At 56.2% G+C, this 69,113-nt stretch overlaps 1 protein-coding gene across 12 annotated transcripts; it reads left to right on the top strand.

The window, feature by feature from the left end:
* The first annotated feature begins 35,687 nt into the window (after positions 1 to 35,687).
* ELN (elastin) lies at positions 35,688 to 68,511 on the top strand. Of its 12 annotated transcripts, none has more exons than XM_069571042.1 (36): positions 35,688 to 36,168; positions 42,271 to 42,321; positions 43,390 to 43,419; positions 43,949 to 43,981; positions 47,364 to 47,399; positions 48,093 to 48,188; positions 48,432 to 48,494; positions 48,576 to 48,638; positions 49,333 to 49,380; positions 50,369 to 50,440; positions 50,664 to 50,693; positions 51,189 to 51,260; positions 52,095 to 52,136; positions 52,549 to 52,608; positions 52,878 to 52,928; positions 54,364 to 54,459; positions 54,545 to 54,604; positions 55,157 to 55,333; positions 56,339 to 56,392; positions 56,966 to 57,046; positions 57,284 to 57,325; positions 57,726 to 57,830; positions 58,560 to 58,616; positions 60,219 to 60,350; positions 60,442 to 60,492; positions 61,001 to 61,105; positions 61,729 to 61,767; positions 63,181 to 63,252; positions 63,431 to 63,490; positions 63,737 to 63,820; positions 64,701 to 64,739; positions 64,950 to 65,003; positions 65,326 to 65,370; positions 65,711 to 65,737; positions 66,385 to 66,435; positions 67,494 to 68,511. In XM_069571042.1, the coding sequence occupies exons 1-36, from the start codon at positions 36,087 to 36,089 to the stop codon at positions 67,535 to 67,537; spliced, it is 2,304 nt and encodes a 767-aa protein (XP_069427143.1). In that variant the 5' UTR covers positions 35,688 to 36,086; the 3' UTR covers positions 67,538 to 68,511. The 12 variants fall into 12 exon arrangements, with proteins under 12 accessions (XP_069427143.1, XP_069427144.1, XP_069427149.1 ...); XM_069571043.1 differs by having other exon boundaries at positions 35,727 to 36,168; positions 57,287 to 57,325; XM_069571048.1 differs by lacking the exon at positions 52,549 to 52,608 and having other exon boundaries at positions 35,727 to 36,168; positions 57,287 to 57,325.
* The last annotated feature ends 602 nt before the right edge of the window (positions 68,512 to 69,113 follow it).

Here is a 69,113-nt window from a genome sequence, read left to right as displayed (position 1 = left end):
AGGTCATGTTTGTCTACGGGTTGAAGCGTCTTGGAAGGAGAAATCTCGGCAAAGACAAGGGCCCATTGTCCCCCCTTCCCCGGCCCCCTGCCAGCTCCCGCCCCAGTCACCAGACAAGGCCAGCCCTGCCTGCAGGCCCCAGAGGCCACCACATGCCAACAGGGGGTGACTCAGTGCCCCCTCCCTTCCCATTGGTTGTCACTGCCTGGAATCCCCCCCTCAACGCTTTGTTGTGGTGTGCAGAGGTCCAGGCAGGAAAAGAAGCTAAGGCTTTGGGGGTCCCGGCTTGGGGATCCCACATTCAGGGTGATGCAGTAAGCTTGAGTGAGGGACCAAGGACGGCAGTACGTGGACTTGCCTCTCAGCAGCCTTGCTGGGGACCTCCTACCAGCATCAGCTAGGTGATCGCTCCCAGCGCCCCTGAGCGGGGCATTGATGCCTCTACCCCCATTTCACAGATGGGGAACATTTGTCCTCGGCCACCCAGTTCTTAACTAGTAGATGTGGAAGGGAGAGGTGGAATTTGAATTGCAGTCTGTGTGGTTTAAGAGAACTCTGCAGGGAGGATCCAGGATATGCAGATGGGGGTGGTCGGGGGCGCAGAGAAGGGGCAGGCCCAGACCCCGGGGCTCACAGTGGTGGAGTGGTCCCAGCAGAGATGCAGCGCCTCCCCTCTGAGCCTGTGGACAAGGCCAACCATGGTCCTTCTTTGCCACAAAATGAAGAGGCTGGGCCAATCGGGTCTTCCTCTCCTAGGAACTGGGAAATTTCCTCGGCCTCCAGCACCTTAAAGACAAGATAAAGGATACCTAAAAAATCTTGGCACTTCAAAACAGCAGATGGGGGGACTTCTCTCGTGGTCCAATGGTTAAGAATCCGCCTCCCAATGGAGGGGACGTGGGTTCGATGCCTGGTCAGGGAACTAACATTAAACATGTCGCAGGGCAACTAAGCCAGCACGTGGCAACTACTGAGACCGCATGCGCCCAAAAAGAGAAGCCTGTGTGCCACAAACAGCCGACACAGCCAAAGATAAATAAGTAAGTATTTTTAAAATGAGAAAGAAACACCTTTCTAATGGGGCCATACATGGCCAGGGCCACTTCTGGGTCAGAGACACCCCTCTTTCTGGCCTTCCTGCACCTCTGAGACCCATGGAGCTCTGTCAGCAATGAACCAGGCAAGACAAATAATAGCTCAAGCTTAACATGTCCAAAAGTAAACTCTTGATTTCCTCCCCAACCTGCTCCTCCCTGTGTCTTCCCCATCTCAGGAAATGGCAACCATCGTCCGCCCAGTTGCTCAGGCCAGAAAACTGGGAGGCATCCTTGAATCCTGCCACTCCTCGCCACCCACATCCATCCCCTGCCAAACTTGTCAATTCTACCTCCAAAATAAATCCCCAATCCACTTTCCTCTGTTCCCGCTGCCACCGCTGTGTCACACCACCACGGGCTCTCCCCTGGACCACAGTGCCTGCCTCCCCTCTGCCAGAAGAATGGGCTTAAAATGTAAAATGTGAATCAGATCCCACTCTTTTGCTTAAACAGCTCCTCCCCCCAACAGCTTCCTGTTGCTTCCAGAGCAAGACTGGCATCCCTTCAGTGGCTCTGAGGTTCTGGTGACCTGGTATTACTTCACCTCCTTCCACTCTCCCGATCTTCTCTTTGCATCTGTGTGTTTGCACATGCTGTTCCCTTTGCCTGGAAGCTCTTCCCTGCAGTTCTGCACTCAGACAGTCCCTTCTTGTCCTCCAGATCTGGGCTTGTGTCTCACTTTCTTCACCATGGTCCCCAACTAGGATTTCACCAGGCTGTTCCTTCAGAGTCTCTGGTTTGTCTCCTTTATAGGAACTTGCTTTAATTTACGATTATGCTTTTCTGGCGGCTCAGATGGTAAAGAATCTGCCTGCAATGCAGGAGACCCAGGTTCGATTCCTGGGTTGGGAAGATCCCCTGGAGGAGGGCATGGCAACCCACCCATGTATTCTTGCCTGGAGAATTCCATGGACAGAGGAGCCTGGCGGGCTACTGTCCATCAGGTCATGAAGAGTTGGACAAAACTGAGCAACTTTCACTTCACAATTATGCATCCCTTTGTCTCTGCCGCAAACTGTTAAGATCCCCGAGGGTAGAGCACATCTGTCTCGCTCTGTGTTTCTGATTGGCACCAAAATCTCTGCTGAATGAAGAGCAGCAGCTCTTCCTGATTGAGCACTTAAGCCTCTCTCTCACTATAAGCATCTTCACCACCCGAGGAGGTAGATAGTATTAGTGCCCCCATTTCTCAGATGTGGAAACCGAGGCTCAGAGGCTGGGATGAGTTGCCCAGTATCAGCAGCCAGAACAGGGCAGAGCTGGGCTCAGAACTCAGATGGGTCAAACCTGAGGTCTGACCTAACCCTTGTGCTAGCTCAGTGGTGTGATGCAATCAAGGCCATTCCTATATTCCTCCAAGGCTTAAAAGCCATCCAGTCAAGGATGTGACATTGTTTTCTGGCCCATTAAGAAAGATTAAAACCCCTGACAGTTAAGCTGGGACATGCCATCCCAATTTCAAAGACGTGAAAATGTGAAAACAGTGTTTTGGGGGAACTGATGAAATATGGTATTTTGGAAACAAAAGCCATCCAGTCCTTATGATCCAAGGGACAAAATAGATGGGTTTCTCAGCAGCACTGAGGATTCTTCTGTAGCCACCCTGGGAAGAGCCGAGAAGCCCCGCCCTTGGCCCTGGAGAGTTCAAGGTCAAGCAAGGACAATCCAACCATGATGAACCGAGCTCAGTGCTGTAGCCAGGAAGCCCAGGACCTCCTGGGGGCGCCAGAGGGAGACCCCAACCCTGGGAAGGGCACAAACAAGCTTCCTGGAGGAGGGGGCAACTAAGGTAGATCAGGGAGGAAGAGCAGAGGGGCAGAGAAGGGCTGGGTGGTGTCGGGCAGAGGGAAGAGCGCCCCCTGGAGGCCTCAACGGACACGGCATGTAGCTCCCTGGGGCTGGAGTAGAAAGAGGGGACCGGCTTGAGAGGGGCATGTGGGGTGAAGGGTGACCGCTCCTTTCAGGGCTGGAGAGCTTCGAGGCTTCCTCCTGCAGCGCAGGGAACCCGTGAAGTCACGAGGCAGTGGAGCGAGCAGGCCAACTCTATAAGCGAGAAGGATGGAGTGAGAAACGACAGGGGCCTTGAAGGCACTGTGGTGGCCTGGAGCGTCTGGGAGGATGCTGTCGAGGATCCCCCATCACCCTTGGGCTGGACAGGACAGGCAGCTTGAGTTACACTCTCACTCTTGGGGGTTCCCCTGGCTGTGGTCCGACCCACTGGTGAGGGGCACAGGGAGCAGGCTGGGGCTGGGGTGGGGTGCAGCTTCCCACTCCCCCCCCACCCCCCCCCCCCAGGGCCTGGGAATGTCTGGGCCGGCTGAGAGCCCGCTAGAAGCTGGTGAAAGGCCCCACTTACCGTGACGGATGGGGGCCCCGTCAGGCCACGCCAATTAGGCAAGATGGAGTGCCAGGGCAAGGCTATAAATATCTTGGCCAAGGCCGGGCCCAAGAATGTAAATGGTGGTGTTGAACAAGCGGGAGAAAATGTTCAGTTCAGACAGGATGGGATTTTTTGTGTGTTTTAAAAACATGTTCTTCCCACTGAGAAGACTTCACAATTGGGCAGCAGCAAGACTGGGTGCCCAAGAGCTGGCTTCTTGTCCAGTCGGGCTAGAACAAAGGCTGTTGAGGTGGAAAGTTTCAGGACAAGTCCTTGGGAAGATCCATGCATTTGAAGCCCAGAAAAAGCATGACCCCACTTGTGGCTTTGGCCTTTGAGTGAGGGTACACATTTGCCATCCAGTTTGGGGACACACAGCCCAGCCAGGTGTCAGGAGTGCCACCAGAGAATAGAGGCATCTCCCCACACCGGTCAGCTTCCCTGGAGTGCTCTGTCCAGCTGCAGGCACTCTGGATGGGGCATCACTGAGGGAACAGCTGTTCAGGGCGAGATGGCAGGGCGGCGGAGGAGCTGCTGGGGTCACGGATGGGGGAGGCTGGGAGACCCTCAGTGGCGCATCTGGAGATGGAGTCCTGCCCACCTTAACACCCTTGAAGGGACTTCCTTGGACTTCCTGGTGCCTGAGATGGTAAAGAATCTGCCTGCAGTGCAAGAGATCCGAGTTTGATCCCTGGGTTGGGAAGATCCTCTGGAGGAGGGCATGACAACCTGCTCCAGTATTCTTGCCTGGAGAATCCCCATGGACAGAGGAGCCTGGTGGGCTACTGTCCATGGGGTCGCAAAGAGTTGGACACAAGTGAGCGACTCTCTCACACACACACACACACACACACACACACACACACACACACACAAGCACAAGGACTTCCTTGGTGATCCAGTGGTTAAGAATCCACCTTCCAGTACAGGGAACACGGGTTCTATCCCTGATCACGCGTGGGACTAAGATCCCACATGCCAGAGCGATTGAGCCCGCATGCTGCAACTAAGACACCAGGCAGCCAAATAAATAAATAATTAAAAAACCAAAAACAACCTTTGTAGATCTCAGAGCAGCACTGACCCACAGGATGACCCCTCTGCCTCAATGTCCCTGTTAGTTTCTAACCACAAGGTTGCAGGATCACAGGGAGAGAGAATGAAGAGCTGGCTGAGAAGCGGAGGCACGCAGGTGCCCAGCAGCATTGGTATCTGCCCCTCTGCACAGACAGGCAGAAAGTGCCGAGCACTTGGCGCCGCCTGGAAACCCTAGGTCAAGCTCTGAGAGTAACATACTCACTTGTCCTCAGAGGGGTCTGAGGACACTCAGCACAGGAGAGGCAGGGTGGGAGGCCTGGACCTCCAAATGAAGCAGTGGCTGAGCCAGGCCGGCAGAAAATCCCGGGGCAACAGGAAGGGTGAGGTCCAGGAAAGCTGGTGGTGCTGGGCCCTGCTCTGAGCGCCAAGGAGAAGACGCTCCGAGTCAAGAAGGACGATCCCTCCACAGGGATGCCTGGGAGGGTGCAGGAAGGGGCTTGAGCAGAGTTGCCCTGAGCCAGGACTCATCTCCTGGCCCAAAGCAGCCCACCCCTGGGGTCCTGGCCGAGCAGACGGGTCAAGGAGATCACTAGAGTGTTTGAGGGGTTGTTGAGGAATTGACTCACTTGGCAAATATTTATTGAGAACCTACTATGTGTTGGGCACTGTGCTCAGTTCTGCCTGGCATCCTCAAGCACAGAGGTGGGACAGGGGGTCTGGCTTTCCAAGGAAGGGGCTTCCAAGCACTTGGAGATGGGACTTGGGCTCAGCCAAGATGGAGCTCAGGGCAGAACTCAAATTCTACGGGGAAGGGCTGGGTCTGGGGAGTAAGCCCAGGCAGATGTTGGGGTTGGGACTGGACCGACTGGAGAGGGGTAAAGGGTGGTGTGGGCTTGCCAGGCAGGAGCAGACCTGGAACACACAGGATGGAGGCCAGTCCTGCTCCCTGGAGACCCCCTAGCAGGTGGGGATGCCTCCTCCCAGCCTGCGTAGGTAGGAGGGCTTAGAGAACAGAGCTGAATCTGCAGGTGAAGGGGACCCTGTGACCTTGCCTGGGACATGCCACTTGTCCCTCAAGGCCTGCAGATACACAGTACTGACTGGGCTGGAGAGGTGGGCCAGGCTGGGAATATGAGGGGGCAGTAGGAGCTGGCAGAGGGGTGAGCACATTTGTGGGACACAAATTGGGGTGCGTGAAGTCAAGAGAAGATACCTCTGTGGAAATCCAAGGCTGTGAGAGTGCAACCAGGGCTGTAGTGCACAACCCAGGTGTGAGTGTGCCCTGAGGGTGTGGCCGGTGTGAGCATCCAAGGGTGGCCAGGTACCAGCAACATGGCAGCCTTATGTTGGTCTCTTTCTCAGTCTTCACAGATGGTTTACACCACTAGCCACTGTGCCCTTGTCCCCCGTGGTCATGCCCAGGGGAGTACCCTCTGCTCCTTCCCCTGACATCACCCAACCCGCAGCCAGAAAGATTTGCCTTTCTCCTTGTGATTTCTTCTATTGCTTAGACGCTTATAAACCCCCTCAGGAAGTTTAAGAAAAGTTAAAGAATTTAAGGAGTATGTATAAATGCTTTTCCAGAGGGAAGAAAATCTTCAGTATTTCCTACTAGCTACTGTAGAATTTTATTACTCATTTATATAAGTTTTAACTCTGTCCTCTGCCTGGAGATGATTTTAGTGTTAAATAGGACAGGTTTTAGCTAATGGCCTCCACCCCAAGTTGCTGACCCTTCATTTTATAATCCTTGCTTTACCGTGCAATCCATTTTTCCATAGAAGTGGTCCTTACATATAATGACTGCTTTGTATTCTATTCCAGTGATGCCTGTTTCTAATCTTACTGCACTGTTACATTATTGTTCTTAGAGGACATGTTTTATTGAAGGCTTTATAGCATAGTAATTATGATTATGGCCTTTGAAGTCAAACTGACTGAGATTTACATAGGAGCTTTTTGCCACTTAATACATGTGTGACCTTGGGCTGGTTACCTCACAGTAAAATGGGGCATTAGGAGGCCTATAAATAACATCTTCTTTACCAGTTCAGAATAAAAACTGATCGCTGCAGGAATCTGTTCGAGACAGCACTAACCTTATGACTGTGAATTGCTGTCTGCTGACTCCATTTGCGTTCAACATTGTATGGGAGAGCCTAGCCACTGCAATAAGGCAAGAAAAGAAAAGGTATGATGGTTAGAAAAACAACAAAACAAAGCCTCAGTGGGCATCCTAACCCTTCCTGCCTGACCTTAGTCATTGGTAGTGCCAGACCTCCCAGACACTCTTCCCACCCCTGCCAGGCAGAGGCTTCCCTCATAAAGTCACTGCCGAGCACAGCAGAAAATACAAGTGTCCTGAGAGAGCAGAAACACGAATGGAGAGGGAACTGGGACGTCCTCTCGCTGCCATGCCTTCACATAGAAATCTGAGGTGGGGTGGCAATGGAAACTGGCCCCTGATGACAACCTCACATGTGCCCCAGTGATGATGCCGTGAGACAGTGCCCATGAAGCGCTCAGCACAGTGCCTGATACAGTCAGTGCTGCACGTATTACCAATGTGCATGGGATCTTGTTCGATTTCGTTTCTCCTCTTGTCTTGAATTTCTATTAAAAAAAAAAATGTTCAGCCGGTATTTTTGCAGATGAAATGTAGGATGCTTTGATGGCATTTGAAGGAAAATAAAACCCACTTCCCTCCAACCTTTGCCCCTCCCTCACTCTTTCAATAGTTGCTGGATCAACATGTAAGTGGTCCTGGGGTCGGGGGCTTCATCCAGGTGCAGGACAGGAGTGGGCAACAGGGATGGGAAGCGTGGCAGGGACAGGTACAGCTGGAGGGAGACGGGGCACGTGGAGAGGGCTGCATGGAGAGGGCAGCATGAGACAGACACTCAGGTGCATCCGGGATGGCTGGACTGGTGCGGTCGACTGGAACCAGATAACACAGGGCTCTGTGGGCATGGAAGGAATTTCCTAGGTTATCCTACTGGTGGTGGGAAGTTATTGGTGGGTTTGAGGCAAGCAGCAGGATGAGCTTGGCATTTTGTAAAGATCAAGCTGGATTAGAAGGGGGCAAGAGTGGCTGATGGCAGTTGAGTTGGAAAGCTATCTCAGTAAGGCGGGTGAAACTGACGGCGGCTCGGTCAGGTACAGGGGTGATGCTGGAGGAGGGCGGTGAGGTGGGAGGGGAGGAAAGGAGGGCGTCGGGGGCAACGGGAGCGATGGTGGAGGAGCAGTGGTGATGGGAAGGTGGTGGGGGTGGGGTGACGGGGATGGTTTGGGGAGTGATGAGCTGTGAGGATGGCAGGGGAAGGGAGATGAGGGGGGAGCCGTGGCTATGATGGGGGTGGGAGTGAGTGGGGGTAACGAGACAGTGCAGGGTGGTGAGGGGATAGGCACGGGGCAGAAGGAGGCAAGTACTCGAGGGATTCATGAGGTCAGATTCCCCAGGGCACAGTCCTGGTTTGGACCTGAGATGGAGAGGAGGGGGCAAGTGTGGGAAATGCCTCGGGTTTGAGCAGCTGGGACATGAGCACAGCAGAGGGAGCAGTTTAGGGGAAGAGGAGGACTCCAGGTTTGGACGACTGAAGTTTAGGTGCCAAGGGAGAGCCAGCAGAGATGGTACTGCCTGTCTGGATCAAGAAGGGTGGAGTAGGGTCCTCGGAGCCAGAAAGGATAAGGGTTTTAGGGAGCGGGTGGTCCGAAGCGCTGAATGCTGCTGAGATGGCGAGTAGGGTAAAAAAAACCGCGATGTTGCCCTTGGGGCTGGGCTCTACGGGGTCACCGCTGACCCCGGTGAGGGCTGTTTGGGCAGTACGGTGGGGGCGGGAGCCAGACAGGAGTGGTCTGAGGAGTGAGAGGGAGGTGAGGAGTGGGAACAACTGTGCAGACAGCTTTTTGGAGAGTTTGGCTGTGACAGAGAGGCGCGAGATAGGGGCAGCCAGAGGTGGACGTGGGGTTCAAGGGAGGCTTTCTTTTTGTTTAGTCAATGGAATGTCTGCATGCCATTGAAGGGACTGATAAAAACAGTGGTGCTGGGAACCTAAGTGCTGGATGGGCTGAGATGCCGAGCAGGTGGAGGGGAGGGGAGCCAGGCACCTTGGGAGGAAGGGTCTCTTCGGCCTGGATGGAGAGGAGGAGAGTGGACAGACAGCCAGAGGCTTGGAAGCAGCAGGTTGATGTTGGTCCTGTGGAACGAGCCTCAGGCTGTGAATAAAGGCTCAGAGCTTGGGGACTGTGATAAGGACTTGAAGGATTTCTGTTTAAGAGCTCAGAGGCAAGTCCAGAATCAGCCTGGGGCTGGGGTCAGAGGTCACTGTGGACCTTGAGCCAGGTCTGAGTCTGGAGTTAGGGCCAAGATTCAATCCAGGGGCAGAGAGGGTCCTATCTAGAGTGAGGAGGGAAAGTGTGAAAGTGTTAGTCACTCAGTCGTGTCCGACTCTTTGCGACCCCATGGAATGTAGCCCGCCAGGCTCCTCTGTCCACGGGATTTTCCAGGCAAGAGTATTGAAGTGGGTCACCATTTCTTTCTCCAGGGTATCTTCCCAACCCAGGGATGGAACCTGGGTCTCCCACATTGCAGGCAGACTATTTACCATCTGAACCACCAGGGAAGCCCTACTATGCGTGGCGACATAACTCTACTATCACCATGTAGAGTGGGGAGCAGATGGTTAAAACATGGTCAGAGCCCCACATCCCTGGGGTTCACCCCAAACTCAGGGTGCAGCCCAAGAGCCACTGAGGACAAAGGTGAGCTCTCCCAGACGCTCTGAACTCCAGCTGTCTAACCTGGCCCAGCTCCTATCCAGGAACCCTCCACCCTGAAGGGCAATGCTAGCCCAGACCCCACTCCAGCCCTCTCTCCAGGGCCCCCTGGCTCAGCTCACCCTCCCTGCAGCTGGGCACGAGCCGAGTCCCACCCTGCCCAGTCCAGGGTGAGAATTCCGGCCACACGTCTCTGTGATGTGGTCACGTTGGAAAAATGTTAATCAAGTATTCTCCTTGGTGTTTCCTTTCTTTCCCAGGCTGGATTCCTAGAAGACAGGAATTTATGGTGTGAGAGCTCCAGCCCCCGCAAACCCACAGCCAAGGTCAACAGCACGAGGCGGGCAGCACTGCCAAGCAAGTAGGGGGGAGCCCAGAAAACCAAAGTACATGCATTTTAAAAATTCCCTTCTTTCTCTCACGTTCCCAAAAGGGAGGGAGGGGTGTGCTCAAACAAGGTCCTCTAGACAGGCCCAGATGAACCCCACTCAGAGGCAAAGCCTGCAGAGCTGCGGGAGAGGGGGTCTCTGGCCCACGGAGGGTCTAGAAGTGGCCCCACTGATGAGCCCTAAGCACAGCAGCCTCCGTTGGGCCTTGGGGGCGCTGGGCCGGCTACCCCTGGTGCCCCTCCTTCTGATCATCCAAGGGCAGCTGAGATGGACAGAGGTGCCCTGGGCCAGAGCCCCCTGTGGTGGGCACCTGATTCACCCAGTCTGGGGGTCTGAGGGGTCTCAATCGCCTACACACAGGGAAGGCGCCGTGCCCAGGGGCCAGAATTCCCTGTCACAGGTCCTGGCCCCGGACTCTCTGGCAGAGAACAGGCTCGTTCCAGCCTCCTGGGGTAGCCGAGGAGAGGTGAGGCAAGGCCTGGAGACCCCCATGGTTCAAACCCCAAAGACTCGGTGCCGACAAGGCAGCCCCCACTCCGGCTGTAAGCCCCTGAGAGTGTAACTAAACATCCACGCATCACCCACACGCTTGCCTCCAAGTGAGGATGGAATGAAGGCTGATGTGGAAACAGCAGGTGACCGGCACGTGAGGGGCTGTGGATCCCCCAGGAGAGAGCAACCTCCCAGCAAGTGCATGTGTGTGTAGCGGGGGGGGACGGAGCTCAGTCAAAGAAAGCCTCCTCAAGGAGGTGGCTGGAGTTCACCAGGCAGACACAGAGCAGGAGGGGGCTTGCAGGGAACATTCCAGCTGAGCTTGCTGCATGTGCAAAGGCCCAGAATGTTTATACCTTGGTGAGACTTTTCATATAAATACATTCTCAAATCCAAGAAAGCCCAGACCTCTGGCAAACCACACGTCTGGGTTTCTTGCTCTGCCCTGGAGCCCGGGGATCGACAGAGTGTGTGGCCCGACACAGCCCCCGGGTCCCTGCTCTTCCCGCCGGCTTCCACTCCAACAGCGCCACACCATGCACCCCAACAGGGGCCCCCCTCTACTACCGTCCAGCCCCTCAGCTCCAGCCTTACTCTGCCTGTTTCCTCCTCCCCACCGTCTCCCTCCCAAGCCCAAGGACCACCTTCAGCCTGTTCTCCACACGTGCCAGGAGTCGGGAAGCGATGGGGGACTCTCCCCTGGGACCTCTAAGTCTCTCTTTCATGGTCTCTGCTCCCTGAGACCCTAAAGTAGAGGGAACATGAACTTCCAGCTTATTTTTTTTTTATATAATTTTTTAATTTACTTATTTAATTTTGGCTGTGCTGGGTCTTTGTTGCCTGCGGGCTTTTCTGTAGGGACGGTGAGCAGGGGCTACTCTCTAATAGTCAGACTTCTCATCGCGGTGGCTTCTCTTGTTGCAGAGCATGGGTTCTCGGGCATACGGCTCCCAGGCTCTAGAGCACAGACTCGATAGTCGTGGCACACGGGCTTAGTTGCTTTACGGCTCATGAGACTTTCCCGGACCAGGGATCAAATCTGCGTCTCCTACATTGACAGGCGGATTCTTTACCAGCTGAGTCACTAGGGATGCCTTACATTTTAATTTTTCAATCTCTTTTTGACCCTCAAGCACAGACAGTTCGTTTCCATTGTTGTTTTCAGCCCCGTGGCCCTGCCCTTCCCGGTCATCTTTCTAACGCAGGTCCTTTTCTTCACAAGGGTTCTTGCAAATATGGACTACTAGTGACTGCTTGCGGGGCTTCCTTTCAGGGGGATGACATGTCCCAGAGCTACAAAGAGGGGATGATTGCACAACATCATGCAACTGGATTGCGCACTTTAAAATGGTAAATGGGGGGTACTTTCCCAGTGTGCAGTGGTTAAGGTTCCTGGCTTCCAATGCAGGGACCACTGGTTCAATCCCTGGTCTGAGAACTAAGATCCCACATGCCACACAGCATGGCCAAAAAATAACATTAAATTAAATTTAAAATAATTTTAAAAGGGTTAATGTTATGTGAATTTTAGCTCAATTTTTAAAAATGTACATCACTATTTGGGGGAATTTTTTATTTACTTGAGTGGAATTGGGCTGCGAGCTATATTTCTTTTTTACTTTTTCCATGCAGGGCTCTGTTTTTAAGATCTAACAGCGTGGTCTTGTCTCCATCGGGCTGGTCACTTTGCATGGTGACCTACCTCGTACACCCAGATCCCAGCGTGGGCACCAAGGATACCCCTCTCCCTGCCACCAAGAGCAGTGTGGCTGTGGATGCCCCCTGGTGGGCCCGGGTGGCAGTGTTTTGATGATACTGCCAGGTCTGAAGGTACATGTGCACTTAACGAAACCCAGTTAGACGGCCCTCCATCAAGGCTGATCACTCCTGCCCACATCCAGGCCAGCATTTAGCATTACATGGCTCTCTAATGGCCTACCCTGGTGGCTCACATGGTAAAGAATCCACCTGCAATGATGGAGACCTGGGTTCGATGCCTGGGTTGGGAAGATGCCCTGGAGGAGATCTTGGCAACCCACTCCAGTATTCTTGTCTGGAGAATCCCACAGACAGAGGAGCCTGGCGGGCTACAGTCCATGGGGTCGCAAAAAGTCGTATTCTGTGTAGTCGTACGACTGAGTGACTAAGTACACACTAATACCCAGCAGTCTGATGAGTGTGAGAAATATCTCATCATTGGCCTTCCTCGGTGGCTCAGCGGTGAAGAGTCCATCTGCCAGTGCAGGAGACACAGGTTCGATCCCTGGTGCAGGAAGATCCCACATGCCGTGGAGCAACTAGGCCTGTGTGGCACAACTATTGAGCGTGTGTGCTCTAGAGCCCAGGAGCTGCAACTACTGAAGCCTGCAGGCCCTAGGGTCCATGCTCCTCAATAAGAGAAGCCACCGTGATGAGAAGCCCATGCACCACGCTAGAGAAAGACCACGCAGCGAAGAAGACCCAGGGCAGCCACAAATAAATAAAATTTGAAAAAAAAAAATTTCATTATTGTTTTAGTTCCCTGGGCTTAAAGGCTTCCCTGGTGGCTCAGCTGGTAAAGAATCAGCCTGCAGTGTGGGAGACCTGGGTTCAATCTCTGGGTTGGGAAGATCCCCTGGAGAAGGCTACCTACTCCAGTATTCTGGCCTGGAGAATTCCATGGACTGTATAGTCCATGGGGTCACAAAAAGTCGGACACGGCTGAGCAACTTTCACTTTCATTATCTTAATTAGCATTTCTCTGATTATAAGTGAGGGTGAGTCTTTTCCTATGTTCTCTAGTTGGGCGTGTCTTCTCTGCAAATTGTCCGATCAGAGCCTTTAGCCCCTTTTTCTACTGGGGCTGCGGTCTGTTTCTCCTTGCCCTGCAGGCATTCCTTGTCTATTTCAGGTCACAGTTTCTTGTTGCTTAAAAACCACGATGTGTCATCATCCTCCCGTCTGTCACTTCTGGAACCCCTAGTTCCATCTGGATATTTTTGAGGAGCTCGATAAACTTACTCTAAAATTGACACAGAAGACAGATCCATGAATGGCCAGGTGACTTGGAAGTACCGAGAGTGAAGGGTTCGCTTGCCCTGCCCAACATTAGCACGCAGAACAAAGCCCCTGGGACAAAACAATTTGGTGTGGGTTCGAGAACAGAGAAGCTGGTGACAGCAGATGCGCAAGCTCGGGGCAGAGTTTAACACACTCCAGGTCCACGGGGAGAGGGTGGAGGGCTTAATAGGGTTGAGGAGAGGGGCTCGCTCGACCGAGAAAAATTACAACCTCATCCCGGTTTAATATTATCGTAAAAAGGGGACTCCAGATAGATTAAAGACGGAAATATAAAAAGCAGAGTTCTGAATTTGCTAGAATCAACTGTTGGAGAATAGTTTTGTAACACAGGAGTGGGGAAGGACTTCTTCAAACAAAACCCCTGAAGCACAGATCTGAAGGCAGAAACGGCGGGCCCCGTAGCCTTATCCAGGGGAAGCGGCATTTCCTCCCGGATGCCAGCCTGGACCCTGCCCACCTGGTGAGTCATGGGCGCTCTCGAGGCTGGCGGCCTGGCCCGCCCTTCCCGTCGGTCCCCAGGCGGGAGCAGCCTGCAATGCCCGGCTTATCTCGCCCTCGCCCAGGCCCTGTAGACATGAGGTCAGGGCTGGGGATGTGATGGGGGGGGCAGGGGGAGCAGGGGTCAGAGAGAGGTCAGGGGTTGCTGGCAAAGCTGTCGCTGCCCTTTCAAAGTGGGAGTGAAAGACAAAGCAGCCCTTGAGCGACCCCGCCAGCCCCTGGGGCTGGGGGCACAGGAGCAAGGCTCCTGTCACTGGGGACGGCAGGGGTGAGGGAACAAGGACACGTGTGGCAGCCTAGCCCTAGATCAGGATCCCCAATCTGGGAGTCTCTCTGCACCCGCTCCCACCTCGCAGCATACTCTCCAGTTTCTCCATCAGTTCTTTGTTACCAGCTCTTCCAGCCAGACTGAGAACAAGCAAGAGTGTGTGTCCGTCAGTCCGTTGTCTGTGCTCCGCCTGGGCGCCTCCCTGGGGCGTGACGCACACCTGTGTGTCACCCTTCAGGTCTCCCCGTACCAGCCCTCTCCCCAGGGCACTCCGAATCCAGGGTGGCTGAGTCCCTCTCAGAAGCAGGGTACGCGGACACCTGGGTGCCCAGGTCCACACTGGGTGCGTCTGTGACCATGTGGTGCAGCTCTCTCCAGCCATCCCGCCCCCTTGTCCTGTCCCGGAGTCTGCGCCGCCTGTGTTGACCGCTCTTCCCGGAAGGTCCCTGATGAGTGGAACGAGATGGTGTGTCCTCCACCTGCTTCTGGGCATTTTGGCCAGTGCTGGGCAGCAGTCTGCAAGCTGGGCAGTCAGTGGATCAGCACGTATTTATTTAGGGGTGTATAGGTTGGCCTTGAGGGGCTTACAGCCTGGTCTGCCAGCCTGCAGGGACCAGGAGGAGGATATCGATGCAGTCTTCTGCTCTGGCCAGCAGTGTTGTTTGTCTCTGCAGCTCAAAGACCACCTCCACCACAACCCCGAGCCCTTTCCCTTCCGGCGGAGGGATGTCAGATCCGAGGGTCTTTGTTCCGGGTGAGTAGGGGAGGGGGGACCTGGTCCTTACCTCCCTTCACCCACCTCCCTGCAGGGAACCCAACATGCAAGTGTTATCGAAGTTTTCTCGAGTACACATAGCTAAATGATGAGAGATGTTTGTGCGTGCTCCATCGCTCCAGCCGTGTCCGACTCTTTGTGACCCCATGAACGGCAGCCGACCAGGCTCCCCTGTCCATGGGATTCTCCAGGCAAGAATGCTGGAGTGGGCTGCCATCTCCTTCTCCAGGGGATCTTCCCGACCCAGAGATGGAAGCCGCATCTCCTGCATTGCAGGTGGACTCTACAGCTGAGCCAGCAAGGAAGCCCAGATTTGTACACACACACACACACATATGTACTTACATATATATTCAAATACTGTGACTCATTTTTGAACTCTTTAGTCACAGTATTATATTATTGGGTTGGCCAGAAAGTTCGTTTGGGTTTTTCATACCATCTTATGGAAAAATCTGAATGAACTTTTTGGCCACCCCATTGTTCCTCTAGAAAAGCACAAAAATCATATGTGAACTCTCATCAAATCCAATGTGAATTTTCACAAACTGAGCACATTTGTATTGACAGCACCGAAATCAATATAGAGACCTTTGCCGGGTCCCCCAAAAGCCACCTTACACCCCCTTTCCGTCTTGATGACCGCTCCCCGGCACCCCAGGAGGACCACTGTGCCAGCCTCTCTTACCATAGACAGACTTTGCCTGTTTCTGAACTGGATGTAACTGGAATCCTGCAATACGTCCCCGTTTACGTCTGAGGCTCATCAAAGCTATCGCGTGGAGCTGCCAGGGTCGTGTTTACGTGTCTATTTGATGCAGGCAATGGCCTGTGCCTCCCCTTCACCACCTGAGCTCTCAGGAGTCCACCCCTCGGATCTCTGAAGGGCCCCTCCTGGACGCTGCAGCCCCTTCCTGGGCACCAGCGGGTGGTGTTCTGCACACAGATGTGGTGCCCTGAAGGCCATCCGAAGATGCAAGTCTGGTCGTGCAGCCCCTCTGCTTCGGACCTCCCATGGCTCCCACTCGCCTCCATAAAAGCCACGCCTGGAGGGATCCAGCCCCGCTGCCTCCCCGCCTTTTTCTTTCCACTTGCCACTCTCAGGCACCCTACCCGAAGCCCCTTCAAATCTGGCTTGTGTGTTTTCTGAATTGTGGTTACCTTAATTGCTATGTCCTTGTCTCCCTTTAAGCTAGCAAACATCTTCTTGTCTTTGAAGACTTGGCTGAAGTGCACCCTCCTCCAGGAAGCCTTCCCTGACTGCTAAAGCAGGGTCAGCACCTCCTCTGGGCTCCCACAGCCTCCTGCTCCCCTCAAAGTACCCCCATCTCTCCATTTCAGTAGCATCAGTTCACGTGACCTGGGTGCATCCGGCTTGGGAAAGATGTCAAGGGGTCCTGGCCAGGGAGCCCAAAGGAGAACCATCCCTGCAAGGGTGAGCCAGCTTCTCCTCCAAGCTGGCTTGGTAACAGAGAAGGCAGTGTGACCCTTCAGGTCAGAAGCCAGTCTTGGACAGCACCTCTGATCAGGGTCTCCTGTGACTCCTCCAGTTTCCCCCGACCAGGATCCCACAGCCCTCTAACAGGGCCCTCCATCTGCCCGGTTGCAGCCCAAGGGTAGCTGCTCATCCCTATATCTGATCATGATGCTCCCTGTCTCAAACCCTCCATGGCTCCCCAGTGCCTTGGGCCCACATCTGGGTGTGATTCCTGTGGTCTGCTGGCCTCCCCAGCCTCGCGTCTCAACACCCACGGCTCATCCGCAGCACTTCACTCCATCAGATAGACCCTGGGCAGTTCCCCAAACTCTGCCCCCTGAGCCTTCGCCCACCACATTGCTCTGCCCAGAGCTCTCTTTCCATCCCCCAGCCCGGCCCCAGGTATGGTAGAAATGGATCCTGTTCTTTCCAGAGAGGACTGACTGCTCTGCCTTGTCCCCCGGCACCCCCTGTACCATCTGTCCTAGACCTTGAGATGCTGGGGGAGCCCCTCTGGGTTTGTCTATCTTCCCCTCTAGACGGTAGATGCTGCTTGGTGTCGCCTCATGCCTGGAGCCTGGCACGCAGTGAATGTTTGTCCGATGAAGGAGTGAATGCACCCATTTCACAGACAAGGGACGTGAGGCCCAGAAGACCGGGAAAGGGCCTCTGATCCATTGTGGAGTGTAGACACAGGCCCTAGAGTTTCTCAGAGGGTGTGGGCCAGTTTCTAGCCTCTAGCGTCTTCCCCTCTGCACCCAACCCCAGACCATCCCCTGCAGGGAACAGTAGTCTTGACCACCCCTCCAGGGGCCAGAAAAATTGGGGTCCCCTGGAGTAGTCTTTGGAAAACTTTGGGGCTGCTTCCTGAGAACCAGGTCACCGGGACATCTGTTCTGCAGAGCTGGGAGCTCCAGCCAGGCCCTAGGCTCACCTCTGGGCCCCCCTCTGCCTCCCCGGCTGGGTGGGACTCAGGGTGAGGCGAGCAGCAAGGGGAGGACACGGCCAGAGATGGGAGGTGCTGGGGAGAGGCAGGCCTGACTTATGAGACAATCAGTGATGGGACCACTTGGCAAGGTGGGCACGCACGACAGACCCTTGGAGATAAGAGCCCAGAAGTATGTGAGCGATGTAAACAGCAGGGGGTGGACACCGCGGCCGCCCCCCCGCACTCCCCACCGCCCCGTACCAGCCGGAGACACCGGGACTGGGGCAGGTTAAGGACAGAAGGTGTCAGGACCTTCCAGGACCCAGCCCACCTTTCCCCACGAGCTGGCCTGAACCTCTCCTTCGTGGGGAATGGCCACCTCCACACATCACTTCATCCTCTCTCAAAGCAAACCTAGTCCTTTCTTTCATCACTGCCTTTGCTCAAGTCAGTCTCTCCTCTTCCTGGCTCATCACAGTCCTTCTCAGTCTCAGCCTTGGGGCTTCCCTGCTGGTCCGATGGTTAAGGATCTGCCTGCCAATACAGGGGGCATGGGTTCAATCTCCCGTCTGGGAAGATGCCACACGCCTTGGAGCAACTAAGCCCCTTGTGCTGCAACTATGGAGCTTGCGCAGCTAGAGCCCGTGCTCTGTAACAAGAGAGGCCACCGCCATGAGGATCCAGCACACCACGACTGGGAGTAGCCGCCTCTCACTGCAACCGGAGAAAGCCCGTGCAGCAACGAAAATCCAGCACGGGCAAGGATAAATAAATAAGTAAATACAAATCTTTAAAAAAAAAAAAAAAAGCGCAGCCTTTCTAAGTGTGCCTCACACTTTATACCACCTTGGGGGCCTTTGCACACATGATGCTTGATGCCTGGTCTCTAAACTCCTTCTCTGCACTGATCTGCTGGCAAACTCCTACTCAACCATCAAAACCCATCCCATAAGTCCCCTCCTTGAGAGTCATTCCTGTCTCCCTAAGGTAGGAAAGGGGTTGCCTTCAGCTCCTGCAACCCCCAACCCCGTCCCGGTCCTCTTGGTTACAGTACTCAGCACTCTTGCCCACCTCCTCTTTCTCTGATGGGCTCTCTAAGGCAGAGGCCTCAGCACGCCCTCTCTGGGCCCCTGACCTCCATCTTAAGCTAACGAGGACTCAGAATCTCCAAGTTCAAGACTAGAGGCTCCCTCCTTTTATAAAGAGGCCGGAAGGATCAGACCTCCAGCATAATCCACCTCCTATACACACCCACACTCTCTCTGTCATTCCCCGTAACCCAGTCCTGGGCCAGAGACCAAGAGAGTCCTGGCCATCGCACTTGATCCTGATCACAGCGGTCATGTGAATGACAAGAACCCCTTAAAGAGGAGGAAACTGAAGCTAAGGGTTGGGGGGCACATACGTATCCAAACCATCCTCCAACCAGCCCAGGCCGGTCCCTGGGCAGGACACGCGGGTGGGGAAAGGTCAGTGAGTGCAAGGGCAGAGGCTGTACCAGCTGCCTGATCAGGACTGAGGACACTCGTGGGCAGGGTCATACCAGTTGTCCCCATGGGGGCAGGGAGATGACCAGCTGAGTGCTGGGGGCAGGACACAGAACCGGGACGTCGGCTCCGTGACAAGGCTGGTGTCCACCGGCGGCCTGCATAGACAGTATGACAGCTGCCTGCCCACGGCACCATCACCCGGCACTGACTGTCCTTGGCTGTGGACACGGCCCGGGGACCCACGTCTGCAGACAGGACTGGGTGTCTCAGCAGAGCCCCGCTTCTACAGACAGCCGAGACCCCTCCTCACAGCCCTCCCACAGGAATGCGTGACTTGGGTTGGAGACTGTGTCATCCAAGAAACATTCCGTGTTTTCTTTGGTGCGTGCTCTGGGAACGTGGCAAGAACGGCTGCCCACACGGCCTTCCACATACTTGGGTGGCTGCCGGAAAGCTGGGCTGCCCGGGGCCAGCCACGGCCTCCGTCCCGAGAGGACTGGCCCCCGGGAGGCCACCCCCCCTACCTCTCTGGAGAACAGGTGGGAATATCCTGGGGCTGGCATCTGGATCGGAAGGAGGAAGGGGAGGGTGCTGGGGACGGAGGTCTCCCACCCAGGCCCAGGGCCCTGCTGGCCAAACACTGCCTTTGAGTCTGGGATACAGACATGGAGGCCAGATCGCTTTCTGGCCACAACCACATGACTTTGGGCAAGCCACATCCCTCTCTGAGCCTCAGTCTTATCCTCCAGACAATGGGCTCTCTTCAAGGTCCTCTCAGCTCTGAGGGGTCTGAAGATAGAACCTGGGTCTTAGAATCTGAGCATCTCATGCCCAAAGGGCTCACTAGAACCACCTGCCCCCCAACTCCGAGACATCAGGGACACGCCAGCCTTTGTGCCTGTGGGCATCCTTCCTGAAAAACTGCCCCCTTCCTGCTTTGAGCTCAGCGGCCAGCCTGCCACGGTGTCCTTAGTCTCACACCGGCCCCACTTTTGTGCTGAGACAAAGCAAAGTGGGAGCAGTGAGGTGTGCTGTCTGCCCTACTCCTCTCAAAGGAGGAGCCCAGGCCCAGCCCTTGGGCAGCTCTGAAACATCTCTCAGCCTTTCCCTCCTTTGCTCCCTCTCTTCCCCCAGAAAGGCCTCCCACCGAGGCAGCGGGTCTGGGTGTCCCTGGGCCCAGAGTATGCGGTTGGCTGGCAAGGAGCACCCACCTGCCAGACCTGAACTTGCCCACGATAGAGTCTGGGGCAGAGGTGTGCATCTGGGCACCAGGCCCCAGCCCCGGGCCCATCACTGGCTCTCCTGGAGTTAACAGCAGTGCTCCAGCCCCTTCTGTTTTCAATTGGACGTGGTGGACAAAGCTTCAGGATTTCCATGTTTCCTTAAACATTTCTGGCTGGGGCCTGGGGCAGGGGCCGAAGACAAGCGACTTCAGGGAGGAGCGGCAGGCACCACCTGCCCGCTCCTGGAAGGCCAGGTCTACACAGAGACGTGGGGTTGTCATGGGCCACAGGCTCACAGGGCGCCAGGGGCTCGGGGGTGACAGACGAGGAAGCTGAGGCCCACCGGGCATGGGCATGGAGCCCAGATGGGAGCCCAGGGCACCCAGCCCTCAACCTATGGCTGCGCAGCTTCTAGCCTGTGGAAGCTCTAAAGAGTGGTGTCTTTTGGGACCCAAAGACTAAGGGTGAGGTGGGTTTCTCTATCTGAACTGGGCCTGTCCCTCCGTCTCTGGGCCTCAGGCTCTTGCGTGGGGTATACGTATATGTCCGTGTGAGAGGTGTCAAGGCTATGCCCCGGGAAGCCCAACCCTCTGTGACTGGCATTTCAGTTTGGGGGATTTATCAGAGAATAACCTCAGGGCCTAATGCTCCAGCTTCATGGCTCAGGGCCTCAGTTGGGACCCCCTGGAACTGAGACCCAAGCCTGGGTCAGCCTTTGGATCCCTTGACCAGCCTCCCTGCCTGCCCCCTGCCCAGCTGGCGTTTGCCTTGGCCTGCCTCTCACCAGCCTCGGGGAGGCCCAAGCTCCTGGACGTGGTCACATCCGGCCCAGCCGTCTAAACAGGCCTGAGGCCCCAGGGCCCGCCGGGCCCAAGGGGAGCCCAAAATAACATCCGAGTCAGCGTCCCTGCAGACACCCCCACCCTTTTGGGCCCGCAAGGAGGGGCCTAGAGGCGGCCCAGACCGGGGACTGGGCCGGGGCAAGCGGCCACCTGCTCCAGTGGGGACCCAGCCAGTAACAGTCACAGCCCAGAGGGCGGCAGGACCGTTAGGGTCAAGAGAGGGAGGCTAGGGAGTGGCAGAAGAGGGCGCCCGGCCCTGCGACTCCCGTCTGAGAAGAGTCTGCAGGTGCGGGCAGCCCAGGGTGGTCGAGGTCCCAGGAAGGGGAGAAGTAGGGGCCTGGGGAAATAGAAGGGAGCCCTCAACCCCGCCTAAGGTCAGAGAAGACACCCAGAGGCCAGGAAGTCCTGAAAGATGGGTTGGGTATGGACAACGTAGTCAGGGCTGCAAGATGGACAGAAGCCCCAGGCACCCGGGGGCCTGCCCCAGAGTAAACGGGGTACCCCCACCCCTAGGGGGGCACATGTGGGCAACCCAGGACAGCTCCTGCCCCAGGTCTCAAGCCAGAATCTGCCCCACACCATGACCCAGCTGCCGTGGCTGGGATCTCCATCCCATGCTGTCTCCCACCCGAGCACAGCAGTGGTCCCAGCAGAAGGGACCATCTGCCCTGAGGCTCCCACCTCCTCTGACCCCTCCCTCCAGGCAGATCCCAACCCCAGGAGACAGAGTAGGGGAGATCCCAGGTTCAGGGCAGGGTCCAGCCGGGGATCAGAGCTCAGCCGGGGCTGGAGGAGAGGGTCTCCAGGCTGCGAAGCCAGGTTGACTGAGGGGGCAAGAGGGCCCAGAGTCAGGTGGCCCTGGCTCTTCTTTGAAGGTGGTTCCCGGGCGAGCCGGCTCGGGGGGTGTTGTGTCCCCGAGAGGGTGGCAGCTCTGAGGTCGTCCTGCCCCTCCTCTCCAGCCCGGGGACAAGAGGCGGATACCTGAGTCCCCGCTGGCCTGCGGCTTAATCCCCCAGCTTTCCTGAGAACGGCTCTGCTGTTCTTGGCCAAGGGCCTCCGCTGAGCCTGGCACGGCCCCGGCTTGGCCCTCACCAGCGAGTGAGGGCTTGGCGGGGGCCCAGCCAGGGCGGTGGACATGATGAAAGCGGAGAACATGGGGCCCGGGTGGGAGGCAGGGGCCCAGCTGGGCTCCGATCGGCGGCTCTGCAGCAGACTTGGGGCTCACCTCCCAGGGCCCCCTCTCGTCCAGCCGAGGCAGCAGTGGCCTTTTTCCCAGCTTACCTGGGATAGAAAACAGACAGACCCTGTTCCTCCAGGCCTCTGAAACCAATTAGGGCTTCCCCAGAGGGAAGGAACCAGAAGATTGGGAGCAAAGCCCTGATCTTTCCTCCCTCCCTCCCTCCCTCCTGTAACAGGCCTTGATTGCATGTCTACCATGTTCCCAGCTCCGTGCCAAAGTCTGCGCAGGGGGCACAGTGATGAATGTTCTACAGATGCCGGGCCACGCCCTCCGCCCTGCTGCAGCTTCTCGGAACAGCTCTGAGCCAGGGATCTGAGCGGGGCCTTGGGGGGTGCTCCGGTAACGGTTGCTGAACCCCACGCCCAATGTGTGTGCCCTGTGCTCGTGGATGTCTCACCCACCACCCTCTCTAAGAGATGGGGACGCTGAGGCTCGGGGAGGCTACCTAACCCAAGGCTGAGTCCCAAGTGGAACAGTGAGAGCTTGAACTTGAGATCTGTGAGCACAGACCCTTGTGGAGCAGAGGAGGTGTGTCTAAGCCTGCATTTGTCTATGGCCCCGTGTGTGCCCCTCTGCGTGTGTGTATGTGTGTGTGAGAGTACCTGTCTACGTGTGTGTGCATCTGGGGAAGAGTGGAGAGCCCTGAGGCTGGCTCAGAGGGAGAAGGGTGTACAGACCAGGGGGCAGGACCAGGGCGTTGTTGTCGGATGGTGCCCAGACAGTCCCTGAAAGTCATTTCAGAATCCCCGGGGTCCCCCTGGGCCATTTCTTTAGCGATTTTCACATCCTTTTGTTACAGGTCTCGTCTGTGGATGAGTTTTGTAAAAGTTATCTGAGGAGAAGCACTTCAATCATGGAACTTCAGGTACATACCAAGTTCCATTTTTTAAAAATTGCACTATAATTTCACCCCGGGGACTGGCACTGGAGGATGAAGAAGTGAGCGACGGCAGGCTGGCAGGATGGGAGATAAACATCATGTGAGACCCCCTGATTCACTGATTCTGTATGTTGAATACTGGCATCAGGGAAATCATGGGATGAGGGATATGCCAGACTAGGGCTTATTCATCATTATATCCTCAATGCCCAGCTGTTATCGTTCAGTTATTAAGTCATATCCGGCTCTTTGCGACCCCAGGGACTGCAGCACACCAGGCTTCCCTGTCCTTCACTGTCTTCCAGATTTTGCTCAGACTCATGCCACTGGTGATGCCAGTGCCCAGTTCAGGGCCTGAAGTATTGTAGGTGCTCCATCGATATTTGGTGAGTGAATGAATCAGCTGCTTTTTGGCTGAATGGGTAACACCTGAGCTTCCAAACTCTCTCTCTCTTAATTAAGAGCTGAGTGCCCTTGAATGAGTCATTGAAACTCTACTTTTGACTAATCCTAGTGAGAGTCTTAGACTGGATCAGAGGCATTAAAGACACAACGTGCAGGGCACAGTGCCCATCTCTTGTTTCCAGGCAGACGTTACCAAGCAACCGTGCAATTCTCACCTGCTGAAACTGGATATCCCCAGAACCCTTTTTAACACCACTTCAGGCAGCTGGTGCCAGTCAGATGCAGTCGGTGATGGAGCCTATTCGTCATCTTGGTCAGGACAGGCTCCTCTGGCCCATAAATCTACAAACAAATGGAGAGAAGCTATGGGTAAGGTCCAGGCTGCGGGGTGGGTTTGGGGAAGAGTAAGGAGGCTCCACATCCCAGTGTGGGGACCCTCAGAGTTGTAGAAACTGACGAGCTTGTCCCACCCCAGGTAGGAATAGACACGCATATGGAGAGGGGATGGGGGACCCCACCTGCTGCCTGAATCCTGACAGAGGTTGGAGCCAACATTCAGTCTGAAAACCACAGGCAGCTCAGAGCTTTTATTAAATCCAGGGCCTAAAAAATAAATAAATAAATAAATAAATCCAGGGCCTAAGGGAAGGGCAGGGGCTAGTGAAAGAGGCCATACAGCCAGCAACAGAGGAGGGAAGGACTTCTCCCAAAGGCTGGAGCCACCAAGCTTGGAGAGTGGTTGGGTGGGCAGACTGAGGCCTGGCTCTGCTGAGATTTAAAATACTCTTGTATTGGGACTTCCCTGTGTGGCCCAATTGTTAACAATCTCTGCTCCCAATGCAGGGGGGCCCAGTTCGATTCTTGATCAAAGAACTAGATCCCACACGCCACAGCTAAATATTCACATGCCACAGCTAAAGATCCCATGTGCCGCAACGAAGATCCGGTGCAGCCAAATGAATTTTTTTTTAATTACTTCTGTGTCAAAGTAGATCTGAGACCTAAAAGTGACAAGCAAAACTATAAAACTTCTAAAAGAAAATAGGAGAATATCTTTAAGACTTTCGAGTAGGCAAAGATTTCCTAAATGAAACAGAAAAGGCACTAACCACTAAAGAAATATTGATAACTGTGCCTTCATTAAAGTCAATGATTCCTGTTCATCACAAGACAGAAATGCAAGACAGGCAAGCTACAGAGTAGGAGGTCTTTACAATACTTACAGCTAACCACAGAATTGTATCAGCATACCTAAAGAACTCTTACAAACCAATAGAAAAATATCAAACAACTCAAATTTCAAAAGTGGATAGAAGTCTTAAATAGGCAGCATGTCACAAACACAGATATTCAAAGTCCCAAAGGTCATATGATAAAGAGCTCACCATCATCACTCATCAGAAAGATGAGAGTTAAAACCATAATGAGATACCCCTGTATACGTACCAGAATGGCTAAAATTTAAACACTGACAATTCTAAATGTTGACAGGATGAGGAATAACTGGAATTCTCCTAGGCTGCTGATAGGAAAGTAAAATGGTACTTCTTTAAAAAAAAAAACTGTCCAGGAATTCTTCAAATAATTAAACATATATTTAGCATAGAACCCAGCAATTCCACCTCTAGCTCTATACCCATGAGAAATGAGTACATATTTCTACTAAAGACAGGGATGTTCCCAGCAGCATTATTGACAATACCCCAAAAAAAAAAAGGAACCAAAAGCACATTAAAATTACAATAGATAAATACACTGTGGTATATTTATCAGATGGAATATTACACAGCATTGAAAAAGAATGAGTTCTAGTTCTATACGAAAGTATGGGTAAATCTGATAGTCACAATGTGAGTGAAAGAAACCAAATACAATGAAGTACACACTGTGGGATTTCATTCCTATGAGCTGGTATGAGCTTCCTGAGACTCATAACAAATTACCACATACCTGGTGTGCAGACAAGAGAAATGTGTCCTGTCACAACTCTGAAGGCTAGAAGTCCAGACTCAAGGTGCTGAAAGGGCCATGCTCCTTCCAAAGGCTCTAAGGAAGAACCTTCCGTGCCTCTTTCTAGTTTCTGATGGCTGACAGCCGTCCTTGGTGTTCCTTGGCGTGTGGGTGATTCATTCCAATCTCTACCTTCGTCTTCACAAGCCTGTCTTCTCCTTGTGTGTCTGCATCCCCACATCTTCACATGGCCTTTTAAAATTTTATTTATCTGGCTGCTCTGTGTCTTAGCTAAGGCATCAGTTCAGTTCAGTCACTCAGTTGTGTCCGACTCTTTGAGACCCCATGAACTGCAGCATGCCAGGCTTCCCTGTCCATCACCAACTCCTGGAGCTTACTCAAACTCATGTCCATCAAGTCGGTGATGCCATCCAACCATCTCGACCCCTTTTCCTCCTGCCTTCAGTCTTTCCCGGCATCAGGGTCTTTTCCAATGAGTCAGTTCTTCACATCAGGTGGCCAAAGTATTAGAGTTTCAGCTTCAGCATCAGTCCTTCCAATGAATATTCAGGACTGATTTCCTTTAGGATGAACTGGTTGGATCTCCTTGCAGTTCAAGGGACTCTCAAGAGTCTTCTCACAGTTCAAAGCATCAATTCTTCACCGCTCAGCTTTCTTTATGATCCAACTCTCACGTCCATACATGACTACTGGAAAAACCATAGCTTTGGCTAGACAGACCTTAGTCGGCAAAGTAATGTCTCTGCTTTTCAATATGCTGTGTAGGTTGGTCATAGCTTTTCTGTCAAGGAGAAAGCATCTTTTAATTTCATGGCTGCAGTCACCATCTGCAGTGATTTTGGAGCCCAAGAAAATAAAGTCTCTCACTGTTTCTATTGTTTCCCCATCTATTTGCCATGAAGTGATGGGACCGGATGCCATGATCTTTGTTTTTTGAATGTTGCTTTTTAAGTCAGATTTTTCACTCTTCTCTTCACTTTCATCAAGAGGCTCCTCTTCACTTTCTGCCATAAGGGTGGTGTCATCTGCATAGCTGAGATTATTGATATTTTTCCTGGAAATCTTGATTCCAGCTTTGGCTTCATCCAGCCTGGCATTTTGCCTGATGTACTCTGTATATAAGTTAAATAAGCAGGGTGACAATATACAGCCTTGATGTACTCCTTTCCCAAAAATGGGATCTTAATTGGGGCATGCAAACTGTTAGTTGTGGCATGTGGGATCCAGTCCCCTGATCAAGGATTGAACCCAGGCTCCCTGCATTGGAAGTCTTAGCCACTGGACTACCAGGGAAGTCCCCACATGGCCTTCTTATGAAGACACCAGTCATTGGATGTAGGACTCACCCTAATCCAGTAGGACCTCATCTGAATTAGATTACATCTGCAAAAACTCAAGTATTAAATAAGGTCACAGGTGGCAGCCATGAGGGCTTGGCCGTATCTTTGGGGGACGCAATTAGGCCCACTGCAAAGTTAAGAACAGGCAGAACTACTCTGTGGTGAGAGACATCGGCCGAGTGGTGCCTCTAGTGGGGACTGACCCGAAAGTGCTCTGTATGTTGATGCGAAGGGTAGTGACACGGGTGTGTAGCATTTAAAAACCCTCAAGCAAAAAAATAACATAAAACAAAAACCCTCAAGCTACCCACCTACTCTCTGTGCACTTGACTCTGTATGTGTTGTGTGAAAGTTGCTCCGTCATGTCCGACTCTTTGTGATCCCATGGACAGTATAGTTCCTGGAATTCTCCAGGCCAGAATACTGGAGTGGATAGCCTTTCCCTTCTCCAGGCGATCTTCCCAACCCAGGGAGTGAACCCAGGTCTCCCACATTGCAGGCAGATTCTTTACCAGCTCTCACTTTAAAATGCCCTTGTGGAGTTGAATTCACCGATCCCTGGCCTGAGGTTGATCAGGGCAGGTGAGTGGTGGCCCGGAGGATGAGAGCTCCGTAGAGGAGGTGGTTGAGGTGTGAACTCTGGATTGGCTGGTTTATATGTGAAAGTCCCTCTCCCAGGCAAGTTGTTTACTATCGATAGGAATTAGCTTGCCCTGGGAAGGATGGCCCCTCCAGAGTCAGCGAGAGCCAAAGATGGCAAAAGTATCAAAAATACCAGATAAAAAGTGTGATTGAGTCAGGAAAATAACACCAGCTCCTCTTTCATTTGGAGATGAAATGGGTTACTGCCGTTGAAGCTCCCAGCATGGGGCCTGACACATGAGGGGAGCGCAGTACCGGCTGGATCCAAAGCCACGTCCTTCCTCCTCTGAGAAGCCTTCCTGGGTTGACCCCACCTGACACTTCTGCTTGATGGCCCCCAATCCCCTTTAGCAGTATCAGATTTTTTTTTTTTTCCCTAACCGGTGAACTCTACACACATGGTTCTGGAGGGACCAGGGCTCTCAGCAGTCTGGGTTGATGGAGAAAGAGAGGGCACCTTAGCCAAACACTGCCGGGCAAGGAGCCCTCCTAGATTCTGCCAGTCTCCAGCCCTACAAGACCTCAAAATGCGTTCTGAAAGCAGCAGATGAGAACAGTCCTACACCCGTCTGGATAGTCGGTCCATCTGGTAACACCGCGTGACCAGGAGAGACCCCTTAGAGAAGCCAGCAGAGGGGAGGGACCTCCTGTCCTCTAGGGGACATTTTGAAATGTCATGTCAGGAGGTCTATACACCTCCTGAAACCCACCCCGCAAACCCAGGCAAGAATCAGCACCAGAGGGACTGCTCTCAGGAACGGGAGCAGTGAGCATGTTGAGGGTCAGGAAAGGAATCAGAGCATCAGGAGGGCCCTTGGGGGAGTCTTGGGGGCTTTGGAGCCAGACGGCAGGCATAGCGACCCCCGAGAACTATGGTGACCCAAGCTTGGGAGCCAAGAACTCAGTTCTCAGCAGCTTGGTGGGAATCCCACCTGTGGCCAGGCGAGGGGTATCAGGAAGGCGTTGTAGGACTGGGGGGGTCTCCCTCCCCCCACTCAGCTGTCTACCTGGACGTCACTCAGTCACATTACCGGTGCCTCTTCCCCACAGCTCCCCTGCGCAGAGCACGAGAACAGTTCGTAAACGCTCATGGTCATGGTGCCTCTCGGACTGTGACATGCAGGAAAAAAAAATCATCTTCATCCAGGCCTCCCAGGCAAACACGGGAAAACCAGACAAAAGCGTTAAGATACAAGGCTGGTTTGGTCACATGTATTTTACAACTGCATCTCTTCTTTTCTCTCCTTCTAAAATGCTGTTGCTGACCCACTACATCAATTTTATACCCCATCAATGGGTCACAGCCTGCTAGTAGAGCGGGAAAGCCTGAGCAGGAAGGGCCAGCATCCTCCCAGGGTCAGTTACTGGTGGCCTGAAACAGGGCGGGGACAGCTGGGATCTATGCTTTCGGAAGCTACCCCTTCCCCGCAGGCAGGCAGGCAGGCAGCCCGTGGGTGGGCTGAAGGGTACGGGTCTCGGCCAGGGCTTTCAGTCTTCCCGCTTCTGCAGATGCCACCCAGAGTGCATCTCCCTTTGAGAGAAGGGACCAGGATGCAGCTCTGGCGTCATCTCCTCCAGGAAGTCTTCCTGACTGCTCCTCAGTTCAGGATTGCTGGTGCTAGTGTTCTGTGAGTCCCCCACTCCCAAGGCTCCACGGTCAGCCAAAGCAGGCAGCTCAGGAATGTGAAGGACAGAAAGAACTGACAGAGTAGATAACCCCATCCCAGCAGGACCCCTGCCCTGGCCTCGCCTGCCTCCCACCCTTCATCCTGGCAGCTGCCCTGCCCGTCCCGTGGGACCCGCCTGGCGCCACAGGGATCAGGCCAGTTAAGGGTTCCAGGCATGGGTGGAGGGGTCTGCTCAGGGCAGGGAGTGGCCCCAAACGTGGTGTAGAGATGGAGACTGGCAGGATCCAGGCGAAGAGAACTCCCTGCCTAGCCATGTTCGTGGGTCAGGCTCTTGGAAGGGCTCCTGGGCACGGAGGGCTGAGGGAGGCGAGGTGATAAGAGCATGCAGGAGAGAGTAGTGCTGAGAGCCGGGCAGAGGGAGCTCGGAGGAGGGCGGGGTGCACAGACTGCTCTTCCCACCAGAGCCCTGTGGGAACCCCTGAGGGCAGACAGCTCAGCCCCGGGCCCTACTCTGTGCCTCACCCAGGGAAGAGAAGGCCCTGCTCTCCATCACTTGATCAGAAGACAGGTGGCTGAGGGGTGAAACACCGCAAAGGCCTCAGCTCCAGGCCACAACGCCTTAGGGTGACCTTGGGCCGGGTGTATGCTTTCTTAAGGCTCAGTTTCCTCATCTGGGAAGCAGAATAGTTTATTTGGTTGTGAATACCTGTAAGTGTCAGTCCTGAATCCCTCCCCTCCAGCAGCTTAGCAGGCTGCTGGCCAACAGGGCTGAAGTCATCCTCACTTTGAGTCAGAATCCCAGAGAGACAGGAGGCCCAGAGGGAAGAGGTCCTTCTCGGGGACCGGGAGAGCCCTCTGTGACTCCCAGGAGGGGATTGCCCCATGAAAGCCTCCCCAGGCCCTCTCTCCCTAGCCACAGCGCAATGCGAGGTACACAAAGGCACAGAGGCTCCCACACGGCGGTCGTTGAGCCAGAGCCGATTCTAGGCTCCAGGGCTTAGCGGAGACGCCTGGATTTTGGTTGGGGGTGGAGGGAGGAGGCAGAGAGGCCCAGTAACTGGGATGGAATTCGCTGCCCCCGCCCATGTGACAGGGGCTCAGAGTTAGAATTAAATAGATCTGTAGGAGATAGCAGTGCTTTCTGGCGGCCCGAGTTTGTAGACAGGCCTCCTAACCCCTGTGTTTATAAACTTGGTTAATAATATCTCAGATCGAAAATGGAGATGTGCTTTTGTAAACTGTCAAGTGTGAAAGCCGTGAGAGGCGTGTCCTGGACTCCTCTGTCCCGGGTCCCCTGGGGAGGGGGGCTCAGAGCACCCTGCTCACGATGTTCCCCCCAGACGCAGCAGACAGCCCGCGAGGCAAAGCCTGAACAGCACGGGGCAGAACGGCCCGTCCAGGACACCCACCCCCTGGCTCGCACGGGCCAAGGACCCAGACTGACAAATGACTCAGACATACAAACACCCGGGCCTGGGCAGAGGTTACTGGATCGGAGACGCGGGCCTCGGGAGCTGGGACACCCTGGGGCGGCATGTGGAGCTGGGGTGTGGGGCGGGGGGGTGGTCTTCCTGGGCCCTCTCCTCCCCCAGCCTCAAACGTCTGCTTCAGTGGACCCTGTCCCACTCTTGAGTACTTGCTGTGTGTGTCTGTGTGTTAGTCACTCAGTCGTGTCTCTTTGTGACCCCATGACCCTGCCAGGCTCCTCTGTTCATGGAATTCTCCAGGCAAGAATACTGGAGTGGGTTGCCATTCCCTTCTCCAGGGGATGTTCCCAACCCAGGGATTGAACCCGCATCTCCTGCATTGCAGGCAGATTCTTAAACACTTGAGCCAGCAGGGACTAGACTCTTAAAGCCAAAAGTTTTCCCTCATAAGGGCTTGTGGAGACCCCGTCCCGTCTCCATAAAAGGACAAGGTGATCCGTCGCAGCTCACACACTGATCAGCATTAATCCCTGTCACAGTGACAGCCACTGGCCTGTCTGCCCTCCCAGCCTGCTCCCACCACCCCAGCTGGGGGGTTGTAGAAATGCTAACCCGCCTTCCCAACTCCCAAACCCCGCTCTGAGCACAGGCTGTACTTCCCTTGGGTTTACCCGGGTTTGGGCTGATCCCATGTGATGAAGTAAGATTCCTCGAGTGGCCCAGATCTGCAGTCTTTTTTCAGCTGCAGATGCTTTACCCCCAGGAAGGTCCGCTGCGGGGGTCCCAGCCACCTCTGGGGAGGCCGAGCTGCAGAAGGCCGCTCTCCTCTCCCGGATGAAATGCTGCCTAGTACCCTTTGGTAGGAGGCCGCCCTCCCTGGCTCGGTCACCAACGCAATGGCCTCTCCCCTGTGCTGTGTGCGTCTCGGGCCTCCCACTGAGGGCCCCCCAGGACTGCCCTCTTCCCTCTGTCCCTTCTCCTCATGCCCTGTCCCACCAGTAACCAACCTTTCAGTAGCAAGAACCACCCTCTTGCTACCAGTGTTCCCTCCTCACTGGTCCCAAGTCAGGCTCATTCCCCACCAGACCCAGAGCCCTCGTGGTCTCACCCTGGACCATCCACCCAGCAGCCACTAGCCACAGGAGGCTGCTGAGCACTTGAAATGTGGCTGATCCAACCAAGGTGATATTCAAAGTGTACCCTACACTCCAGTTTGAAGACTTTATACAAAAAAGAATGCAAAATATCTCCCAAATAATTTTTTGTATCCATTACTTGCTCCAAATACAATCTTTTAGGTATAAATTAGCTTATTAAGCAAATTAATTTTATTTGTCTTTTCTTTCATTTCAAGTGGCTACTTGTTATTGTTCAGTTGCTAAGTCATGTCCAGCTCTTTGCAACCCCATGGACTGCAGCACGCTAGGCTTCCCTGTCCTTCCCCATCTCCCAAAGTTTGTTTGAATTCACGTCCATTGAGTCGGTGATGCCATCCAACCATCTCATCCTCTGTCATCCCCTTCTCTTCCTGCCTTCAATCTTTCCCAGCAGCAGGATCTTTTCCAGTGAGTTGGCTCTTCGCATCAGGTGTCCAAAGTATTGGAATTTCAGCTTCAGCATCAGTCCTTCCAATGAATATTCAGAACTGATTTCCTTTAGGATGGACTGGTTTGATCTCCTTGCTGCCCAAGGGACTCTCAAAAGTCTGGTCCACCACCTCAGTTCGAAAGTATCAATTCTTCAGTGCTCAACTTTCTGTATAGTCCAACTGGCGCATCCATACGTGACCACTGGAAAAACCATAGCTGTGACTACACGGATCTTTGCTGGCAAAGTGATCTCTCTACTTTTTAATATGCTGTCTAGGTTTGTCATAGCTTTCTTTCCAAGGCTACTAGAAAATTTAAAATCAGAAGAGGGGAAAGCTCAGACCTTGATGTCATTGGCAGCTGGGTCTCATGGGTGAGAAGGGATGGGCCAGGGCATCGTGTGTATGTATGGCCTTCACTCTGCCTTCCTGCTGATTCTCTCTTAGAAGGTCTGCACTGGAACCCACACTATCCAACCAGCATGCAAGTCCTTCCCAAACCTCACTTAGGTTGAGAAATTCTTGTTCCCGCTATTGGTGTAACGAGGACCTTATTTCCCATGGGACCACCTGGGGGGACACTCGCTCACATGGAGGTGTAAATAACTGACAACTGAGACCCCCTCATTTGAGGGAACCCCAGTAGGGGGTTCCAGGTCTGGGATGACATCAAGCTCTTCCTAGGCTAATTGGCAGCCTACGCTTACTCTCTCTGGTCCGAGGTCCCGTGCAGATAGATAGCACATCCTGTACTCAACGGACAAAAGGACCACATGTAGATAAGGAAGAAAACAGAAACCACACCTCCCGGGTTTCTGGAGGTCTGTCCCTGTCACCAGGACACTGCCCCATCTCCTGGAGTGCACGTCTGTGTTTCTCATCTCATACTCTTCAACCATAAAGGAAGCAGAAATAAGTCCGTCCTCACACTTCCTTCAGTGATGGCCAGGCCAGTGGAGGATAAGAATGAAGTACCAAGTTCAAGTCAAGAACCCTCAGAGAGCTTCCAGGGGCAGGGATGTCGAGGGGCACAGAGCTGGAGGAAGCTGAGTCCAGCAAACTCCAACAGCAAAGGTCCAGCACCCAGCCCTCCAGGACGAGTCCAGGTGCTGGGGAGCCACTCTATCAGCCAGAGGGGAGGAAAGAGGCAGAGCAGTGGAGCCAGATCGGGCAAGGCCCTGAAGGACGTGCTCAGAAACCTGGGCTTTGTCTGAGACGCTTTTTCTGAGGGTTTCTAAGCACAGCCATGACTGAGAGCCAAATGGAGGCTGGGGCTCTGTCCTTCCTAAAGGTCTGGAAAGGCTGGTGGCCCATCAATGACTCACCTGGATGCTCTGGACCAAGTGGGTGGGTAACACTTGTCGGTGGTAACAGTAAAGCCAAGCCCCTGCAACATTTGGCGCCCGAGGCAGTTTGACATTTTCTTTCTTTCTTTCTTTTTTTTTTTTTTTTACATTGCTTCATCTGTATAGCTATGTAGGCAGGTGGGCGGAGAGCAATTCAGGACTGTTGTGTTTCTTGAATGAATGAATGTTGGTCTATCACTGTAACCCCCAGTTCTTACATTATGCCTTGAATGTATTGGACTAAGTGGCACTGGATAATCAGTCTACTGGGTGTGATTCTTTGGAGGTGTACAGAAACCTTGTGGCATATGAGTTCATGGAGCTGCTGTGATACAGGATGCTAAAGAAAAGGGGGGACTCAGGGATGCAGGTGGGGAACAGGACACAGGGGAGAGGCCTGGCCCGGCAGCCTCAAGTCATACCCTGCAGGCGCCCCCACACCTCTCCTGGACACCCCCCTCCCACCCCCGCAGCAAGTCCTCTCCCGCTGGCTCTAGCCTCCCTCCCAGTCCTGGAATTAATAAAGACTCTGAGCAGACTGCGGTTTGCAAGTCTGAAAGCCGGTTCCTGCCCACGTCACTGCCCTGAGAGGAGTGGGGCCCAGTTTCTCCCCAGTACCCTCATCCTTCCCCCTCCCCGGGAAGGGGCAGGCACTCAGATCCACCCTACCCCCTGGCCTCCCCTCCCTTCCCCCAGCAGGCACATCTCAGGCCCCGAGCCTTAGCCCCTAACCCTGAGCATCCCCTACCCTCAACAGCAAGGGCTGCCTTGGGCTCATCATCTCATCAGAGACGCCCCCGCCAAAGGACCCCCAAATAACACGCACAGGAAGTAAGAGCTGTACACTTACTGTGCACACACAGCTTCAAGACAGTTCTTCTAGCATGCACACCCACCCCCTTCCAAACTCTTGGAGCAGCCATTGCCTGAGACCGTGGAGAGGAAGGGGACAGCCCAGGGTCCCAGGGTGACCCAGCAGAGAGCCAAGTCTAGTAGCTACAAGGCATGGGGCTTGCAGAACTAACGTTAACAGCAGCAGCCCTGGAACTAAGACCAGGGGACAGAGCATTTCGGAACTGCAGACGCGGTACAGAAATATATGACCTCATCTCACCCATCTTTGCGATAAGCTCCCAGGCAGGAGTATTTATCACCGTATGACAGATGAGGAAACCGAAGTCCTTTGAAGAGGTTACCCTGATAGAAAGTGCTCGAGCCAGAATTTTAATCCTGGGTCCCACCGAGCCCAATGCCTGGCCTCTGGCCCCTGCAGTCCCGGCCTCCCCCGCTGGCCCTGCCGACTGCCTCGGTGCTCCTGGCTGGAGGAGGGGTCCTTTAACTCCTGTCCTCGGACTGGTGACTGTGCTCTCCTCTTATCCTCCCTCTGGATGCAGGGAAAAGCTCTCAGAACTCACGGCCTTGACTCTTCCCCGTCATAAGCTGGGGTAAAGTCAGGTACCAGTCTCCCCCTCCTATCCTCTGGCCCCCAGATTTTTTCCCCACTTAGGTGGGGAGGCATGACCCCCTCATTTCCCACCCCATCTCACCCCCTCAATCCCCAGGGTCCCGATCCCGCAGTCAGGCGAGGACAGCCCAAGTCCTTCTGGAAATGCTGGTCCCTGTTGTTTCAGCTCAGGGCCTCCCCCTCCTGGCCGCCAGAGGAATGTCAGTCCCAGGTATTCTCCTGGGACAAGGAGAAACCTGGTAGTCTGAGGGCTACCAGGTCTGGTTTGGGTTCTAGGGATGCTCGGCGTTGGGACAGGTGGGGGCCGAGTGATACAGGTGGGGGATGTTGGGCCACTTATCAGTCTGAGTGGGCTCCCCCGCCCCCCTGGTTCTCTGTAGGGCACCTGGGGATCCAGCCTGATCTTAACCAGACACTGTGGCCCGCATAAACTGCAGGGGGCTATATCTTCACCCGTGACAGACGGAGCCCCTGTAATATATCAGTCTCCAATGTGACCCCCCGATGCCCCAGGGAATGACACCAACAGGGTCTCAACCCCCAAGCCATTCTGCCCACAGCCACCTGGCCTCTGCAGACCTGGATCCTAGACCAACCCATCACCCACTCCCCAGCCTCAGGCAGGAGGCTGTGACCTTAACCCACAGAGAATGGAGCCCTGCAGGGCATCAGGGGCCCCTTCCCTGCACCCAGATGCCCCACGGGGGCAGCAGCAACACGGTCTCACCTTCCCAGACATTCTGCCCACAGCCCCGTGACCTCTCCAGACCCTGGCCTGGATGGACCCTGGACCCCAGGTCCAACCAACAGCCCCCTCCCCAGCTTTGGCCTGTCTCTGGCTGGGTCTGGGAGTGTTGAGGGAGTCTGGAGGGCCGAGGTGGGGGGGCAGAGGCGCAGGACAGCTGGCCTGTGTCCCCACACTGGGCCTGGGGCCCAGCCGGAGGGGCGGGGGCCTGGCCACTCAGGCCTTGGCTGGGGCCGGATTTTTGGCCGGGCTGCAGGGCCCTCCCTCCTGCTTCCTCTCCCGAGGGCTGTCCTGGCAGAGGCCCCCCTCGCACTTTCTGGCGGGAACAGGGCCAGCAGCGAAAGAACAGCCGCAGAGGGAAAGCAAGAGAGAGATGGGGGGAAACTCTGTGTGTGTGTGTGTGTGTGCGCGCGTGTGTATGTGCGCGTGTGTGTTTTAAGGGGAAAAAAAAAAAAGAGCCCACAGTCCAGTCCAGTCAGACCCAGCCTGGGAGGCTTGCAAGCCGGCCTTTCGTAATTGCCCCCTCCCCGTGGCCCCCTCCCCGAGGCCGCCCCCTTCTCCCGCCTTCCCGCCCGCCCTCTCTCCCTCCCTCCTTCCCTCGCAGCCGACGAGGCAGCAATTACGCTTTGGGGATAAAACGAGGCGCAGAGAGCGGGCTGGGGCATTTCTCCCCGAGATGGCGGGTCTGACGGCTGCGGCTCGGCGGCCCGGAGTCCTCCTGCTCCTGCTGTGCATCCTTCACCCCTCGCAGCCCGGAGGTAGGCCTCACCCTGTTCCCCCGAAGGACCCGCAGCCCTGGGGCCGCCCGCTCAGGTGGCTGGACCGACCGATGAGAGGGCGCCCTGCCCTCCCAGCACCCTCAAGAGGGGGCCCAGGCAGGAGCCCCTCAGCCACTGGACCCTCGGAACCACCCCTCCTGGGAGCCAGCCGTGCAGAGCAGAAACCTGTCATACGTTTGCCCCGAGACTCAGAATGGTCCCAGACCAGCGCCGGCTTCTGCTGCCCCCACAGAGCGGATGAACCTTGCTCTGTCCTGGGGGGCTCTCTCAGGATGGGGGTCCCGAGCACACTGGGGAAGGGCTGACGAGGTCCCTTTGGGTCTGTGAGCACCGGCAGTTGGCACACCTGTGGACCCAGTGGTTGTGCACACGTGCCCCAGGGACAGGGGACCTGGGCTGCAGGCCAGCTCTGCGGCAGTGAGCTCTCTGACCTCGGCAGGTTCCTCGTCCCCTGGGAAGTCGGGACCTGCTCCGGGTGATGTCAGGGTTAAGTTGATTGCAGGATTGCGGGTTGGAAAGCTGCCGCTGTGGTCTGTCCCTGATGAGAAAGGCTGGGACTTCTGAGCATGTGTGTAAGTGTGTGAATGTGAGTGTGTGCACGAGTGTGTTACATGCCCTTGCACAGGTGTGCATGGTCTGTATATGTCCGATCGTGTCATCAGATAAAGGAAGAGGCTTCTGGGAGGGGATGAATGTTCACAGGTTCATCCCCGGACAGGTGTGTGTGTTTGTGTGTGAGTGTGTGTGTGTGTGTGTGTGTTGGAAGGAGGAGTGTTATAGGATATGCGAAAGTGCCTGTTAGCATGTGCAAAAGTCTGCCACCCAACAGGCGTGTCCCCAGAGGCGATCTGGTGTCCAGGTGTCACTGGGTGTGGTTTGTCACTGAGCACGTGCGTGCGTGTGAGTGTGTGCATGCAAGTGTGTGTGGTATGGAACACCAGCGAGGACAAGGAAGCTGGGGGAGGTATCTGTCTCCTGGTAGAGGGAGAGCCCTGAGTGCTGGGGGCCTGCGTGAACCTGGGGGCACCCCCAGGCCGCCTGGCATGCTCCCTGCCCTGGTCCCAGAGGACGCCCCTCTCCGGGTTGCTACGCGCCTTGGGGGGGACTCTGGGAGTGGTCCCCCAGCGTCCCCCGGAGGTGCTCCTGGCCGTGGGGAGAGAGAGGTGCAGGCAGGCTCCTGAACCTTTGGTGGGGTAGCCTGGGTGGGGTCTGGTTTCCAGGAGAGTCCTCTTTGCCGTGAGAACCAGTGGGGTCCAGTGTCGGGATGGGGGGGGGAGCCACTGGGTGGAACAGGGCCAGGCTGGAGGGCAGGAGCAGGAGCTGGGCAGGGGCAGCAGCTGTTTCCGTGAGATTGACCAGCAGGGCAGGACCGCTGGGAGCAGGGGCTTCCTGCACAGAGGTCAGCTCCCGAATCTGGACAAAGCTGAGGGATGCTGGCGCAGCATCAGGTGGGGCCCTGCGGGGGGCAGAGAGACCATCCCAGGGCAGCAGCCGTCCCCGGGCCTGAGATGGCAGCTCGGGTCCCATCTGAACCTCCTCCCCGGAGTCTGGCCCCTGAACACCTGCCTTCCCAGAGACGGCTCCTCGCTAGAGCATGACACCTAGCCCCCGCAGAAACCCTAAGAGTAGAGAATTTTTATCTACGCTCCACAAACAGGGAGATTGAGGCTGAGGCAGGCTAAGGCAGCACCAGGGGGTGAGTACCAGCCAGCTCATCCCTGGGCTAAAGGATGAGGGAGGTGGGGGCCAGGTTCCAAGCGGCATTTGGGAAGGAGCAGGCCTGGGACTGAGTACTCCAGGGTGGGCCTGCCCTAAGAAGAATGTACCCTCAATGACCGGGCTAAATGCTCTGCTGGCCCTGTTCTTTTTTTGCAAACATAAATCTCAGCTCTGTCCCGGGTGGTAGAGTAGCCGGGTCCAAATAAGGGGTGTGTGAACTGATGCGGTCTTCTGGGGTTTGTGCCCAGAGCCTCCCAAAGGAGGGGCCCCCTCCCACATGCACAGGTTCGCACAAGCACACACACACTCACACCTGCCCGGCCGTCCTGAAGGATGTCACCCTCATGGGTCCCCTAGTCCCAAAGAACCATGTTGCCATGGAGACAAAACAGGGACAACCCAGGAAGGCTCTGCGATGGAAGGGTTGTCTGGACCCATTTAAGATGGGTCAAAAGTAGCTTTGAAGATCATTTGCCCCAGACTCCCTTGCCATTTAAAGAGAGAGAGAGAAATTAAATCAGCTATAATTGGGACCAGCTGCCCCAAACCCCCAGAAATTTTATCATTTTAGCTTTGGGTGGTTTTTCATTTTTGTTTTTCTGATTTGGGAACTGAAGATGGTTTTGAAACAGGGTTTTTTTTTTTTTCCAGCCTATTGGAATTACACGGGGAAGTTGAAACCATTCTGACATGCGGTCTCACCCAAAATTCTTGCTTTACTTGGTCTGAGGAGGGACCCAGACGTGTAGGTCTTGTTAAAGCCGCCCAGGTGACTCTGAGGGGCCTCCAGGGCCTCGGACCCCCAGTTTAGGGGTTGATGCTGCTCTCTGAGTCTGCTGGGGCCAAGGCAGGAAGGCAGGCGTACCCGAGGGGAGGGAGGGGACAGACTCAGTCACTGAAGGGCGGATTGTTTTTGAAAAGCCCTTGGCAGCCTTTCTCCATGCAAACAACAAACAGCTTCATGTGGTCTTATCTGCTCCCCAGGCCGGCCCCCCTGGACTTGGAATTGGCAAAGTCCCCTGCCAAGGCCTGCTGGCCTTCTGCTTGCTCCCAAACAGCCATCTCCCAGCTCTTTGAACCCGGAGCCCAGGGCCCAGGCAGAAGGCCCTGTGTGTGACTGGGGTCAGCTGTGGGTACCTGGCCAGGAATTTCATCCCTCTGGTTCATGGATGGTTTCTCTGGCTGTAAAACAGGGAGGAGCATCCTTGCCCAGCACATCTCCTAGGGCCAGTGGGTGACTCCAGCAATGTCACATTTCAAGTAATACATCAAGTAAGAGGACTACGGGAATGCGAATTTTAAAAACCATGTATTCTCTTATTGGGGATTTGCTAGTGTAAACTAATATCAGCCTTTGTAATTCATACACATTTATAAGGTTTAATTTTTCTCTTGCCACTCATGCCACATTTTGTCTAATGGGGAGGCAGCCTATGTGTAAACAGAGACACAGTAACGGAGGAAGCTGACGAGACTGAGAGAGGGGGTGGTGTAGAGGAAATCTAAGAAGGCTTCATGGCAGAGGTGACATTTGAGTTAAATCTTGAAAGAAAATTAAATGTTTGAGGGGCTTCTGTGGCTGGGAGGTGAGCCTCAGTCTTTGGGGCTCTGGGGGGAAGAACTGGAAAGAGGAGCAGATTCTACCTCAATAGGAGGGAGAGCTCTCTGTTGGTAGAGCTGATAGCATCAGGAGGTGGTGATTTGCCTGTCACTGGAGGCGTACAAGCAGAAACACAAGATGTTCGCAAAGGAATTTCAACCCAGGCCAAAAGACTGTTATGATCCCTGAGAGTCTAGGACCATGATTCTAAGATGCAAGAGACAAGTTCCACCCTGGGCTAGCTGGTGAAACAAGCCAAACCCACATAAAACAAGACAAGTATGCTCCAGGCCAACTGCTTTGGGCCAGCTGAGCAGTGGGAACCACAGGCTCAGAGACGGCAGGGGGGAGAAGTTGAGCCCAGTCTCGGTGGAAGGGTAGGACTTGGAGAGAGGAAAGGGCATTCCTGGCAGGAGGAACAGCTCAGGCCAAGGACGGGAGGTGGGAAGCAGGATGACGCTTCGCATGAGGGCAGGAGAGGAGGCCGCTGCCTTTGCAAAGGCCTTTGATCACCACCAGTCTTATTCTGTCCTCACCTCTCCTGTCCTCGAGAGGGGCCCGGCGGGGGCCCTTTATGCCCACTAAGGCTTCTCCGTTTCCTCAGTGCAAAACGGGGATCGAAACCTCTGGCTCGTGGGTTGTCATGGTTCAGGCATGGAGTTTGGCAGACACTGTTGGGCTCTGAGTCATGGAGGTGGAGAGCAGGGAGAAGAGAGAGCTGGGGAGAGCTGGGTAGGCCCTGGGGAGAGCGAAAGCAAAAGGGGAGCTGGCCGATCCCAGGACGGGCCCAGCCCCTGCGCTGGGGGGAGAACAGAAGCCCAGGAGAGGAACTGGGGGTTCAACCAGACCAGCCTGAGGTGGGGAGACCAGTAACCTGGTTGGGGATGGAAGAGGTCAGACCAGACCTCCAGGCAACTTCCTTGCCTCCCCTCCACCAAATTCACCCATCCTTTATTGAGCACCTATTATCTCCCTGGCCCCAGGCCATGTACTGTGAAGTAGAAACAAAGTGTCAGTCATTAATTTATTTATTTATTTTGGAGCAATTACTGAGGGAGCGCCAGGCCCAGGGCAGGTCTCTGGAACTCTTTGACAACGCAGCAACCTGGCAAGGCAGAAGCTATTAGCCCCACATTGCTACAAAGGAAATTGAAGTTCACAGAGGTTAAGTGACTTGCCTGAGGTCACACAGATGGTAAGAAGTTGGCACTGCCGGGATTAGAGACCAGATGGGTCTGTCCTGAGCCCTTTGCTCCCTCCGCCCACCACATTGTTCTTGCAGCCCCCTCACCCCGACTCTGGAGCCAGAGAGCGGAGGGGTGAGGAGAGAGGAGGGGGAGGGGAAGGAAGGGGAGGAGGGAGAGAGGCCAAGGCAGAGAAAGGCACAGGAGACAGTGCTCAGAGCTGGAAGCCGGAGCCAGAGAAGGCATCAAAGGACCATGTGTGCGCTTGGCAGTTGATGACAGGGCCCAAGCGCCCATTCCCAGCAGGCCCAGCCTCCTGGGCCACCGCTCTGAGCCCCTCAAGGCTCTGAGCAGATTACTTAGACACTCCAAGCCTGGATCGTAGTATCTGGGGCGGTGGGGGTGGGGGAGAGGGGGTGGGGGCGGGGGGGGGGAGGGTTGGCTCAGGGGCTCAGGGGCTCAGGCTCGGGTGGAGGGGCGGGTTGCGCCGGGGCTTTGGCACAGGGGGACCACGACAGCTTGGCATCCTCCACCCTCCTGGGCCATGGCTGAGGCTAACCAGACCCTGGGGCCAGCAGGCCCAGCTGTGCAGCACAGCCAGGCCACAGAGGCCAGATGTCTGCTGGGCATGCTGGGGAGCTGCCTGACATGCTCCCCTAACTCCGTCCGTTCAGCCATGTTCAGCTGGGTGGTACTGGGGCTCAGGCTGGGGCACTGGCAAGGCGGCTTGTCAAGGGGCCATTCAGTGGTGGTGGAGTCAAGGCCTGGTCTGCACCAGGATAGTCTGTTGCCATGACTACACATAGGCTGGGTCTGGGGCCCGGCCTCCCAGTGTTCCCCTGTGAGAGCTTCACAGGTCCGTGGGGACTGAACTCATGATCCGGGCTGGGCAGACGGCCCCTTTGGCCCAGCCAGTGAATTAGCTTTTCCTTAGGAAACTATTCACTTTGCTCATTCATGGTGTCCCCCTCTGGGCCCCCGCACCTCCTTAGACAGCTCTGTGTCAGACAGCCAGAGCCCCACCCAAGCTCTGCTGCCCAGCGGCTAAGGACGCTGACCTCATGCTTTCCTATCAGTGTGGGAATGGCTGGGCCTCGGCTGGCAGCAGCCGCGTTTCCTTAGCGCTTGCTGTCACAGCCCGGGCCTGCTCTCCCACAACGCTGGGTCCTGCCCACGCCGCTCAAGGCTGGAGAGATGTGGAGGCCCAGCCAAAGGTGCTCAGACCCAGTCCTCGGCCAGACCCTCTCCAGGTAACACAGCGTGAGCCATTTGCTCAGAGGAGTGACCTGGCTTTGAATCCAGCCTCCATCTATTTGCAGCTGTGTGACCCCCAGCCTGTGTCTTAACATCTCTGAGCCTGATTTCACATCTGTTAAATTGAAGTTAATAATTCCTGCCCTTCCAAACTTACTGGGCCATTTTGAGGAGCAGGAAAGAGAAAATACTTTGAAAATATAAGGTGCTTGGGTGATATTGGTTACTTTGTAGACACACAGTATTGTTGCCATCATCCCTATCTTTTATCATTAGCTTTTAATTCATTCTGGCTCATGGGGGACTCTGCCTCCTTCCTTCCAGGGGTCCCAGGAGCTGTTCCTGGTGGAGTTCCTGGAGGCGTCTTCTTCCCAGGTAATGTACATGAAATTTGCACGTGCCCAGGTAAGACAGATGCTGATTAAATTTGCAAGAGGCAGACATGTGAACACTGCAAAAGGGAAAAACATTGGCATGCCCGCCTCAGAGGACTCATCAGTCACTCCTGTATTAAAAAGCTGTTTACATGATGCTGTTCTACAACTACTGAGCATAAATTTTCTAAAAGATGAAACTCAGTGCCTGGAAAACGGGAGGAAAGTGGCCGCCTCACTGATCCTCTGTGTTGTTTACTCTTCGAACCATTAACCCCACTCTTGGGAATCCATTCAAAGGAAATAATTGAAAAGAAGAGGAAAAGAAAAAAGCCATCTGCCCCAAGGTTCATAGGAATGTTACTAGCAAAAATGCAAAACAAGAAACCCGCTTGACAGGAGGGTGTGATTAAGTAAACTAAGGTTATGCAACTACTAAAAAGTATGCATATGCTCTCTGATGGTCAAGTGATTTTCAAGTAAAAACAATATAAAAGCAAGAGCAAGGTGCAGATGAAGAAAAAAAAAAAGGGCAGAATGTTAGCTCAATGGCATGGCTGGGGGGCGGGGAGCGGGGGGGTGGGGCGTGGATAGAGGGGGAGGCAATCTCGTCCTTTAATTGAGGAAAAAAGCATGATGTTTTAATGTAGATTGAAAAATCACATGTAATATTTTCAATACTTAAAAAGTGTTTAAGGGACTTCCCTGGTGATCCAGTGGTTTAGAAAGCACGCTTTCACTACAGGAGGCACGGGTTCCAGGTCCAGGGGACTGAGACCCCTCATACCGCACAGTACGGCCAAAAAAAAAAAAAAGAATAAAAGGGTTTGAGCATTCAGAACTCATGTGGAAGTGAAAGAAGCCACCAGCACATTCCCAGGCACACACAGAGGCAGGAAACTTTGGCCAGATGAGACAAGAGGAAACAGAGGCTCACAGAGCTCAAGGCTTGCCCAAGATCATGTGGCTAGGCAGCGATGGATTTGACCATGGGTCAGTGGATGGCTTCTTGGCAGGGACTTTGATGGTTTTCCCTCTCTCTCTCTCTCTCTCTACCGTGCCAACACAGGGGCTGGTCTTGGAGGTCTGGGAGGAGGAGGTGAGTTCAAACACCAAACTTGACTCCTCACTGATGGGGTCTGGGTCTCAGCCTAATCCACACATATCCTTAGACCTCAAAGCTCAGAAAACCCAGGCATTAAGGGGTCCCTCGTTTCCCAGACTGAGCGTCTAGTGAGGAGGGACTTTTCTAAAATCTAGATCCCCTAGCCCCCTAAGCCCTTGCCCCCTAAGCTCTTGCCCCCAGTCTCTTTTCCCTGGGGGGCCCTGCCTTCTTTCATATTTCTTTTGATCCTTAGTAATATCCATGCAAATCCAGCTGAGTGGGAACTATCACTCTCTTCAGAGGCCTGATAAACAGTGAGAGAGGGGGAAACCCCAGGTCAGGACGGGACCTGGGCCCCCCACCCAAGCATCTGGGTGCTGAGCTCCCAGCAGCTCCTTGTACACAGAGGAGGACCATTCTTGACCCCACAGTGAGACCCCACAGTGCCCTGTGGGGATAGTAGTGGGACAGGTGGGCTGGGGCTCCCCATTAACGACTATCTCTTCCCTCCTTCCCTCGGTAGCACTGGGCCCTGGAGGGAAACCAGCTAAGCCAGGTAAGCCTTGCAGCCTCTGAGCACTGAGCTAGGGCCAGGGGGCAGGGGAGGGAAGGGGCCACAGAGCCCTAAACCGGGCCTGTGGATGGAAGGAGGGAGTGAGGTGGTGGACGGACCCTCCCCTCTAGTCTACGCCTCCCAGGACCAGGCTAGGACCGAGCTCCAGGGCTTCCAAGGTCAGGAGGCTAGAGGCAGCTTACAGTCCTCCCTGAAGATGGGGTGTCCAGCACCGACTCTGCCCAGGCCTCTGTGTCCCCCGAGAGTCCCCTCTGCACCAGATCCCAGAAAACAGCCCTGGTGCTGGGGTCAAAAGTCAGAAATGATGTTCCAGTGACCACCAAGTCTGTGAATGTCACTCTGGGCTCAGACACAGATAATTGGAACCTGGCCTCTGCCTGAATGATCCCAGACTCCCAAATGAAGCCCTCTCTTACTCCAGGCCAAGATCTCGGTTATCCTTGACTCTGATGATCCATTCTGAGCCCTTATCCTGACCCCAGGCTGAGCCTTGACCCCAGATCAAAGCCCTGCACCTAACCCTAGGCTGCACCCTGACCCCAAGCCCCTTTCAGCTGTGCTCTGACCATGGAGTTTTCCAGTTAAGATGTATTTGGCTGTTTCCTGGCCCACAGGGCTGCAATCCACTGCTAGGTCCACTAAGCTCCAGAGAACACACCACCCCCGCTCCAAGGAAAGAGGGAGGGTGCGTTCCTCTGGGAAGTCCTGGTGGATAAGGAGCAGGTGGAGGAAGGGGTGCCTCCGTCTGGATTTATGATCTGATCAACATGAGATATAGCCTTCCCCCCCCATCCCCCCACCCCCCTACCCCGCTCCATGTCTCCCTGGCTTTGAAGCCTGAGACTCCAGGACAGTTTGCATGTCCAACAGCTCTTACGAAATCCAACCCCCACCTCCAATGTTCGATGATTCAAGTGCAAATGAATCTACAAGACCCAGATTCCCCTTCCCTGCAGCCCCATCTGGGTTGTGAAACGCTAGGGCTGGGGCCAGGCAAGAGAGAGAGAGACACAGGAGGGCAGGAGGCCTGGGCAAAGGGTTTACTGGGGTCTGTAGGAGTCTGCAGGGCTGGGAGCCCTTTGGGATTCACTGCTTATCCCAGCAGAACCTGTTTCCTATCTTCTCAGAGGAGTGAGTGATCTTAAAAGGGTCTTTGATGGTGGAGAGAGAACAGAGGAAAGACTAGATAAGCAAGAGGGTGGAATTAGGATCGCACGTATCTGGAAAGACCCAAACGGAGGAAGTCGTGACTGCGGAGCTAGAGGAGGGACTGGTTGATCCCCCTGGCAGCCGGGGACACACGGTCGGTTGTGATGAAACACCAGAGAGAAGACTGAGAAAAGTGCACACAGTTGCAGTTGATAAAGTGAAGCTTTGAGTAACGAAAGATTGAGCGTAGACTTTCCAGAAGGACTTCCAGCTTGGGGTGAAGATGTAGACCGAGAGGAAAGTCAGGACCTCGACTGATGAAAAGCGGCTGGACTCCATGACCTCCCAGAGCTTATCTTTCAGCCTTAGGACTCTGGGCTCCAAAGGCCTGGACTGGGCCACAGTGCCCCCCAACACAGGGCATGCCCAGGAGAGATGGAACTGGGCACAGGCAGCGAGTGTCATGCCTGGGAACAACTAATCCCTTGGCGAGCAGAGGGTGGGTGGCCTGGCAGCTGCTCCTCGTGGGCCTCAGTGGGCTGGCCCCGCCTGGGCTCTCAGTGGGGGACCAGGCAGCTGGGACCCAGCACCACCCCCACCCCCAGCACCGGCTGAAGGCCAGTCACCCACCAAAGAGCCCAGGAAAGAGCAGGGGGGACATCCAGTGGTCACCCCAACAGGCTGCAGACACAACATGCTCTCTGCTCACAAGCCCTGTGGTCCCAGGAAGGTTAGGGATACGCCGGCCCTTTTGTACGTGGGGAAACTGAGGGCAAGTGACTTGCTGTTTCACGCAGCGAGTAGTGGTGGGGCAGCAAGATTTAAATCCAGAGCTCAGTGACTCTGGAGAGTGACGGTTGGATAAGCCAGGCCTCTTGAGGCTCCCAACCTTGGCCATTCTCTCCCCCCTCTCCTCCTCACCCCTCTCTCCCTCTTTTCAGGGGCTGGACTCCTGGGGGCATTTGGGCCAGAGAAGTCCATGGGAAGAAGGGGAGCAGGGGTGGGACTCTGCTCAGGCTGCAGGGCGCCCCTGGGGGGAGCACGGGAAGAGGGCAGATGGCTGCAGAGAGCCACCTGCCCCCACCCCACCCACCCAGCCTCTTCTCGCTTCCTGGCCGGTCCCCATCCTTTCCTCCTGGCCCCTCTGCGGTCAGGAAAGGCCAGAGGGTGTCTGCTGCCCTGCTGGACCTCAGGAAATAGGCCAGGCTGGAGAGAAACACCCCCGACAGAGTTGGGGTGGGGCGGGGCCGGCAGCACTGGGAAGTGAACCCAGGCAAACCCCAGGCCCAGCCAGACCACACCACACCTGCCCGGAAGGGAGATGGGCCGGAGGCAGAGGCCCATCTCACAGAGGGCCTGGCTGGCTTTCAGACGGGCCAGCTCACATAAGTAGGAAGTGAGGCCAGGGGACCACACCCAGAGAAAGGCAGGTGAACTCTCCGGGGCTCAGCTGTCCTGCTTGTTTGGGGTCGGTCCCCAGAGAGGCTGCCCCTGAGCTTGGGACCCTGGTGACCAGGACTGGCGCTTGTGGGAGAGATTCTCACATAATTGGAAGCAAAGCCGGCACGGTTGTGAACTCCAACCTGATTGCCCATCGGTCCTGGCCAAAGCCGTGGAATGTCTCCTGGAGGGAGAACAGCAGAGATCGAGCCCAGATGTGGGAAGGAGAGAGCCAGAGGGACCCATTTGGCTTTTTATAAACATTTTAGCATCTGTCTGCAGGCAAGGAGGCTCCCAGACTGCAGGGCAGGCTAGATGGATGACAAAAAGGGCTCCAGATACAAGGGAGAGGGTGTGGGCTGAGCCAGGGGACTCCTGCAAGGAAGCCGAAGAAAGGCCTGGGGTGGGGCTGACGTGGGAGCAGGGCAGGGCTTGGCCTGGCCTTGCTGGCAGCTTCTGCTCAGCTCCAGCCCTGAGAGAAAGCCCTTCTGGGTCCCCCTTTAGCTGGCGGGACTTCTAAGGAAACTGAAAGGTCTGGTTGGGATCAACACAGTGGCATCCACATGACACAAAGCAGTTGGTTACTAAACAGTGGTGACTATCTTACCAGGATTGGCCGCCAAGTACCGAAAACTTGAGTCCAGCTTAGAGACCTGAGTGACCACACACAGATCCCAGCATTGCCGGGTTTCGTGAGTCCCTTCCCATCCTGGGCCCAAGAACGATGACCTACACCAGCCTCCCCTCACCTAGCTCTGTGTTCTTTTCCCTACAGGTGTCGGAGGGCTCGCTGGCGCTGGCCTTGGGGCAGGTTAGTGTTAACATCCAGGCAAGATGCCCCTCTGGGCCATCGGGGGTACAAGCAGTCAGGGGTACAAGGGTGCAGACCAGGCCTGTCCTGGGCACTGGTGTAGGGGGTAATGCTAAGACCACCTGCCTGGGGCCCCGGGAATGACAGCTGGGTCTTGGCGCTATTACACTGACGAGGTGGCCCTGGCAGTGAAGAACCCGCCTGCCAATGCAGGAGACATAATGAGAGGCAGGTTAGATTCCTGGGTCGGGAAGATTCCCCTGGAGAAGGGCATGGCAACCCACTCCAGGATTCTTGCCTGGAGAACCCCGTGGACAGAGGAGCTACAGTGAGCTACAGTCCATGGGGTCCCAAAGAGTCGGACACAACTGCAGCAACTTAGCAGGCAGCACGCAAGAAGAGCTAGAAGGAAGCAGCCCCAGGAGCCCAAAGAAGTCACCCGACTCAGCGGGGCTTCAGGAAGGCTTCCTGAAGGAGGGAGGTGTGGAAGTCTGACCCCAAAAGATCCCTGTAGCTTGTCAGGCTGAGCGGAGCATCCTGGGCCATACTGCATCTCTGACTTTGAACCCAGTTCTGGGAGCAACAGTCACATCTTCGCACAGAGCAGAAGAGCCTCAGATGTACCTCCTGGACGGGGCGGGCCAGGGCTGGGCTGGGCTTGGGGAAGGACCTCACCCATCCTCCTCTCTGCAGGGCTCGGGGCTTTTCCCGCAGGTGCCTTCCCAGGGGCTCTGGTGCCCGGTGGCCCGGCTGGCGCTGCTGCAGCCTATAAAGCTGCTGCCAAGGCCGGTGAGTATTACCCTTTGGGACGTGCCATAAGCCCTCTGGCCTCTGTGGGCTCTCCACCTTGCAAAGAACCTTTCCTGGGCTGGGGAAGCGGTGAACACGATCCTCAGCTCCAGTCTCCTGGGGGTGATGGGAGGCAACCAGCTAGGTCCGAGTCTCAAAGTGAGGCATAGGCAAGGCTAGACCTCAGTCCAGCGGCCTCCTGCCTTTCGCGGCTCCTGGTGTGACTCGCCTCCGCCTCTGCAGGTGCTGCTGGTCTCGGCGGTGTCGGCGGCATAGGTGGTGTTGGTGGCTTAGGAGTGTCTACAGGTATGGAGGCGAGACCTGGGTGGCCTGGGGGGAGGTCGTGGGAGGAGGGGAGCCCCTCTGATGTGGCCCCTTCCCCTCCAGGTGCGGTGGTGCCTCAGCTCGGAGCCGGAGTTGGGGTTGGAGCGAAGCCTGGGAAAGTGCCAGGTCAGTGGACGGAGTCTCTGGGACTGGAGGGCAGAGGTCAGGGAGAGGCCAGAGCTCCCAAACTCCCTCACCCCAGGGCAGGAAGGTCAGGGCCTGGCTGCAGCGGGGCAGGGGTCAAGGGGCAGAGGCAGGCCCAGAGCGTGATCCCAGGTCCCAGACAGGGGTGAGGGACTCCAGCTATCCTTCCAGGCCCTTCCTCCAGGACCTTGGAGCAGACGTGAGAGACAGGCTCTGTGGCAGGCATTCGGGTGACCGATGGGGACGCTGAGGCGCAGAGCAGGGAGTCAGTGCATCAGGGCCCGCCCAGTCCCGACAGGGCTGGGGTGAAGCCCCATCCGGTGCCCGTCCCTCCACACCAAGCCCTCAAGGAAGTGACTTCAGGTTCAACGGAAGACAGCCTGAGTCTGCACAGCGGGGAGGGAACATCTGGAAGCTGTTAGCCCCGAGGTGGGCTGGGCCGGCCGTGTAAACAGGCTCCAGGAGACAGGACAAATCCACGCACGGAAGGATCTGCAGATGACTCCCGGAACTCGTGGGAGGGGGGCCTGCAGACGCCACACACATGTCCCCGGCTCTCCCCCAGGGGCGATCCTGGGGGGCTAGCTCGGGAGCCTTGGGGCTGCTGTAGAGGGCGGGGCCAGTAGAGGCTCCTGGAGGCAAGACTGCTGCTCACACGGTTTTCTTTTGGCCGTAGGTGTGGGGCTCCCAGGTGTATACCCAGGTGGAGTGCTCCCAGGCACAGGTGAGAGCAAAGAGGAAAAGGGGAACCCTAACTTGAGGAGAGCAGCCCCTCACATCCTCCCGGGGGGCCCCCAGCTCCCCCAAACAGTGGCCGCCGGAGTCCTGGCGGGCACTGTTGCCCCAAGCATCAAAGCTCAGGCCACAGACCTAAGATAGCTCTGGTTGTCTTTCCCCTAGGAAGACCAGAGAGCTCCTCCCAGCCCCGCCCCCCCCAGAACCCCAAGCCTAGACCCAGACCCAGACCAACATCACAGTCTGCGGTGGGTCTCCAGGGATAGACCGAGTCCCCGGGGTGGCCAGCTGTTTCTCAAACGCCATGAGTCACCAGGGGGGCCCGCCCAGCACATCCGCCCTGCAGGAGACCCTTGGAGCTGCCCTTGGAGCTGCCCTCTCAACCTCCTTTCCCCGCCATGGCCTGGCTACCCTATGCAACATGTGACCTCCTGAATTCCCCCAAAACCCCAGACTCAGGCTGGCTGGGTGGGATTGGCTGACAGAGGGTCCCCTCGGCCCCCCCGGCCCCTCCCTGCCATGGTGGCCCAGCCCCGGTGGGGGAGAAAGGAGAAGTGGCAGCACGGAACGCTGGAGACCTCCCAGCCAGAGCAGATGCCGGCTTCGTGTTTGGGTGTGAATCGCATCCAGCGAGAGCCCCTCCCCCTGCCGAGGGCACAGCCCTCCCCGACCTGCAGCCTGTTTCCTTGTCTGTCTGCCTTCTCTGATGAGGCTGGGCAGGGCAATGGGAAATTAACTCCAGTTTAAAAGACAGGCCAACAGAAGGGCTAGGAAATAGGATTAAAACTTCTGACCTTGGGGCAGACAGGGCAGAGAAGTCACCACCAGAGGGGCCTTCCACCCACCCCATGAGCCACACCAGTAGCTGACATCGAAGGAGGCCAGCTGTGTCATGGAGGGTGGGTGCGGTGCCAGGCTGGCCCTTCCAGGTTGGACCTTCCCCACCCTCATCGCCAGCCTCCTCTTTGTCCTCTCAGGAGCTCGGTTCCCGGGTATAGGGGTACTCCCCGGGGTTCCCACTGGAGCAGGAGTCAAGCCCAAGGCCCCAGGTATGTGGGACTCTCTGGTTACCCTCAGTCCTGGGTTGAGCGGGGCAGGGAACTTGGGCTCAGCTGGCCCAGATGGGTGGTGAGAAATCCCCAATGTGTTTGTGATGAGCTGGGAGGTCTGGGCAGAACTGGCCACGGCTTGGGCCAGCACTCCCCTCACTGGAGCTGGGGTGCCCTGGGCCCGTGGTGGCCAAGCCACAGTGATGGCTCCTTGTCATTGCAGGTGGGGGCGGAGCTTTTGCTGGAATCCCAGGTAAGGCAAGGCTGGGTCCCTCCACGCCAGGGAGGGTGGGCAGGCCCATGGGTGGCCAGCCAGGCAGGGACTCCTGCCCTGGGAGGAGCTGAGCACTCCCACTGCTCCAGGCCTTGGACCGGCTTCGGCACAAAGTGGTGTCTGTCACAGGCCTGTTTCCCCTGCCCCAAACCCCTGTCTGGCAGCCTAGAGGAGCCCAGAAAATGCAGCGGCCTGTGCCAAATGGTGAGAGGGCTGCAGGCTCCGAGTATAGCCCAAGCCACAGGAAGGGGAGCATCCTGCAGCTTCCTGGAGGAAGCGGCCCATTGCTGGGCGTTGCTCAGCTGACTGATGACATAAAGAGGCAGGAAGGCCCTCAGTCTCTTTCTGGATTCCGATGCCATGGGAGCTCATTCTAGTCTGAGGAGAGAGTGGAGCTGGAGGCTGGAGGCATCACAGGGGCTCCTGGCCCCGTGTGGCTGGAGCCTGATTGTCTTGCTCTCCTTGTTCCCTCAGGAGTTGGACCTTTCGGAGGGCAGCAGCCTGGAGTCCCGCTGGGATACCCCATCAAGGCACCCAAGCTGCCAGGTAAGGCAGGCAGAGGATTCAAGAGACTCCATTCACTGGGCCTCCCTGCTGGGAGGTCAGCTTGAGAGGGGACTTGTTTGCCCACCTGTATCTTGGGGTGGCTGGAGAGGGTAGTCAGGAAACCTGGGTAATTTTGCCCACTTCTGGTCAACAGCAAAAGAAAGCAGGGAGGAACAAACTTCCCTCATGGGTCCAGTGGCTGAGACTCCACACTCCCAGTGCAGGGAGAAGGTTGGGTTCGAGCCCCGGTCAGGGAACTAGAGCCTGCACGCTGCGGCTAAAAACCCCCCATGCCTCAACTGAGATGCTGCAAAACCAAATAAAGAAAGAAATTTTTTTTAAAAAAAGAAAGAAAGCGGGGAGAGACCAACATCTTGCAGGTGCTGGCCTCCCATACACACATAGACATCCGTGTCCACATACACACGCAGAGACCCGTAGCCCCGATGGGAAGCCATATGTGTTGATGGTAAGAAACACCATTCACTGGAAAGAAACCTCTGATGTCAGCCCACTCCACCTGTCCAGCTCACACGATGATGAGCCATTTCTTGCTGGGGAAGAGAGTAAGGAAGACCTCAGACTTGGGGGCCATGGCGGGTAGAGGAATGGCCGTCCCTTTGCGCCCTAGAGCCGGGCGTCCTCTCCCCACTCCTCCTCCAAGGCCTTGGCTCTCCTGAGAGCCTCTGGAAGCAGCTCAGGACCCTGGTGGACGGAAGGAGGCCTCAGGCCTCAGTGCGTGTGGGGACTAGGTCTGTCTGCCCAGGTAGCGGGGACCCGGTGAGGCGTGGGGCCGCCGGGGGCAGCCACTGAGCCCACGCTCCATCTCCCCAGGTGGCTATGGACTGCCTTACAGCACTGGGAAACTGCCCTATGGTAAGGCCCTCTCAGACTGGCGGGCTTCTGGCTCCTTCCAGCCGCAGGGTTCCGGCCAGGGAGCTGTGGCCCCAGTCCAGGGCTAGGAGAATACCAACTGGGGGGTAGGGTGGGCGTGCAGTCTCAAAATGGGAGCCCCCTAAGGAGGGGGGCATGGAACTGGGACTCAGGACAGCCTGGTTCTCAATCCTGGCCCTCACGCTTATCACCAGGCCTTGAGAAAACAGGTTTTCTTCTCGGAACCTCAGTCTCTTCGTCTGTAAAATGGGAATAACCATTCCACACATGTTTGTATTTAACTCTGGCTGGGGGTGACAGGTGGAGGCTCTGGGTGGCCTGGTCCTTGAAGGGCAGGGGAGGGGGCAGCCACCATGAGATCGCATGGATGCCCACTGAGCCTCTCCTGTCACAGGCTATGGGCCTGGAGGAGTGGCTGGTGCCGCAGGCAAGGCTGGGTATCCAACGGGGACAGGTAAGGAGAGCCTCACCCCTCCACCAGCCAAATAACTCAGGCTCCAGAAACCCAGCCAGCCCACCCTATATCCAGACCCTGGTCTGAGTCTAAAGAAGGTCCCTTGTGGGGCAAGGCAGGAAGCTGGGGCAGCTCTCCCAGCCTCTGCTTGCTATATGCCCCACATCCACACCCAGATATGAACCAGTTGGTTTTCTTGGGCCTGGAAGAGATGGGCTCCGGAAATGCTGGGGCACACTTTCCAGTCTCTCCCCTTCCTCTTCCCCCAGGGGTTGGCCCCCAGGCTGCAGCAGCAGCGGCTAAAGCAGCAGCGAAGCTTGGTAAGTACCCCTGGAGCCCCTGCCTGCTGGCTGCCAGCCCTCCAGCCTCACCATGCTATTACCACTGAGAGCCTAGTTATCCTATTAACTAACCAAGGTGGCCCCTCCTCGCCACGCCCCTGTTTATCTGGCTGTTTCAACACCACCTGTTCCTACCTCCCTCCCCCCGTTCATTCTTCCTTCCACCTGTGCATCCGCTCCACCCTCCAATCCTCCATCCCTCCATCCATCCACCCACCCCTCCACCCATCCATTCACCCATCCCTCCCTCCTCGGTCCCTTCCTCCCTCCATCCAGCCATGAATCCGCCCCTCCCTCTGTCCATCTATCCACCCATTCATCTCTCCATCCACCCATCCACCCACCCCTCCATCCATCATTCATCCATCCCTCCATCCTTCCCTCCTCCGTCCCGCCCCCCGTTTCAGAAACCGGGAACAGATAAGGGCTCTGCTGAAGAATTTCGGCACTGTCGTGGGGCTCAGGAAGAGGGAGACGTGGCCTCTATGTGGAGAGAATCAGGAATGGTTCTCAGAGAAAATGATATGATTCACAGCCTTAGAATATAGGTAGAGAGTTTGCTGGGCGGTTAAAATAGAAAGGAGCAAGCAGCGAGAGCGGGCACAGCAGTGGTTAGGATGATCATTTTAGGTGGCACACCCATGAGCGTTTGAACAGTCTAATAGTTGAGTACCAACTTCATATATACTATAAAACTTTTAACTAGCGCCTCAAGCCCACGATCCCTTGGCTAGTCGACGCGGCATGGCCTTCCCTCGGGCCATGCACGGGCCGAGTGGGCCCCTGGCGATTCCCCAGTTCAGAGTTAGATCATGGGGGTGAAGTCTTCGCCTTCAGCCCCAGTCCCAAGGGATCCCCTTCTTGCAGCCATGATGGGATGGAAGATGCCTGCCCACTAGCCCAAGGGGGCGAGCATGTGGAGGGAAGCAGTGAGTTGGAGGCCTGCCCCACAGAGGTCCTCTTCCAGGCCCCCAAGGCTGGAGGGGATGGCTGGAATGTGAGAGCAAGAGAGCGGGGCGGCGAGGGGCTGCGAGAGCCAGGCAGCCGGGTGCTTGGATTACAAACTTGGCCGCGTGTTCGGAACAGAGAGAGGAAGTCTTGAACATTCTTGCAGGGGCCCCTCTGGCCCGGGGAGCGGCCGCTTGTGGTTTCTCAGTATGTGGCAGTGATTAGAATGGGATTTGTCTGAAAACATACGAGTCCCTTAATGAGGCTGTTGAAATGGACACTTTAGGGGTGAGTCAAGGAACAGTGGGGTGGGGGCCTCTTCCCAAGCAGTCCCGGCCGGAGATGCCTGGGCCTCATTCCCAGAGGAGATTGCAGCGGTGAAAACACCAGCGTCCAAGCAGCCTTCCTGCCTGGCTTCAGGAGGGGCCCCTGGGAGCCACATCTTCACTGTCCCCGCTCCAAACAGGTGCTGGAGGAGCCGGAGTTCTCCCTGGCGTTGGTGTTGGTGGTGCTGGCATCCCTGGCGCGCCCGGCGCAATTCCTGGCATTGGAGGCATTGCAGGTAGGGTCCATCCCAGCAGGCGGTGAGGGGTGTCCTTGAGAAGGTCACAGGGAAAGGGCCTCACCCTCTGCCGCTTTCTCTCCAGGGGCCGGGGCTCCAGACGCTGCTGCTGCTGCTGCCGCCGCCGCTAAAGCAGCCAAATACGGTGAGTGTCCCCAGAACGGGCAGTGCCAGGGCTCCAGCCAGCCCCGGCCTCAGGATGCACCTTGGAAGGCTCCAGGCCTATAAGGCTGGAGGGACTTTGTCTTTGTCAAGCTGGGGCACTGTTTCCCCCTCAACCCCTCAAGCATCATGGTCATGCCTCCCTGCCCCTGTCCGGGAGGCTCTGTCCACTGCTCTCCACTGACTGGCCCAGCAATGTGGGCAGGGACCCTGCTGACTCCTCCCACTTTACCCCCTGGGCCACTCACAGCTGCTGTACCAACTGCCTGGGCCCAGTAGAGCATTCTGAATCTGCTTTAGACTTAGACCTTGCTCTTCCCAGCCACAGATCCAAACCCCTAGAGCTCTGTCGGGGTTCCCTCAGTTCCCTCCCCTTCTCTCGGGTGACTTGGATCCACACAGAGGCAATGCCCCCGCAGCTAGTATCCTGCACACAGGACCCGCAGCTCCTGAAGCTCCCCAAAGTCATGCTCCCGAAGGCCCCCCTGAGGTTCCCACAGGGTCCAGGCCAGAACAGCAATCCTTCCATCCACAGGCGCTGCTGGAGTCTTTGGCCCAGGAGTAGTTGGCGTCCCAGGAGCTGGAGTACCTGGTGTCGGGGTCCCTGGTGTTGGGGTTCCAGGTGTCGGGGTCCCTGGTGTTGGGGTTCCAGGTGTCGGAGTCCCAGGTGTTGGAGTTCCTGGTGTTGGGATCCCTGGTGTCGGAGTTCCAGGTATTGTATGCTCGGATATCATAGGTGGACCAGCTGAGCTTGGCTATGTGTGCGCACGTATGTTTGTGTGTGCAAGAGAGATGTTAGAAATTACTGCCAAGACTTTCTGATTCTCCTTAACACATCACCCTTCTATCCTCTTCTCTCCATACCCTTGGTCATCTTCTCCTTCTTGGGCTATAATTAACTACTGCCAGCCTCTCATCTTCTCCAATTTACTTTCTGGTTGTCAGTATGCTCCATGTCTTTTTCATCTCTGTGCTCCCAGCCCTTCACAGAATATGTGTTCAGTAAATGGTGGATAGATGGGTGGGTAAGTGGAAGGATGGATAAATGTCTGGGGAGATGGATGGATGGATGGATGGGCAAATGGGCAGCTGGGGAGGTAGGTGAACAGCCAGGTGGATGAGTAGGCAAATTGATGGATGAGGGAATGGATGATGGGTGGATGAGTGGAGAGATAAAAAGATGGGTGCTTACATGGATAGATAAATAAGATGGGTAAAATGGTGGATGGCAAGATAAATGGGTAGATGAAAAGAGAGATGGATAGGCAGGTAGGGACAATATAAGTGGTTAGAATGATGGATGAATGGATGGATGGTGGATGAGCAGATGAATGGGTAGGTAGAAGGCAAATACAAAATAGATAGTTGTTTACACATTTAGATGAGAGGATAGATAGGCAGGCTGATGCATAAATGGATGGATAAATGCATGTGTGGGTGGCTGGAGAGATGAGTGGTTGAGCGGGTAGATTGAGATCAAAAGATAGACAAATGGACAGACATTTGGGAAGGTCAGTGGGTGGATGAATGAGTGGCTGGGTAGACAGATGGACAGATGGGTAAGTGGAGATACGAGTGGGTAAATGGATGGACAACCCTGTGTTGGCTCAATAGATAGAAAGAAGATGGACTGAAAGTCAGAGGGATATACATCTACATATCCCGAGTGTCCGCTCCACTCTCCCCTGAGCATTGGTGTTTCTCTTGGTCTCTCCAGGGGCCGTGTCACCAGCCGCAGCTGCTAAAGCAGCGGCCAAAGCAGCCAAATTCGGTGAGTGCCGAGCGGGCAGCTCCGCCCCGCCCTGCTCTGGCCTTTACTTGGACTCCGGGACCCTCAGCTTCTACTCCCCATTGTACAGCCCAGAGAAGGGGAGTGACTTGCCCCGGGGCACACAGCAAGTCACTGGCAGAGCTGGGACTTGGACCCGTTGGGCCCCAGGACGATGTGTCCCCCAGGTGTCTCCCACCACAAGCCCGAGGGCCTGAGTGATAGTGGAGTCCCAGTATGTCATTCCCAGTGGAGACAGTGTCCCTGACCTCCCTGTCCTGGCCAGGACCCTCTCAGAGGAGAGCCCCAGCCTGGCGGGGGATAAGACTCCACAGTCTGCCCATCACCAACAAAGAGACCCTTCCCCAGCTGCTCAGAGGAGAGAGGGGCTGGGGACACACCAGGGGGGGTCAGGAGGGAGGAAGCTGGTGGGGCTCAGGCATCTCATGGCTTCCTGTCCTTCATGGACCAGACTTGCAGAGAGGCTCGCATGCTCTCCCCATCCCAGCATCCCCCAGAGCCCGCCCCAGCCTCTCCCACTAGACCCTTTACCACTCGATTCTCTTCCCTCCTCAGGGGCCAGAGGCGGAGTGGGAGTTGGAGGCATTCCCACATTCGGGGTTGGCCCTGGGGGCTTTCCTGGCTTCGGAGACGCAGGTATTCCAGGAGCTGGCCTTTCCCATGAGACTTAGTTCCATGAAGGCAGGTGGTGGTGGCAGGGGTGGGGACAGGGAAAGGGATGGAGGCTGGGGAGGGTAGACTGAGCTCTGGGAACTCAGGCAGGACGTGGGGGAGAGCGCAGGGCGGGCCTCCCGTGCCCTTGGTGCACAGCCAAGGGCACAGCCCAGCTGAGATCCAGCAAGGTTTCTGAATCTCTTTCTCGATTCCCCATAGCAGCAGCTCAGGCAGCTGCCGCCGCCAAGGCAGCCAAAATCGGTAAGTGCCCCAGCCCTGCGTTCCCTGCCCCCTCCGCCTCCCCTCCTCCCTACTCCTCCCCCCAGGGCCAAGCCCTCCCCCCTCCCCTCCACAGCCAGGCTCTCCTGTGGGGGCCAAAGCTCAAAAATCAGAGCAACCTCACACTCTTGGCCTCTGGGGCTGAAAAGGCCGGGGTTAAGTCAGACGCCCCGGCCCCATTTTCCAAAGCCACAGTGAACATTTCTGCCCTTTTCAATTGCCCACTACTGGGGTCATTGGTACCTGGCTCATCATCCCCCATCCCACACCAGTGAGTTAAAGGTGCCCGGACGATACTCGGCCATGATGCAGCCCCCACCTCCACCCTCGGCTCCCCGGGGGGTGCTTCAACGGCAAAGCTGCATGCTCTTCATCCTTCCAGGTGCTGGGGGAGTAGGAGCCCTGGGAGGGCTGGTGCCAGGTGCCCCAGGAGCAATACCAGGCGTGCCGGGTGTTGGAGGGGTGCCAGGTGTTGGAGGGGTGCCAGGTGAGCTGTGTCCCAGCCCAGACATGGGTTTGGTTTATCTCATGGAAGGGGCCCTGGAGGTGATGTAGATCAAGGGTCCCATTTTACAGATGGCAAGACTGAGCCCAGAGACAGGGGTAGAGAAAAAGGGATTTCCCATACTTTGAAGGGAAGTGTCTCCATAGGATTCCAGATCGCTGAGTGAACCCAGAAATTCTCCTCCCTGCCCTCAGGGATGCTCAGGATGTCAGCCTGAGAGGCAGCAGAACTCTGCTTGGCTGGGGTTTGGGGAGACCTCATTCATCCCCCGCCCCACTGGGCCTTTCTGCTTTCTGATCGGGTGGGAGGGCCTGTGTTAGTCTCTGTTTATCCGGCACTCTTTCTCCAAAGGGAGGAAATGAGATTAACTTACAACCCTTCTTGTCAGTTTGTGGGTTTTTTTTCCCACCAGAAGAGTTCTCTTCTGCATTTCTTCTTCTTTCTGGGCCGGGGCGGGGGGTGGGGGGCGAATTCCCCTTTTGCATTCCTCCCCCAAGAAATAAGCCGTTTCCTCCAATAGCCACAGAGTCAGAGCTGCTTCTCAGGGAGAGGACATGCCCAGAGCGGCTGGCGGGCCATCTCAGTGCGGGCCTGAGAGAGGGGGCAGTTCCCGAGATATGGACTGTGTGAAGTCTTTCTACCATGGGGGATGGAAGAGAGAGGGGTGGGGTGCTGGGGACCGCTCCCCATCCTTAATCTTCGCCTTTCCAGGGGTCGGGGCTCCAGCAGCTGCAGCCGCCAAAGCAGCCGCCAAAGCCGCCCAGTTTGGTAAGAGTTGTTGTTGTTTCGTCCCTCATTCGTGTCCAGTTCTTTGCGGACCCACGCCTGTGGCCCGCCAGGCTCCTCTGTCATGGGATTTTCCTAGGCAAGAATACCAGAGTGGGTTGCCATTTCCTTCTCCAGGGGACCTTCCCTACCCAGGGGTGGAACCTGCATCTCCTGCATTGGCAGATGGATTCTTTACCACTGAGCCACCTGGGAAGCCCCCTGCCAATTCTGCCTCCGAGCCTGATCCCAGAGCGCTGCTCTCTCCTATCTCTGCTTTGGAGTCTGAGAGCACCCCTCTCCAATGTGACCTCTCCCAGCTGTCACCTTCTGGGCCTGGGCCTTCCTCACAGGTCTTGGCCCATCCAAGCACTTTGAGGGATGGGGGCGAAGTTTCTAAGCAGGAAGACAAAAAGAGAAGAGATGCCGGAGAGCCCTCCAGCACCCACCCCCACCCTTCCCAAAGCCCTTGCTGCCTTCTGGTCCAGCTGGGGCCTTGCCCTGTTTCTGGAACAGGCGCTGGGCTTCTCTGAGCTCCCACCCACCCTGAGCGACAGCGGTGCTCTCACTCCCTGACTGGGCTCTGCATCTCCTGCTTCAGCCGAGGGCCACCCTGGCAGCCCCAGGCTCCCACACCCTCCTGAATATGGCACAGCGAAACAGCTCACTTTAGAGCCCAGCTGCATGCCAGAGAAATCTTAACCTCAAGTCTGTTTAATTGCTGAGTCGTGCCCGATTCTTTGTGACCCCATGGACTGTAGCCCCCCAGGCTCCTCCGTCCATGGGATTTCCCAGGCAAGAATACTGGAGTGGGTTGCCATTTCCTTCTCCGGGGGATCTTCCCAACCCAAGGATCGAACCCACATCACCTGCCTTGACAGACAGCTTCTCTACCACTGAGCCACCAGTGATTCCTAAACTCAGATATGGCAACTCATGTTTGTAAAACTATTATTTGCTGAGGCCTTCCCTGGTGGCTCAGACAGTAAAGAATCTGACTGCAATATGCGTTCCGTCTCTGGGCCAGGAATCTCCCTCCTGTTTTCTTGCCTGGGAAATCCCATGGACAGAGGAGGCTGGTGGGGTACAGTCCATGGGGTCACAAAGAGTCAGGCATGACTGAGCTACTAACGCTTTCACTTTCAGCATTTGCTGAGGTAATCCTTACACCAGCCTTATGAGAGTGGTTCTGTTGCACCCATTTCGCAGATGTGGAAACTGAGTCTCCAGGAGCTTAAGTATCTTGCCCATACTCATGTAGCTAAATGGTGGCTGAGCTGAGCTTTGAAGCCGGGCCTGCCTGTCTTGCCAAACTCCCTTCACTACATGTTGTTGCAGTCGTTTGGTTGCTACGTGAGTCTGCCTGTATCAAAGGGGTCCCTGGAACTCTGAAAGCTGAGCTCCTGATCTTGCACAGACCTCTTATTAGGGATGAAGAAGCTGAGGCCCATCAAGAGAAAGTAACTTGCCCAAGGTCACACAGCAAGTCTGTGCCCAGCTGGAACAAGGATCCAGGGTTCCTGACCCCCCAGCCAGCTGCTCTTTCCGTCAGCTTCTGTCCTTGGTCAGGACTTGGTTAAGGATTGGCTCTGCTCTCTTTCACAGGATTAGGCCCTGGCGTCGGCGTGGCTCCCGGCGTCGGTGTGGCTCCTGGCGTCGGTGTAGTTCCCGGTGTCGGCGTGGCTCCCGGCGTTGGCGTGGCTCCTGGCATCGGCCTTGGCCCCGGTGGTGTCATAGGTAAGCTGTATGAATAAGTGGGCCTGAGTGAGGGTCCTCTGACTCCTCCAGGGGTGCCATCCTTAAACCTCATCCTCTTCCTCTCCTGCAGCCCCAGCTGCAGCTAAGTCCGCTGCTAAGGCCGCCGCCAAAGCCCAGTTCCGTGAGTGTTCCGCCTGCCTTCTCGGTCTGGTGTGACCCCAGCCTGAGCTGGGTCGGTGGACACCCAACCTCTCAGACCTGCCCTTCAGCCTCCTGAGGCCCCTCAGGCCACAGACATGGGCATTAGAAACAGATTTAGCATAAGGGAGACCCCACACCAGCCGAGTGACCTCTGATGTCCCTGTGTGGTACCGAGGGCACCTGCCAGGGAGGCTTGTTAGGGGAATCAAATGAGTTCATCCAGGAGGGAGGGGCAGAAGGTGAGGCTGGAAAGGGCAGCGGTGTCCAGCATGTGTGGCCCTGCATGGCGGTCTGGGGAGGGGCTGGACTTGGTGGTCAGTGTGAGTTTTAGGAAAACTGGTGGTAGAGAGGGCAGATGAAAGGGACAAGGCCCCCGCATGAGACTGGGCCCCTTTTCCTGGGCCCTGACTCAGCTTCCTGGGCAGGACATCCCCAAAAGGGCCTGTTTCCTGTCTGCCGCCGTCACCCCACTCCTCCATCTCCCGCAGGGGCTGCCGCTGGCCTTCCCGCTGGCGTTCCTGGCCTTGGAGTGGGTGTTGGTGTTCCCGGCCTTGGAGTCGGGGCCGGAGTTCCTGGACTTGGGGCAGGGGCAGGTAAGGGGCCTTCTGGGGGCTGAACAGCAATGCCGCCCGAGCCCAAAGGAGGCAGGGCTCTCTCCCCAGCACGTCCTCCAGCATCCTCGCAGCGAGGCATATGATAAATGCTGTTAGATCCTCCTGAGCCGTCTGAGACAACTGGGGTAAGAGGTAGGGGGCAGGCCAGGTGAAGGGCTCCAAGCTGAAAGGAAGCCCACCAACCCAAGGAAGGAGGGTGGGGGTCCCTGGGGTCAGTGGAAGTGGTTGGGCCCACCTAGCTCCCCTTCAGCAGTGTGCAGGGGCAAGAAGGCCATGAGGAACTCTAGTTCTTCATCTCCTAGTTACACCAGCCTCGGGCAGACCGTGCTGGTCCTCGAAGAGCTAGCAGAGGATAGAACGGAAAGACGAGGCACAGTTCAGCCCTCAAGCACCCCCAGACCAGACTGGTAGAGACACAGCTAGATACTGGAGCTCTGTCCCTGGCCCTGTGAGCTCCTAGCTGCAGAGTCACGGCTTCAGGGCTTTGAGAGAAACAAAGAAAGCTGAGGAAGTCAAGGAGGGCTCCCTGGAGGAAGCAGAACTCCCAGGCACAGAGCTCAGCTACTGACCTCCCCCACTCTTCCTTTTGCCCTTTTCCCCAGTACCTGGAACCCTGGCCGCAGCTAAAGCAGCCAAGTTCGGTAAGAGCCCCTCAACACACCACCCCCAGTGGTTGATCCCCTTGCTGCCCCACCATCCTTGATAGCACCTGGTCACCTATCTCCTCTCCCTCTGGGCCAGGGCCCAGTGCCTGGAGCCTACATCACAGGGCTGGGATGGTCAGCGTGGAAAAAGGCAGTTTATAGGACACATTAATGACAGCCCAGCAGACTCCAGCTCCTACCCACTAAATGCCGAGCGTGACTACAGCCCCAGGACAACCCAAACCGCCCCTCACGTTTCCAGCCCCCCGGGGGGGCAGTTCCACGTTGGTGAGGACCATGGTCTTTAAGGCCCCTCAGGCCCTGACAGTTTCATGGGGCCCAAGGCCAGGGAGGGGCCAGGGCTGATGTCCCAGCAAAGCCAGGACTCCTCATCTGGCCCCCGCCTTGCTGTCAGCAGGACTGTGCCCGCCACGAGGACGTGGCAAGCCTGCCCGCCCCCACCCCCGACACTTGGCACCTAGGCAGCCCCAGCCTGCCCAGCCCCATGCTGTCTGTGTCCCCCTGCATTCCGGCCTCCTAGGATCTGGGCCGGGGCCTCCGCCAGGGAACTGCCGACCAGGTCTGGCCGGTCCACTTGGGGCCAGTCTCCACCTTGGAAAGTGTTCCACCCACAGCGGGCCTGGTAACCCACAGGCCTCTCTCCTGTTCCTTGCTGGCGGCCCTGCTGGTCTGAGCTCGACAGCCATTGCCAGAGAAACAGAGACGCTAAGGGCTCTGGCTCCAAAGTCATTTCCTGCCCTTGAAGCCTTGAGCACTTTGCTTAACCTCTGCTGTGCCTCAGTTTTCTCATCTGTGAAATGGGGCTAAGGGCACCTACCTTTCTTGCTGCCTGGAACAATAAGCCAGCTAACCGAAGCACTGACCATGAGTGTCCCCCTAAAGCGCTAGCTGTAACTCCTGGCAGCTCTGTCCTGGACAGTGGTTCACACTCAGAGGACCTTCACACAGAGGGTGTCCTCTCACTCTTCAAACACCTGTAGGTGAACAGGGAAAGGATCGTCATCCCCTTTAGGGTCAGAGGTGACAGCTCTGATGAGCAGAGAAACCAGAATTCAAACCCAGGGCTGTCAGGGCCTGAGGCTAGTCCTCCGCCCTTGGCAGCCCATGGCCACAGCCACCACTGGGACCACCTGCGGCTCCCAGTGCCAGCCTGGATGGAAGGAGAGGAGGTGGGCAGGTCAAGGATCAAGATGGGGTCTGCCTTTGTCCGGAGGGTCAGGGCAGAGCTGGGACTCAGACCCGTGTGTCTGGGAATGGACCTCTGTCCTCTGCTCCTTCCTCTGGGTCACGTGGCCTTCACCACCTGTCTACTTGCCTAGTGACCTTGGGGCGGGGAAGCGTCGTCCTTCAGAAGCCGGGAAGGACTGACTTTCCACCCTCTCTCCACAGCACCAGGAGGGGTCGGGGCCCTTGGAGGGGTTGGAGATCTTGGTGGAGCCGGCATTCCAGGTGGTGTGGCAGGTGAGTTGAAACCCCATGAAGCCTTGAGCACATTACTTAACCTCTGCCGTGCCTCAGTTTTCTCATCTGTGAAATGGGGCTAACGGTACCTACCTTACTGGAAACCCCAGGATGGGCTGGGCATTGAGGGAGACTGATCCATGGAGACTCCCTCCCTGAGCTCCCTCTGTGTCCCCAGGAGTCGGACCTGCTGCCGCAGCTGCTGCCGCCAAAGCTGCCGCCAAAGCCGCCCAATTTGGTGAGCACGGGTGTGAGGTGGGGGCTGCCGTGGGAGTTGGGGGGGGGGTGTGTCTGACTACATGCCATGAAGCATATATTCCCTGGCCTGTTCCCCAAGGCCTTCAGGGGCATTGTCTCTGGGGGGTCCCGCCCACCTCCTGGCCCCACCAGCCCTCCAAGGCCCTGGGGGCCCAGGCTCCAACCCCTCTGCAGACAGAGCCAACTGCTGTCACTTGCAGGGTTTAATACACAGCTCTCTCCACAGGCCTGGGGGGAGTCGGTGGGCTCGGAGTTGGAGGACTGGGAGTTGGTGGGCTCGGAGCTGTCCCAGGGGCTGTGGGCCTTGGAGGTAAAGTGTGTTCTGGAATCAGTGAATGAATGGCGTGGGATGTGCGAGTGTGTTTGCACACCCGTGCACATACTGGAGTGACTTAGCAGCAGTAGCAGCAGCACATATGAATGGGAGAGAGAGAGAGACTGACTTTCTTTCCCATCTGGCCACACCTTGCTCGGGCGATCCTCTTTGCCTGGACCCTGCCCACACTTCATCAGCAACTCAAGGTTATACTGAGCCCTGCCCCCTTCTCCGGGCTCCTGCAGCATTTGAAGGGGCCCCAATGGCACAGTGGGTAAAGAATCTGCCTGCAGTGCAGAAGACATGGGTTCGATCCCTGGGTCAAGACGATCCCCTGGAGGAGGAAATGGCAACCCACTCCAGTATTCTTGCCCAGAAAATCCCACTGACAGAGGAGCCTGGCAGGCTACAGTCCACAGGCTCACAAAGAGTCGGACACAACTGAGCGGCTGAACACAGAGCAGGTTTAGTGAGGGCTGCCCCTTGCAGTTGGGTGTCCCAATCTCTCCCTCTCCTCTCTCTTTCAATCTGCCCAACCACCTCCAGTGGGAGTTCAGAGAAGGAAAGCAAAGCCTGGAGGGAAATCCCTTTCCCAAAGTCTCTGCCAATGTGGTGGACCTTGTGTTAACGTCTCTCTCTCTCTCGGGTCATCGCTGTGTCTCTGACCCAGCCTGAAATTTCTTACCCCGTGTGCTCCACAAATCTGGCCACACAGCAGGAGCTTAATAAAGATTTCTGGAGAGATGGGGGGGTGGAAGGATGGTAGAAGCATGAGTCAGTGGGCAGGGGCAGATTGATGGCAGTGGTCAGGAGGAGGACATGACTCTGGGAGGGAGGAGATATTCCTAAGCCCTCCTGCTCCCCATCTTTCCAGGTGTGTCTCCAGCTGCAGCTGCTAAAGCAGCCAAATTTGGTGAGTTGCTCCCACAGCCCCCCGAGCCCAGGCCTGCAAGCTGCTTATACCCCACCCTCACTGCCCTGTCCATGAACCGGCTCAGTCCTCAGTCCTGCTCACACTAGCCATGAAGGATCCTTCCTGAAAATCACGTCCTCAGACCCTGGAGGGGATGCTCAGGGCCCCTTACGCTGTGTCTCATCCTACCCCCTTCTGCCCTCTTCTCAGGTGCCGCTGGCCTTGGAGGTGTCCTAGGAGCCGGCCGGCCATTCCCAATTGGAGGTAGGGGCCGCCTCTGCTGTGAGATCCACAGCTGAGCCTGGCTGGCTAGCAGCGGGGACTCCAGGGCTGTATCAGCACAGGGACCCAAGAAAGAGGGTGGAGGGGACAGTCCGGGAAAGGCTGCAGGGTGGGAGGGACACGTGGGCCTCAGATACCAGGCTGATGAGGCTTTGTTAAGAAAGCTGCTTTGACAAGTGGGGGAGGGGAAGGGGGAGGAGGTGATCCTAGGCGGAGAGGAGTAGGTGACCAGGCCGCGGCGGGTCCCAGGGTCCCACCCCAGCCCACCCCACGCCCCCACGCCAACCCCAAACCCCTCCTGCAGGAGTCGCAGCAAGGCCTGGCTTCGGACTCTCTCCTATTTTCCCAGGTACGGCCAGGCGCCCCAGCCCTCCTCTTCCCCTGCCCAGAAGGGCTGAGCCAGGCTACAGAGTTGGGGGCCCCCCGCATCCTTAGATTGCACAGAGCTGGGCCTCCTCCTCTTCTCTTCCTCCCATGCAACATCGGGGGCATCGGATTTTACAAAACATCACGTTCAGATGAGACAAACTGAGGTTCAGAGAGGATCCAGGGTCACACAGTCACTGGCAGAGCCCTCCACGCCCCAGCCCAGAACTGGGCCCCTCTCAAACGAGGCCCACACTGCCGGGGAGGCCTTGGCGGGCTCCCTGGAGACGCGCATCCTCACCACCCCTCTGCTTGCCTTGCAGGTGGAGCCGGGGGCCTGGGAGTTGGTGGTGAGTTTAACCAGTCTCACAAGTCAGGGCCTCATTTCAAGCAGGGCCCTGAACTCCTTCGCAGCGTGGGCGGGGGGCGGGGGTGTGGGTCCATCCTATTGAGGGAATAGTTTTTGCAGCCACAGCCCTGGGCTGGCCTGCTGGTACGGGGGCTTGATGGAGCCCATGGGAGAATCACAGAAGCTGCAAAGACCAGCCTTGGGGTGTGGGGACCACAATTCCTAGAGCTCCCAGCCTGGCACTTGACGGGGCATCAGGAGTGAGACGGGGACGTGGGTCATGCCAGGTCTTAGGGTCTAACCAGAGAGGTTGACAAGGTCCCATAGAAGAGGAAAGATATTGTTGGGTAAAAACAGGGCCTATTCAAGCAGGTGGTCAAGGAGGCCGAACCTGGAGCCCCTTGGCTGGGGGGTGAGGCTGTCCCTGGGAAATGTGGCCTGGGGTCTGACTGTGGTGGGAGGGGCTGCCACAGAGCTGCTCAGACCTCCACAGGCTGCAAGGAACGAGGCTGGGCAGGAGGGTCGGGCTGGGGGCAGAGAGACCTTCGGAACCTGCTGCTGCAGGCGCATGGGTGCAGGGTAGGGGGGCGGGCTGGTAGAGATGGGGAAGCCTGGCCACCTCCCCAACCCCTTGCCTTCCCTCCACAGGCAAACCTCCCAAGCCCTTCGGAGGGGCCCTGGGAGCCCTGGGATTCCCAGGTGAGTAGACTCTGCCCCTGGAAGAGGGCAGGGTCGGGGGACAGGCTGGAGCAGGGGGCGGCATGTCAGACGAGGCCCGGCAGCGAGGCCAGGGATTGGGGAGCTGGACACCTTACCCTCTGCTTCTGCTGTCTCTGAAACAGATCCTCAGAGCTGAGAGTGGGCCAGGGACCCTCCTGGCTCTCCCAGGCCAGACCTGGCAAGCCCTCCTTGCCTGGTACCCACATCCCCGCTCCTGCAGGGAGAAACCGAGAGAAAGAAAAGGCGGGGGGAGGAGGGACTGGGAGGGAGAGAGAGAATGGAGGTGACAGGGGGCCCTGGTGTCAGGGAACTGGAGGGGTAGACCCCGCGGGAGTCCTGGAGCCACGCCCTTGCTCCAAGGGGCAGACATGCGTCTGGCAGTGTCTGATCACCACCCTCAAGGCCTCTCCCAAGGATGCCTGAAAGGGACTCAGAGAAGCCCCAGCTCCACCCTGGCGCTCAGGCTGTGGATCCCCTTCTAGCTGCACCTGCTTCCCACCGCCCCCACCCCACCCTGAGACGAGGCAGCCCAGGGAGAAACAGAGGCCAGAGCAGCCTGACCTCATTCAAGGCGCCCATCTCTCAGTCAGGCACCAGCTGGTGCTTGTGGCCCATGACCCTGCTTGCTTTCTTTCCCAACAAACACCCTGGATGAGCTCTGCAGAGATAGTGTCTCACTGCCACCAGGTGGCGGTAACGAGCCACACCTCGCTCCTGCAGGGGTAGGCGCTAGTCCAGGCCCCACGACCCGACCCAGTGGCTTGATGATTTGAAACAAGGTTAACCAGTCAGATCCTCCCCAGGAGAGGGCAAGGGCCCTGCTACCATCCACGTGCCCAGTGGGAGTTTGCGCAATGAAAGGGCGCGGAGTTTGGCCTAGGGAGGTGGCCAGGCTTCCTTCCGCCTGGCTTCCTGGAGCCTCTGTTTCCCATGGTGATGATGCGGATGTGAGAAGAGCTTGGAGTTGGGCAGAGTGGGCAAGGGCTTGGGCACCAGCAGCCAGGACTGACTGTGGGGCGTGCCTCCCCTGCACCCAGGTGGGGCCTGCCTGGGGAAATCCTGTGGCCGGAAGAGAAAGTGAGCTTCCTGGGACCCCTGACTCACGACCTCATCAACGTTGGTGCTACTGCTTGGTGGAGAATGTAAACCCTTTGTGACCCCACCCCACTTTCCCATGCCCCCTCCTAAGTTCCCACCCCGGGTGGGAACGGGGCAGGCCGGGCGGCCTTGGAAATCCACAGGGCAAGGAGGCAAGAGAGTGGTGGCCAAGTGGGCCCCAGGAAGCCCCCCTCCTTCAGAGGCGAGGGGAGGGTGGGCTTGGCCCCCTGCGCCCACGCCCTTCCCACCCAGGAACTCCCCCTTCACACACTCTCCATCTCTAGGGGACTTGGTGCTACGTGCTGGTGCTTTCACTCTTCCTGCGGGGAGGGAGGAGGGAAGGGCAGCCCCTTAGGGAACCCCCTCCCTGGGGCTCCTCTGAAGATGGTGCAGACACTTCCTGGGCAGTCTCACTTCCCCCTGCCCACCAGGACCCACCTCTGGCTGCGGTCCAGTTGGTACCCAAGCATTGAAACCCTCACGCTGGATTGGGTCACACCATCTCTTGGCCTCCTTGGCCCCCCTTTCCCCGACCCATCGCTGTTCCCCATGTCTGAAGACTCACCCCAGTATTGGGAACAGCCCTCTTGCTCTTGTGGAATTCATCTGCCCGTCTGTCCATCCATCCGTCCATCCTTGTCCCGGTTTGGCCGCCCGGCACCCCTTGCTGGCTGGGCGCCCCCACCATCGACTCGGTTAACCTGTTGTGACAGCCTGTGCCCAGCCTCCACCCCATCGCACACACCCCTACAAAGGGGCCCCGAGCCTCTGGGTGTGAGGAGCTGTACCACCTGGGGCCACAGGAATCTACCCCCCAACCTGGGTCTCCCCCCACGCAGTACTGTATCCCCATCCCCTCCTCGAGCCACTGTATTTCAGAGCATTTCTCCCCCGCCCTGCCCATCTCTATGTGTCTCGCTGTGATAGATCAATAAATATTTTATTTTTTGTCCTGGACATTTGGGGATTATTTTTGATTGTTGATGTTCTCCTTTCATTTTACTTGTGTGGTTTATGGAAAAAAAAAAACAAACAAAAAAAAACCACCTTTTTTTTTCTGATCTGGGGAGCTATATCCCCATTAGAAAATTCATTTTAATCATTTTGGTATAGCTCTGGATGAAACACACATTTTAAAAAAATAAGAGAATTAACTGCTTCAGAAAAGACTAATAAAAGAAAACCTTTGAAAGGAAACTGTGTCTTGGCCTCCTTTGTAAGCGCTCATCTGCCTTCAGTTCCTGGTCCAGGTAGGGGACAGGGCTCGGGGAATCTTGGGGAACCTTGGGTCTTCCCAGGTGGCACTTAGTGGTAAAGAATCTACCTGCCAATGCAGGAGATGCAAGAAACTCACATTCGATCCCTGGGTCGGGAAGATCCCCTGGAGAAGGGAATGGCAACCCACTCCAGTTTTCTTGCCTGGAGAATCCCATGGACAGAGAAGCCGGGTGGGCTACAGACCATGGGGCCGAAAAGAGTCGGACACGACTGAGCGACTAACACTTTCACGCTTTCACTTCACCAAAATCATCTGCCATTGACTTCTGGTGAAAGGATCC

The sequence above is a fragment of the Ovis canadensis genome, chromosome 24 (assembly GCF_042477335.2).
Source record: "Ovis canadensis isolate MfBH-ARS-UI-01 breed Bighorn chromosome 24, ARS-UI_OviCan_v2, whole genome shotgun sequence".
Lineage (NCBI taxonomy): Eukaryota > Metazoa > Chordata > Mammalia > Artiodactyla > Bovidae > Ovis > Ovis canadensis.
The sequence above is the reverse complement of the archived record's forward strand: the minus strand, read 5'-3'. Positions and strand labels throughout refer to the sequence as shown.

Excerpts from the sequence above, each read along its gene's own strand:
- ELN (XM_069571042.1), top strand. The coding sequence starts at position 36,087 with ATGGCGGGTCTGACGGCTGCGGCTCGGCGGCCCGGAGTCCTCCTGCTC. Across the intron at positions 36,169-42,270 it reads TCACCCCTCGCAGCCCGGAG|GGGTCCCAGGAGCTGTTCCT; the intron begins GTAGGCCTCACC and ends CCTTCCTTCCAG. Across the intron at positions 43,982-47,363 it reads AGGGAAACCAGCTAAGCCAG|GTGTCGGAGGGCTCGCTGGC; the intron begins GTAAGCCTTGCA and ends TTTTCCCTACAG.